This window comes from Balaenoptera ricei, chromosome 4 (assembly GCF_028023285.1).
Source record: "Balaenoptera ricei isolate mBalRic1 chromosome 4, mBalRic1.hap2, whole genome shotgun sequence".
NCBI classification, from domain to species: domain Eukaryota; kingdom Metazoa; phylum Chordata; class Mammalia; order Artiodactyla; family Balaenopteridae; genus Balaenoptera; species Balaenoptera ricei.
Window position 1 is genome coordinate 85765560 of NC_082642.1, and position 72089 is coordinate 85837648.

Genomic DNA, 72089 nt, shown 5'->3' on the forward strand with positions numbered 1-72089 from the left:
AATTAGCTCATTTCCTGAGCTCTCCCTTCTTCAGGTTAAGCAACTTTAATTCCTTAGCCTATCACTAAAGTGCTCATTTTACAGGCATACTCTATTTTTACTAGGTTCTTCTAAACTGCAGAGTCTGAAAATGGACACAAAGCTTTTAAAACATCTGAATAATATAGACTATAACCAAAGATCACATTCACATACCCAGAAAATTATGTGTCTTTAAATAAATTGTAGCCACAGTTACTGAAATTTAAGATTTGCTATATTTAATGTGCTCAGATAAAATTAGAATTTTATTTTGCAATGAAAAAAACCTAAATAAAGCCCTGCAGCATCATAATAAAAAGATACATTTCCTCTTTCAAAAGATTTGTCACTGAAAATGAGGCAGCGATGAAGCAATGATTCTTAGCACCGTATTTCCTTGTTTTATGAGTGGAAGTCACTTACCATATTCGAGTAGATACATTATTAAAAGCATTTAGTGTCACAAGAGTCACGTTTCTTCAAATATCAGCACTGCACAGTTCTAAGAATTCTGGATACAGCATTAATTATTTTAAAAGACGTTCATGGAAAAATACTGTGTGAACGGCAAAAAGGAGATGGAGGCCGCTTTAGGAATCTTTAAGATCACATGAAAGAATGCTCAACATCATTAATCATTAGAGAAATGCAAATCAAAACTACAATGAGATATCATCTCACACCGGTCAGAATGGCCATCATCAAAAAATCTAGAAACAATAAATGCTGGAGAGGGTGTGGAGTAAAGGGAACACTCTTGCACTGTTGGTGGGAATGTAAATTGATACAGCCACTATGGAGAACAGTATGGAGGTTCCTTAAAAAACTACAAATAGAACTACCATACGACCCAGCAATTCCACTACTGGGCATATACCCTGAGAAAACCATAGGTCAAAAAGTGTCATGTACCACAATGTTCATTGCAGCTCTATTTACAATAGCCAGGACCTGGAAGCAACCTAAATGTCCATCGACAGATGAATGGATAAAGAAGATGTGGCACATATATACAATGGAATATTACTCAGCCATAAAAAGAAATGAAATGGAGGTATTTGTAATGAGGTGGATGGAGTTAGAGTCTGTCATACAGAGTGAAGTAAGTCAGAAAGAGAAAAACAAATACAGTATGCTAACACATATATACGGAATCTAAGGGAAAAAAAAAAAAAAAAAAGGCCATGAAGAACCTAGTGGCAAGACGGGAATAAAGACACAGACCTACTAGAGAATGGACTTGAGGATATGGGGAGGGGGTGGGGTGAGATGTGACAGGGTAAGAGAGTGTCATGGACATATATACACTACCAAATGTAAAATAGATAGCTAGTGGGAAGTAGCCGCATAGCACAGGGAGATCAGCTCGGTGCTTTGTGACCACCTAGAGGGGTGGGATGGAGAGGGTGGGAGGGAGGGAGATGCAAGAGGGAAGAGAAATGGGAACATATTGTATATGTATAACTGATTCACTTTGTTATAAAGCAGAAGCTAACACACTATTGTAAGGCAATTATACTTCAATAAAGATGTTTAAAAAAAAAAAAAAAAAAAAAAAGATCAAATGAACGTATACTTGCTGCAATCTTTAACAGACTCTGGGCTGTGATGTGGTGGCGAAAACCTGGTCCAGGAGACCACGATTATAGTCTTGATTTTGTACTTGGGCAGGACACTTCTTCTGTGAGATAACTTTTTTTGTGTGTGTGTGGAAAAAGGGCATATTGTATTTATTATCTAACAAGTTAGGTAATTGAATTGAGGTTTCTTCTAGCTTTGTGATCATAAACCAATGTGCTATAAGTATTAGATAAATTCACCTTAAAAATATACATGGAATTAAACGCATTATGTAAGTTGGGGCATTTCTTATAGCCTTCTCATTTTAAAAAGGGATAGTTAATAGGATGATATGCAGGCTCAAATATAAAAAATAGTCCATGTCATCTTGGGCAAAACTCTCAGAAATTTGCGAGTTGATTATAGGCACCCACCTTAGTTTTTAAAATAACAGTATGTCTTATTGGTATTTTCTCTACATTGCTTGCGCCTCAGGGGTTTCAGGGATTTCAAACTGATTTCCAAAAGACAGTATCTTGCTCTATACCTGTCAGAGTCTGTGCTATATTTAAACAGGATAGTATATGGGAAAACATTTACAATCTATAAAGCATTTTAAAGATGCTATATTTTTTACCTTCCTTCCATCTCCTCAGCAAAATTAATCTCTCCTTATCCTGTACTATTAGAACTTTGTTTCACCTCTCTTATAAATTTTTAATCTATGCTCTTTTCTACACTAGATCAACCATCCCTTCTACTAGGAATTATCTTACTCACTTGAGCATCTACAGGGCTTAGCATAGTGTGAGATTTGTAACAAATACTCAATAATTTTTTGACGAAAAAAAGAATTAAAGTTACTAGAGAACATATTACAAAATGTGCTTTAGGTGTCATAGCCATAATTTCTTATACAGAATTTCATCTGTTGTTAGTACTTAGCCTCCTTTTTAAATATACACATTCCTCCCAGAGAAAATAGAAAAATTCAGTGGATAGCAGAGTCCATTAGTTCCTTTTCAGTGTTTGAAGGATTAAGCCTTGGCGTCTTCTTTAAAATAATTCCTTAAAATCATGTATTCAAAATGTCTTATTTGGGGGAGGGGTAGTATCAGGAGTGGGGGAGTGGGAGGTACAAACTAGGCTCAAGGATGTACTGTATAACACGAGGAATATAGCCAATATTTTGTAATAACTGTACATGGAAGGTAACCTTTAAAAATTGTATAAAAATAAAATTTTTTTAAATCAAATATATAGAGTATGATTGGACTAATGTTAATGAAAAAATGCACGTTATAAGAAATCAAAGCTACATGGATGTGAAGGAATTTGGAAGCAATATTAGGAGTGATTGTCTTTAAGTGTATGCTGCAATTTTCCCTATAACTTTAAACTTTCGTATGAAGAACATAAATTTCCATCAAGAAAAAAAAATAAAACATAAAATCAAAAAAAAAAAAAACAAAATCAAAAAATATATATATATATTATTTGGGCGCATAATTGGTAAGACTTCTGATTCAGTAATCTAAACATAATGACACCCTTAAATAAATAATAATCTCTTGTCAGCTAGACTCAAAAAACATTAGTTTTTTTTAAGTGGAAGAGAATCTCTATATCATCATTTCTTTAGCCCACCTCATATTACCAATGACGCAACAGAAGCGCATGAGGTAAAGTGACTTTGCCAAGGTCACATCAAGTCAGTGAGTGAGTGCTGAGCAGCACCAGGATAGACTCCAGATCACCCGACTCCTAGCCCAGTGCTGTTTCCTTCCTGCCTGTCCTCTCCGATATATTCATCCAGAACTAACTGACCAAGCAGAAACAACTGGGAATAGTCAGACCTCTATTAATAACAACTTGCTTTTATATAGTACCATATAGTTTACAAAGCACTTTCCATATACTCTCTCCTTGATTCCTTCCCAAAACCCCAGAGAGCAGACAATTTACCTCCATTTACAATAAACTAAGGCCTAGAAAGGTAAAGTGATATATCCAAGGTCACAGAGCCAAATTTGAACCCAGACTTTCTCACCATGAATTTAAGTCTGTGTACATAAATCCACAGCAACCTCTCTTTCAGAGATACAAAGAAAAAAATTCTTCCACCATAACCCTCATTTGCATCCTGTTAAGCCAAGATTCTAAGGGGCCTGCCCCAGTAACTTTGTGAAGGGTTTTTAAGTAGAAACGCTGATTTTGAAAGAACTTTAACCAGATGCATAAACTATGCAAAAGTAACAGATGAACTGAGAAAAAGAGCAGGACAGCCACCAAAATGCAGGTCCAGCAAATTGATTTAGACATCAACGACAAGAAAGGTCTTCATTATCTGCTTATTTCAGCCCCCACTTTTGAGCTGAGGGAACTAAAACACCTCTATCTCCCAACCCTAAAATGTAGAAATCCCAGGGTTTCTTGAAGAACAAAAGTTATGATAGTCGTGACTCTGGAAATGCCACCCCTTTGCACTGATACAGCAGTCTTTTTGTTGGCACTCACCAAAGGTCCTGAGCAGTACAGCCTGTTCCCCAGAGTCGCTGGGGTCAGAGATGTATCTAAAGACAAGAATTAGGATGTGAGGCGTGCAGAGCAGTCTTCCCGTGAGTGGACAGGGAGTGGAGCATCCAGGCTCTGATGGGAGGGAAGAGGACCAGGAGACTGGGGACAAGGCACATGCACAGAGGATGATGAAGGATCATGCCACTCCCCATGGGACAGGATGAGAACAACACAGAAGAGACTGTTTTGTTTCTCATTTTCAGAAACAGGAGAGAAACTGCTTCTAACAAGGAGGAGGAGGAAGTTTTCACGCCTAGCCAGATTTCATAGGGAGGACGATCAATAGTTCTCTTCCATGGGCAACAAGAAGTTAAGTCACAGTGAATACGACCCATTATTTAGAGAGCTATATCTGAGCTCAGGGTGAGATCTGAGTGCTGTTCAAACAAGAAGGAAAGGGAAGTGGAGGCTGTGTACTACTACATGTGTGTCAACCCCGAGCCTTCAGCTACTTTATACCCAAGGATATAATGAAAAGTGCTACGAAAACCAAACAAGTAAATATTATTATACATCAAGTACCTTATATTTCATTCACTCAATTAACTTTCTTTTGTTAACTGAAATGCCCTTAATATGGCCAAGTTACTGGGATTACAAAGAAGACATAGTCTTTGCCTTCTTGATGCTCATAGCTTAGAAGACAAGCCTGACATGCAACCAAGGAACCATGTATACTATAGCAGCGGTCCCCAACCTTTTGGTAGCAGGGACCACTTTCATGGAAGACAATTTTTCCACGGACGGGGGCGGGGGGTGGGGGGGTTGGGGACAGGAGGGTTCAGGCGGTAATGCGAGCGATAGGGAGCGATGGGGAGCGACAGCGGGGAGCGACGGGGAGCAGCAGATGAAACTTCGCTTGCTTACTGCTCACCTCCTGCTGTGAGGCCCGGGTCCTAACACGCCGCAGAGCTATACCGGTCCGCAGCCCGGGGGGGCTGGGGACCCTTGTACTATAGTGAAGAAAGAAATCAACATGGCAGGAGGGTTCAAAGGGCCAGAGGACAGAAAGACTTTTCTCAGCAGAGAAGGACCAAGAAAATCTTTAGTAAGAAAATTATAATATCATTATTTGTGGATATAAAAAGTTAATGTACTTGGGGAAGATATTATGAGATTTCAAGTTGTGTTTTGCTTTTAATGAATAACGTAATGATTGCTAGTATTTTATTACTGATGAAGAACTGACTATTGAATAATATGTTATTTATAGTTCCTAGCTTCCCCATAATATACCATTTGCTAATAGTTAATTAAGTCATGAAACCATAAATTTAACAGAACACATTACATTCTTAAATGTTCACTGAAGACAACATTCTCTGCCTCTCCAAAATGTTTAAATTCTACGTTTTTACATCTGTTGTGTGTTTTCAAGACAATGCAAACATGGGAAAATCTGAAAAATATATTGTAGAATAGTAAAACCAAAGCTGCATTTGGGAAGCTCTCCCCTGAATTTGCTGGGTGAACTGAAATTCAATCAATATTAACCTGTGCAAATAAAGAGAGTCCTATTCTTCCAGTTTAAGAACTGGCCCTGCTTTCAAAATAAGTAATGAGAACTCTAAGCCATTTTCTCTTTCTGACATTGCATAAGTGTCAAGTCCTGTACCTATGTCCAAAGCAAAGCTCTTTCATTCGAATTACTGTTTTTAAAGAAATCCTCAGGGGTTTCAAAACTGGTACTTCCAGATCTCTAAGACTCAGAGCCACTGATTAAAATTTTTAATCATATTTATAGATAATTGGCCTTTAGGGTGGGGACTTAATATGATTTAATAGATAGAAAGTAGTATGGGATTCAAGAAACTGGTTTTCATTCTTTACTTTACCAGGATTGAGCCCCCTTTTTCCCTGGGCCTCAGTTTTTCCAGGTAAAATGACAAACATAAAAATGACTTCTAAAATCTCTTCCGACCATAAAGATGCTATCACACTATCACAGTGCTGGGAAGCTAGTAACTTTGCCAGTTATGAATTTTTCTGGGAAATTATTGCTTGAACTGTGAGAGCTAAGACACATTTCCCATCATGAATTTGAAGGCAGACTTAATCACTCCCATCCCATAGAGCCTCTAGCACTTGTTAACATCTCCATTATGGCATTTACCATATTGCATCTTGAGCAGTGCTGTCTGTCTTCCACGCTAGCGTGGAAGGTTCATGAGGTCAGAGCTGTGTCTTGTTCAATGTTTGCCAATGCCCAACAATGCATGACGAAGGGTAAGCGTCCAATGGACGCCCAAGTAGTGGAAGAATTAATAAATTAGTATGTCAGGGCAATTTTAAAAAATTGTCTGGACATGATCTTGGTAGTTCTCTTAACCCTGTAACTCTTTTAAGGTATTTACATGGTGTTTCCTCATGGGAAGACTACTTTAATGACCCTGATGTCTGACACCCTAACTATGCTGGATGAACAGAGGAAACCAGCCAGGACACTGCTCAGAATTCCACAAAATGCTATCTCCAGGACCTCTGAGCTGAGATTATCTTTCCACAAGATTATTCAGTATCTTTTGAAAGTAAAGACTTCTAAGTAAAGATGGGAAAGTTGAACACAGGCTTTTACTTTCATTCCTACCTGAAACACCATTAAAAGTACAATAAAGGTATGTGTGTGTATGTGTGATAAATCCATAAAGATGCAGCAAAAGGGAGAGAAGACAACAACTGTCAAATTCTAGAAATAGGAAGCCAGCTGGTGAAGATATAAAGGATTTAGCAGACCTGAGAAAACTGAATTCTAAGTCAGTAGTGGGAAAAGACAATAAGCAATCTAACTTGGACTGCAGAATCTTTAAAAGTTTAGACAGCGGTAGCACCAAGCTTGTCTAGAAGTAGGGTAAAGGGGAAAAGGAGAAAATACACAGAACTGGTGGACAGTTTGTTCTCAAGAAGGTATTATAACCTCAAACCCTCTCCTAAACGTTGAACATCTAGACAACTGCCCTCCCCAATCTCAGCAGAAGACTGCAGATGTGTTCTTTGTAGAGGACAGAAGAGAGGCTCTCTGTGCAGTGGGCCAAGTACCACATTGAAAGCTAAGAGATTAAGTGAATTTACATGCTGATCGCTGAGACCCACAGAATCCTGGCAGCCACGTCTTTATCATACAGGCAGGAGAAAGAGTCTTCTCTGAGGAACTTATAAACAGTAAGAAGCAAGACCTAAAGATACTGATATCAGGAGTTCCACAGTGAAAAGCCCACGAAGGTGACCCTATAACCAATAAGCCCCACCCACGTGTACAGAGCTTCCAGTCGCCTCTTTAGCCCACTCTTAAACATGAACAGGCAACAAATATAAAAATATCTGTACAAAGTCTCTAACATGAAAGACAGAAATCAAAACAAGTAATTAAATAAAAGCTAACTGGAAACAAAGGCTATGGAAGGAGATGAAAACTTCTAAAAACTATATTATTAATATTCCTAACAAGGTATTAGAAATATTGCCTCAGTGAAAAAAGATAGCACAATATAAAATCAAACATTCAAAGAAAAACAACAAGTAAGAATCTTGGAAACTAAAAGTCTGATACCAGAAATTAAAAATAAAACCTAACAGAAAGAGTAGAAGATAAAAATGAGCCTATCACCTAGAAAACAGGTGAAAAAATGCAAAGGAGGTGAAAACAGGAAATAAAACATATTAATAATAAAAATGTTTTAAAATTCAGGATATCAGGGACTTCCCTGGCAGTCCAGTGGTTAAGACTTCACCTTCCAATGCAGGGGGTTTGGGTTTGATCCCTGGTGGGGGAGCTAAGATCCCACATGCCTCCGGGCCAAAAAACCAAAACATAAAACAGAAGCAATATTGTAACAAATTCAATGAAGCAGGGCCAAAAAACCAAAACATAAAACAGAAGCAATATTGTAACAAATTCAATGAAGACTTTAAAAATGGTCCATGTCAAAAAATCTATTAAAAAAAAAATTTTAGGATATCAGTATCTAAGTAACAAGATTTCAAAAAAGCTGGAGCCAAACAACAGTAACAACAAAAAAGAAACAGAGAATAGGAAATCATCAAAAAAAAAAAAATTAAGGAAAATTTTCTAGATGCAAAGAATATAAGTTTCCACATTAAAGAAGCCAACTAAGTACCCAGTATAATGGGTGAAAATAAAACCATAAGAAGGCAAATCTTCATAAATTTTCAGAACTCTGGGAAAAAAGTTATTCAAAGAGAAAAAAATAAGTCATATTCAAAAAATGATGAATCAGAATGTCATCAGACAAGAGCAACAAAACTGAAGGCAGAAGACATTACAGTGGTGCTATTTAAATTCTGAAGGAAAGTTATTTTCTACCTAGCCAAGTTATTGTCCAAATATGAGGAAAGAAGGAATATATTTTCAGATATGCAAAGGTCCAGAAAATTTAACTGTGTATCCTTTTTTTCAGGAAGCTGCTGGAAAATTGATTCTACCAAAATAAGGAAGTGAATTAAGAAAGAAGAATACAGAGGATACAAGAAAACAAGAGAACCAAGCAAAGAGACCTGCAGAGATTTTCCAGGGTGATGGAAAGGGAGATTCCAGGATCAAACCAGTGCATAGGGCATAAAAGGAAAAGCGCACATATAGAACCAAGTCAGAAGTTTCCAAGAGAGATTACTTCAAGAAGATGAACTTGATAATATATCTGTGCATCAGAATGGCTGGAGCTGAAATTCAGAAAGCTGGCAGAGGCTTGGAGTTAAATAGTGAAAAGTATGTATAGAAAGCTGAACAAACAAAAAACAAAACAACTATCAACCACAGAAAAAAACAAAATCATAAGAGAAAGGAGTGGAATCACAGTCATGAAAAGCATTTACATAGTCATAAAAGTGTAACTAATAAATACTGAGCTAACCAAAACAATAATGTAACAGCCCTGGGAAGATGGTAGGATAGGAGGAATGCCTGTTGTGAGAGTGTGATGATGAGAGAGAGATGAAAACTTCATTTCTACAACGGGACATCAAAAATAGAGCTGAGAAATTGAGAGGAGGTAAGAAGAGAATGTCATTTAGAACACAGAGGTAAATAGCAAAAAGAATTGAGAGTGATGTCTCTGGAGAGGAAAAAATTTGAGGGAGGGGACAAGGAAGTGGGAGGGAGGGACAAGGAAGTGCTATCTCTGATAATACACTTTCCATAACTGTGACAAAAATGGCAAGTGCACAAAAAAGAAAAGGAAGACATCACCTCAAATGTTATTCATGAGGGATCATCATTACACCTCTCTTGCTCTAGAAGCATTTCTGAAGGAATGAGTAGCATCCGAGGCTGCAGTGTGTTCCCCAGCACCCTCACACCTTTACTAAGACCTGCATGATTCAATGGGGAGTAGAGATCAAAAGAGGTTGTGTAGAGAAAAGACAAGGCTGTCCTTGCCATCTGTCTAACCGCTCCTTATGGTTATTTGACGAAAATCATCTGCTGACCTTCATTTTCAAAATCTTGTTCATACATCTTTCACCAGCCAGGATGAGACCTTCTCTATACAAGGTGGTATTCTAGATTTCAACCATTGATTACGGCTGTCCAGTCTGGCAGGAAGTGTCTTCCTGAAACAGTTTTAAGACTTTGATCCAAAACAGCTCTATGTTGAGTTACAACTAAAGGCTCAGACTGGAAGTATTATGCTTGGAATTCATTTAAACCTTTAAGCAAACTGAATCCATCAGACTCAGCAAAAGCCATGGCTATGATTTTGTACCACAAGTTATAATGAGGCAGTTTTGAGATACTTAATGATAGCTACATTTTGTTGAGTGCTTACTATTTGCCAGGCAGTGTGGCAAACACTTTCATATACTATATACTATCTCATTTAATCCTCAAAACAACTCTGAGAATAAATACTATTATTATCTCTAACATATAAGTGAGAAAATCTAGAGTTAGGAAGATTAGGAACCTTGCCCAATATCTTCTGCTAGGAAGTAGACAGACAAAAATCAAAACCAGAACTGGGTTAAAAACTGCTCTAATTTCTTCATCTTCTCTAAAGAAAGACAGCCAAAATATCAAAATACACCATTGAAAGAGTGATGGTAGGTTGAAAAAGAACATATATCTTACATGAATCTTCATATACTTAAGGAGAATTTGAAGAACTTCATATAGCATAGTTGCAAAATGCATGCATATTAGTACCTGTATAGTGTTTGTCCTGTTATTGTAATTCTGAGAGTTGATAATAACTTATAGATCACTGAAGAGCAATTTTTGAGCCTGACACATTTCAAAAATATTTTTTGGATTTTCCCCCTAAAATACCAATCTGTAAGTTTCAACGCAAAAATTTCAGGGGATTGAGAGCCAAAAGTGAACAGAAATGAAACTCACTGTTCCATTAAGCAAGGGAAGTATGTCAGCAGCAGAGGTTGGCAAAAGTCACAGAGTGCAATACTGGATCACAGCATTTCCTCTGGCCGTGGAACTGTGCTTACAGGTATACCTTGCTTTGTGCGATGGATATTTTCTTGAAAATCTAGGGAATAATTAAAGCTTTGCAAATGGAATTATACTCTAAAAGCCCTGGACTCTAATTTTTAAAAAAGACAATTGATATTAATATTTTTGAAGTATAAGTTATCATTATCTATATTATGTAATTTGTAACAGGCCACCACAATTTTCTTCTAATCTTTCATTTCATCATCAGGATTCATCATTCACTGTATCCTGTCCCTAACCCTACCTGCTTCATGGGGGCAGGGACTTTGTCTTCTCACTACTATATTCAGCACCTAGAACAGTGCCCAGCTTATCAAATATTTGCCAGATTAATGAATTAACCAATCACTTAATCTTTCCTAGTTGCTACATGTATATTAATGATGCTATACCTTTGCTCATACTATTGCATCAGCCTGGAATATTTTTCCAATGTTTCAATTCCATCCCTTCTGCAAGACCAAGCTCAAATGCCAACTCCCTTCTCTGTATTCCCACAGATTATAGTTCTGTATCTGGTGTAACAGCAGAGGGTATAAATCTTGTATTATTCATTGGTTCCTGGTCTATAACACCTAGGCAGAGTAATCCACATAGAAGATATGATATTAAGAGTAAATTTTAAATTTAATCTAAATTTTCACATGCATACCCCACTGTCAGCTCTTCCTAGGCTTCTGTTTGTGTCTATCTTCAAAACCAAATCTGTGAAGTCAGAAACTGTGTCTCTTTTCATTTCTAATCTTGATGATAAGCAATGTTCCTGGCACAGATAAATAAATACATGTATTCATTTTATAAATGAAAACATGTATTATTTGTATACACCATTAATAACATCTTTGTACTAATTAACCAGTGTGTGGGTATGGCTAATACTGGGGTGATTTTGTAGATGTGATCTTATTTACTCTTTTAAGCTATGGAGTTCTATCATGAGAATGCTACCCCATGATCCCTTATTCTGATATTCATCAATGATCAGCCAAATGTACATTTATTTCTAGATACAATACCCAAATACAAGAGAATCATAGACTACATTGTTTACACCAGGGGTTCTCAAAGTGTGATCCCCTAACTAGCAGCATCAGCATCCCCTGGGAACCTGTTAGAAAATGTAAACTCTCAGGCCCACCCCAGACCCACTGAGTCAGAGACTACAGGAGACCGAGAAATATGTTTTAACAAGCCTACAAGTTATTATAATCCATACTTACAGTTGAAAACCACTGACCAGGTACAACTGGGCAGAAAGCTGTTCTCACTATTCTTCCCTGAACAATGGAATGGTGCCTGGACCTAAGCAACAATGTCAACATTCCTATCACAACGGCCAAGTTCTCTCTTCTGAGGAAACTCAACTTCATCTTAGGCCAGACAATGGGAATAAGTAAAATTCTGATCAAAAAGATTAGTGGATTTCTTTCATTTTTGTCACTATTCTTTAATTTTTTAGCACGACTTAGACCAGTAGGTCTTAAAAACTATCATTTTAAGCCATATACCACAGTGGCATGGCATTCTGCTTGTTCCAACCTAAGGGGAAAAAAATGAGTGAACTAGAACTAGACAGAATGAAGGGAAAACTAGTGAAGCAGCAAGGGTCAGCAGTCTAAAGAAAAGTATGAACCAATCTAGACCAATCACAGCTGGTATCAAAGTAGGGAGGGTGGGCGATACCAGGGGAAGAAAAGAGTATGGTTCTATGAGAGTAAGAATGGTGGCAGTGGCCAGCATCAGCGTCAGGTAGGAATCTCATCTTGCATCAGGAATGTTCACATGAGATGGACTGAAGGATACTGAAAGTTGCGTCTGGCTCCATGCAAGGGGCTAACGTGATAGTGAGGAGTTTAAGGCAGGAATCCAGCCCCATACAGGAAGACAGGAAGTATTAATAGTAAGCCTAAGGGTCAGAGGATAATCGCAACAGCAGCAGCTGTTAATACTGAGTACTGATTTTACGCTTGGTTCATTACATAAATATAAAATATATATTTATTATATTTGTTATATATTATATATTTATTATATATTACTACACATTAATATATATTATTTGTCTCATTCATCTTGAAAGAGCCATTGTACAAATAAGGAAGCGAAGGCACAGAGAGGTATCTTGCCCAAGTCACAGGGACTAACAAGTTGCTAGCTGTGTGTCTGATTTCAAGTCTTGCAATCTTTCTACAATACCACTGAGCTTCCCAGGTAAGCAGGACAGCTATTGCAGGTGATGTGAGAGAAGGAAGGTGCAACCCCACGCTTACTTAAGCCCCTGGGGTTGGAAGCCACCTCAGGCATATGAGCAGCGGGTGCTCTCTCATAGCCACCTGACAGCAGGCAGGAACACTCCTCATGCTTCCCCAAGTCTGGCTCTGATTGGCCCACGGTTTCAGTGAGCCTGAGCCTGCAGAGATCACCATCCTGAAGGCTAATAAACTGTAAACATCATATGTGTGTGTACACAGCTGGCCTAGTTTTCAGCAAAGGAAGTACCAGACCAGAGCAAAGTAATGCCTCAGATGTTCAGTTGTGGTTAAGCTCACAGACTCCGAAGCTTGTCTGCTATGTACTAGCTATGTGACTTGGTCAAATTACTTAACGTCTCTATGCTGGGGTTTTCTACTCCCTAAAATAGGGATAACAATACCGCTTGCCTCACTGAATTGTTATGAGGATTAGAGTCACTATATGTAAAGCACAGTGCCCTATACATAGTAAAAAATATATATAAGCACAATTTCAAAAGACTGTTATCTCCTCAAATGTCCTTTCAATGTCCAATCCACAATCCAATCATCATTACCCAAATATTGCCTCTTTTTACACACTACCATCTATTATTCTTTGTCCACGGACATACAACTTTCACATTATTGTAATCAGTACATATATCCACATCACTGCTTTTTACAGTTACCATCATATCACAAGTATTTCTGATTATAACTCATGTTTATAAACATGTTAATGGCTGTTAAATAATCCATCCCATCACTAAATTTTATTCTCTGCACAATCAAGAAATTCATCTTATTAATCATGAAACCCTTAGACTTTAGATAACTTTTATCTGGAAATAAAAAAGGCTTCTTCTATCCAAAATGATCAGTAGCCAATCAAACATCAGAAGACAGAAAAGGTTTTTAAATTGAAGACAATGAAGGACTGAGTGCAATTATTTTTGAATAGTATGGTACTAATGATTGAGAACTAAAAGAAAATCAAATCTCTTTCTATAATGTGAGTAAAACACTCAGCACTTGGACTCCTTGGCATTATTCTTTTTTTTAATTTTTATTAGGGAATATGTGCTGATTAGGGTTGGGAGAGAGGAGAAAACCATACCCACCAAATCAACTTCACATATGACTGATGTATAACTAAACTAATCTTATTTGTAAAGACACATAAGTGGGAAAAAAAATATTACAGAAACATAATGTACAATCTGATGAGCAAAAATGCCACTGAGTTCACTAAAGAAATAGTGGAGACCAAGGCACCAACCATAAATCCTTAAACAAAACATAATCACTGTAGTCCCTACATAAACACCTCACAAATGCTGGTTCTTACAATCCCAAAGATGAAAAGAAACTTGCCTCTGATCCACCCTTGTTTCACAGAAGAAGAAATATGGACAGAGAAAGGAAGTGACCAGCTCAAACTCATACAAGGAGTTGGGGCAGAAATCAGGATTCAAATCCAAGTCTCCAGACTCTCAAGTCAAGATTTTTTCCTCAAGGCCACTGCAACCACCCACTGGTTGAGACATACCTGGGTCTATATGTGGTCACTATCATGCAATCTACAAACTCCGGCCAAGTAGCCATTTTCCCCCAGTCTTAGTGCTTTCTCACATGGAACCAAGTTAATTGCTCAACCCAGTTCAATTGCTCAAACCAGTTATAGACCGAACAAATTCAGTCACACAACTCACAGCATGAAAAAGCTAGCTCAAACCTACAGGGGCGCCTTAAAACTTAATGTGGTAATTAGGACCACCCTGTTTTATTTTCTGTAGACATCAAGTCTAAAAAGGATCAAGTAAAGGAAGAATGCAAACAAGCTGAAAAGGCAGTTTCTTTGTAATAAGAAAGTAGAAATCAATAGGCAAATAGAGTTATATATATTTCTTTTTAAAAAAAGGCTTAGGACACTGAGCTCGAGAGAGGAGAATAAAGATTTTTCCCAAAGTTCCTCCACTGAATAGTGCGAGCAGAAGTAGAACCAGAACCCAGGTTTTCTAGCATCTAGTCTAATATTAGTTTTATTTCATCAGAACATGCACCATGTTTTCCATGCCTCAGCGAATCACCCTAGTACACAATCTCATAATCCCACCAGTATGTTGACTCCAGTTTAAAAACCTTACCCTTAGAGAATCTAACACATAGTAGGCACTCAATAAATAATTCTTATTAAATAAATCAACCAATCATCTTGTTTTAAAATTGCTTTGGTTGTCTCCCTCACCTCAGTATTATTGAGGGTATTGCTATACTTGCATTATCAGTTTGCTTTTTATGCTGATGCAAAGTCCATGTCATCTCATTTTGAATTATTTGTAGGCTTGCAAATAAAGCATGATTTACATGACAACCTTTCTCTTGACATATAGCAAATATTTCTCTTTTAAATCCTGGAAGAGAAAAAAAAGTAAACCAAATTCAATTTTAAGTAGTGCTCGAAATGTTAAAAATATCTTGAAATGAAAGAAGTACCTTTGGAAAAACTGCTTAAATAATCTAATTTTAAACTTTCCAGATTTTTAACAATTAGAATGATCATGTAATAAGTCTTGTGAAATTCTCTAATTCGTAGAACATCTAAACCCAATTTAGTAGGTGAATGAGACTCAGGGCAAAAGCACCTCAACATTGTTTTTTTGAAGTCAGAATCATCTAGATTTTTTGTTTGCAAAAAGTTAAAAAAGAATTTCCAATTTGTCTTGGGATGAGGTTTGCTCCACATGTTTGGTATCAGTATTTGAGGAACTGAGAAAAACCCGATTGTTTCACATGGGCGATATCTGTAGGAACGAATGGGGTAGAGAGAGAGACTGCTATTGGCAGACTGGCTTGCTGCTTCCTCCTGCCTGCTAGTTAAGGGAATCTTTCATGTGTTTAGTTACCTTCTGAATGGCCTCTGAAAGCTTCCAGATTTTTTCCTGCGGTCTAGTCCCTTTGGACTGCTTCTCAGGCTAATGGCCAGTCCACAATTAGTAGAGAAACAAAACCCTGACCTCAGAATAGCAGCTTACCATTCCTTTTTTTTCTTCTACAGTGTTTACAGCCCACTTTCAATTATCTGTGCTCTCTGAATCACTGGTGGTGGGATTTGTTTCAGGTAAAAAGCCAGGCAGAGTATATGCTTAAAAAAATGAAAAAGAAAAGCTCTGTGGAGAGGCAACAGGTGTCCCCTGGGATACCTGCCAACGTACCATCAGTGCATCACAGCAGCAAAATACCATGGCCTCCCTGGGTGGGAGTCCCACGTTCCCAAAGACAGGGAGACAGAGACTGTTTCAAAAAGTAACTGGAGAGAACAGCAAACTAAAATTAGAACTATAGATATCGATCCTGGAACAAAATCCACCATATTCTGCATGCAGGGATGCCAAAGAGGATGAAGACATTGGGGGAAGTCATGGGTCTTCTTGGTCTCAGACACACACCATCTATTTACATGTCTATTTTCTAACCCAAGCCTGTAGGACAAGAATTAGTTTCTCTCTTCTACATGTTCGCTCTCTTAACACTAAAGAAGGCAATAATAAAAATCAAGGTCCAGGCAGCAGGAGTCCTGTAGTGTTTCTGACAAAGGACACACGTACCTGTTAACGTTTCATATTAATCACCCTGTAGCTTATCTACTGATTCCTAATTGAGAGTGCACATCCTAATCACGTGAGGTGCTTCTTAAAGATCCAAGTCCCATGTACCATGGGGTGCCCCGTGATTCAGATGTGCACCCCTGATTGAAAATCCTGTTAGCGGCCAGATTTTACACAGTCTATGTTTTAAACCCAACCAAGGTATAATGCTTGGCCCAATGCATCTCCATCCCCAAACCCACAAGGTGTTATATAACTGCCTTGAAACTACATCTGAGCAACATAGAGATAAATTCACGTTTTTGAGGAGTTACTGCAAAAAAAAATACATAGAATAAGAACAAATGAAATCCCTTTTGGTAAATTAAAGCCTTTGCAGAAGTCAAAGGAGATAACTTGTTGAGTGTGTATGCAGTATGCTTGCTGCTAAAACTACAAAAATGGCAAAGGATTAATTTCTCCCCTCTAGGATGAGATCCTAATGAAAAGACAAACACAGCTAATAATAATGAAAGACTATGATTCTAAACTCTAAATGGTTTATTGGTACGAGTTTAATTTCATAATCATGATATAGGGGGTATGGGGCTTAAGGTAGGCACAATAATTCTTGTTTTACAGAGAAATAAAGAGAAGATGGATTGCCTAAGTCACTTCGTCTTTCTCAGCCACTGTTTTATCTACAAAATGAAGTTAAAATATCTAATCACAAGGTTTTAAGGGCGATGACATATATTAAAAGCCCTTTAAAAAAATAGAGTGTCTCATGAATGTGACAAATTAGGAAACCCAATATTAACAAATCCAGTATAACATAATTATTAGTCATTCAGTAAGCACAAAACACCACACCTAATAGGGTCAAAAGCTTAAAGGCATAAAAGAACAGGGATAAGGGAATGACGGAGAAAACTAACTGGCCACCTCCAGACTCATTACTAATACTAACAAGCCTCATAATAACCACCTGACTCAGACAATAGGTTACTAGCCAGGTAGCTAGTCAGTTGGAACAGCTTTTAGAGTAGGTACTTAGCAAGAGTTCAAATGTTCTCCCACACAAAAATTCTGTTTAAAGAAACCAAAAGTGGAACAAAAGGCAGGCATTATTGTTGTGGAATGTTAAGTGCCTCCACAGAGGTCATTAATCACTATGACTTTAGATTCTAGCCTTCTGGGTAACCTACTAGAAGTCTGAAAGATGAATGGAGAAGAGACATATGATGTTAGAAATCGGCAGCTCTTGAGCCTGTCGATGTAGCCCCAGACTATAAGCTCCTGGAAGGCAACCCAATGCACTATTCATATCACCATCCCCTACATTTAACAATGTGCCTGGAATAATGTGGCAACTCATTAAATATTTTGAATTAAATGAAATGAACTCCCTTTGATATTTAAGAATCTTTAAGACTCAGACAGGAAAAGTGATTTGTCCAATGTTACACCATTAGAGCTGGGATAAGAACAGTGATCTCCTATGCCCAATGTGTATTCTGTTACGTTTTGTACCGTGTTATATTTTACTTATCCTACAGTGGTCTCGGAGATTTGGTTGTTTGTTTTTTAACCACAAAGTAGCTTTTCTAAAAATCACTTCCCAGCTCTGATAAACTAGGTACTGCATAGACATTTCCTTTGTCTCCTGCAGGGTGAACCATTCTGATTTCAGAGAAATGAGTACTCTGTACCTTACCTACGTTGGTTCATGCCCCTGGCTTGCCTCTAATGCTGGTGTGAAACTCAGAACACAGTTGAATCTTCACTGGGAACACATGTGTAGTTCTCTATAAAGAAAGCAGGTCATGTTACTGCCTTCTATGTTCTGGAATCTAACTGATGTTTCTGGTAGCCAAACTTCTTTCACCTCTCCCAATTTACAATCTCCTGGATGCATGAACATGGCATGATTAACTAATGAAGGCTATCCAATTCAACATATATAATCTGAGTCCCTACTATGTAAATGAAAATGTTTTATCTGATGCAGGCACCTGAGTAGCTACATGAATATTAGAGATTCATATTATGCCCACAAAAAAAGTTATTTATGAATGGAGATTTGAGAGTGAGATGTTTAAGATCAGAGACTGCATCTCAGTTTTCCTTTACATTCTCAGAACTAAGCACATTGGGAACATAGCAGATGCTCAATAAATGTTTGTTTAAATAAAGAACACAAAAATTATAATGTTGATTGTAAGAAATGCAGTATGTGAGGGACCAACAAGGACTTTAGGTCATATAAAGTATACTAGTAAATATTAATTAGATGTAAGGGAGGTCAGGGAAGATCTTACACAGCAAGGGGGATGGCAAATGAACTCAAAAGAACTGAACAGAGGCACATGACAATGAGAAGAAGGTAATGTTATATTCACTCTAAGATGGGCCTCAATTTAAGCAGTCTAATATCACACTACCATGGGTAAATACCAGGACATTTTAAGGAACTCAAAATAAACCTATAGAATAAGCATTTAAAGATAATCGGGGGGGGCTTCCCTGGTGGCGCAGTGGTTAAGAATCTGCCTGCCAATGCAGGGACACAGGTTCGAGCCCTGGCCCGGTAAGATCCCACATGCCACGGAGCAACTAAGCCTGTGCACCACAACTACTGAGCCTGCGCTCTAGAGCCCACAAGCCACAACTACTGAGCCCACGCGCCACAACTACTGAAGCCTGTGCGCCTAGAGCCTGTGCTCCTCAACTAAAGAAAGCCCGCGCACAGCAACAATGACCCAACACAGCCAAAAATTTAAAAATAAATAAATAAATTTATTTTTAAAAAAAGATAATCAAGGGGTTGAAATTAAACGGCTGGAGAAAGAACAGAGAGGGTATTTTAAATGAGTCCATTTTCTGATATAACCGTGAGGCAAGCAATTTCTTCTGCATTTCATTTCCATTCTTTCCCAAAGCAACCAAAAACTTATAACATGATCACATATGCAGAAGCTTCCATATTGATTAGTTAATTTCAAATCTTCTACACTGAGGTCCCCAGAGTGGTTCATTCGTAGATACAATCAGTCCCCTAAGGTCTAAACCAGTGCTTCTTAAACTTTAGTATGCATACAAATGACAAGCAGATGCTGTTGAAATGCAGATTTGGTTCAGTATGTCTGGAGTAGGGCCTGAGATTCTGAATTTCTAACAAGTTTCCAGGTGATGTTAATACTGCTTGTCTATGGATTACACCTTGAGTAGCGAGATCCTAGACCAATGTTTAACTTTGACTATCAATTTGCATCACTTGGGGAGCTTTTTAAAAATACCTATGCCCAGGTTCTACTCCAGAACCCATTAAACCAGAATGTCGAGGTGTGGCCTAAGCATCTTTATGCTTCAAAAGCTCCACAGGTATTTCTAATAGACCAGCCTAAGACTGAGAACCTAGCTGGACAAAGATAAGATGTGGTACAGGAGAGGGAAAAAAAAAAAAAAGAGAAGATCGGGAGAGAGAGAGAGAGAGAGAGAACGAGAGATTTGGAGAGGGAAAGTTCTTTCCTCACTGTAAATCAATGCTTCTCAAACTAATGTGCATACAAATAACCTGGGGATTTCGTTAAAAATCAGATTCTGATACAGCAAGCCTGGAGTAAAGATCAAGGTTCTGCAATTCTAAATCAAACCACATTTTGATTATCAAGAGTCTAAATGAGTTATTCCCGAACACAGTTACACCTGAGATCTTCAAAAAAAACACCTATGCCTCTCTCCTACCCTAACATTCTGACATAACTAAGAAAGGGTTTGACCAGGCATGAGGAGGTCTAAAAGCATGCCAGATGATTCTAATGTGCATCAAAGTTTGTGAACCACTGCAAGGCACAAATTCTGTCAAAGCTGTTCAGACTGTGCACCAACCCAAATCTCTGAGGCAATATTAATTACCATGGTACATAAGGATCACTGAAATTACACCGTAAACTGATTGCTAGGTCAATTGATTTATTTTCCTCTCCTCTTTACCCTGATAACAGGAAGTGATGCAAAGCAATAAGTAAGGAAGCAAAAAAAATTGACCTTATTTGTAAATAACTGATGCTCAACTTGCTGGAGACTCTGGACAAGCGCTCTAAGAAAGATTTTCAAATGCTGGAGGTAATGTGAAGGTTGTCAAATGCTGGCAACAAGAGTCAAGACTAATTGGGCCATTAGCCTTTTTTCTGGGATGGAGAACTCTTGAACTTTCAACTGAATCATGTAATAATACTCTGAGTATTGAAAGAGTTTCTAGTAGAAAAAAATATATATGCTTACATTTGAAAATGTCTTCCTGGAATTAAATTTGAATCTGTTGAGGGAAGACGTTTGTACATGGCAGCATAAAGTACTTAAGATGCACCAATTCAAATGGGGTACGGATACATTCTTCTTAATACACATTTTTTTCTTCTGTAACAAAATTTCAAGTTAGCTACCATTTTCAGCTGTGCCATTTGCATCAACTCAGAAAGTGAGACCAATGTGTAAATAATTAGCCATTCTTCATATGATCAGTACCTGGCTAATTCAGTTTTGCAAAAGAAGTCTGAGAACTAACATGTATAAGGACTTTCACCATGTCTCTTGCCCGAAGCAATTATGGTACCTCTGCAAAATGACCACAGTATTGGTTTGGGGCAAAATTATTAACTGCCTTTGGGTCAGTGCTGTGATTCACGCCTGTATCACTGCTATCTGGATTTCTATAGAACTTCTGGCCTGATTCTTCCCAGATAAACTTCTGAGATTCTTTCTCCTTTCCAAAATCCCAAGACTGGCAGAACAGCTAGAATGCTACTGTTATCAGCATGAGATATAAACCACCTGGAACTCTGCATAACATGTAGCGTATTTTATGGGAAACGAGGAGAAATAAAAAATTATTACTAAGAGATACATCCTCTTTTTATGATGGGCCGGAACTAGTGTATAAATTGGAGGCAAAAATGTTACCAAGAACCTCTGCCAAATAACCAAGTTTAATAATCAAACAGCAGGTGTCCTCTAAATACCAAAAAAAATGCTTCTTAGTAAAATGATACTCTGTCTTTTGTTTAATCTCATGTTCCAGAAATACTTAATCAGCTGGAATATTACAGACCTCTATGAGTTAAGACTTGGCTTCTCATTTTAAAATGGATTCTACAATACAGTTAATAAATATATGCCTCATGTATATTTATTGACACGGGATCTCTCATATATGTACATCATTGTTAATCAAGGAAATGCCCATCAGCAAACCATCAGAATAAAATTATCTCAATTAAAATTTGCCAGCTTGTCTGAATCCATGTTGACTCAGTTATTTTCATACTGAAAATGCTTACCTAGGTTGAAATACTTAACTCCTCTAATTAGATACTTTATTGAACAGGTACCTGCTATCATTTGACGCTTCAGTTTTATTAATCAGCCCAGAAATAGGTAACCCACCACCACTCCCTGATCCTGAGCACACTACCACAATGACTGACATTCTTGGTTTAAAAATAAAACCTTGTTTCAAATATAGCTTCTCGAGTTCTGGGTAATGAATATAGTTTCATAAAAGTTGACATCATTTCTTCTGATTTCACCACAATTAAATACATCCAGTATTCCTACTGGATATCTGACCACATTACTCAAGACTCTTGCAAGCTGGTGGGCGTTTTAAAGAGGAGGAGGAGGAGACCTGCATAGATGGAGTTAAACCCAAAGGCTATCCAATCTTACAATTTTAATAGTCATTTTGTTTCTGAGTTAAATATGCCATCAGAAGTTGATTTTTACAGTTCATTTACCAGTTAGTATGTGTATATTATGCAGATCTGCTATGAGGAGAATATTAATATACACATATCCAGAACTCGTATATGCATCATGCCTGGAGCCAAGCAGTACTCCGATGCACTGTTCTTCTTAGAGGTCAGTTCTAACGCACACTGTTCCAAATAGACCCAATTTCTCTGCTGATATATTTTCAAAATGCAGTAGGATGTGGTCATACACACCCAGAAATACCATCTTCGTGGGGTGGGGGTGGAGAAATCCAAACATTTTTTCTATAGCAATGCATTATTGGATATCAGATACAAACATGCCTGTCAGCAATCCTACAGCAAATGAAATATATTTATTTGAACCCATCCATTCTACAGAAAACAAACTGTTTTATCAACACATCTCACCACCCCCACCATCTAAAGACTCTTCCCACCCCCCTACCTAAAACGAAAAAAAAAAAAGAAAAAAAATCACACTTCACTACGCAACTGATGGAGTATTAAACACTGTCTTCCAAGCTGTGGGAGTTAAAAAGAAGTCGCCTTTCTGCCACACTTCCCTGGTGCTGCAACGGACATAGCATCTCCTCCTATCGACCTAGTATGATGCTCACTCCCCAAGCACTGCAGTCCCCTCGCCGAGGGCTGCCCTGGCCACAGGCACATGCAGCGGGAAGTCCCCCGATGGGGACAGCCTCATACCTTTGCTCTCCATTTCGGTCCCTTTCGAGTGCTGGGAAGTTCAATGGAAGTTGGCCGGAAGATGTGGGCCCGCTTCAGATTACCAAATCCAGGAAGCCAATGTGATGATTTCGCCCGTACTTCCTTTCTTCCCCTCAGGCTTCCTGAAAGATGGGATTTCTTAAACCTTGAAGCTGCAATCAGCCACCAAAGGACCCTTAGCAGCAGCAGCAGATTGCCTCTTCAGGGGATAGGTTGAGACCTGGTATTGATATGCATGCACGGTGCCCGCTCAGTTTGTTTGTTTTTTTTACCTGGGTCTGGAAGCTGCAAGCAGGAGCTGTCCTCCGAACGTGGTGCTGCAGGTGTAGTGACAGATCATCCCACTTTGCTCTCTGGATGTACAGCTGATTTGCATGGGCGCTGGCACGCATGCGCAGGGCGTCCCTTTCGGCCGCCTCCCGCTCCCCCGCCCTTCTTCGCTTCTCTCCCCAATACGGTCCTCAGTTATCCCCGCTGAAGAGCTGTAGCTTTCGGTCACAGGGAGCGCTGCTAAAACTAAACGCCGGACCGGATTTTCCTTTGCAAACTAGAAAATGGATTGGATTGGGATTGTGTTATCAATCCAATACGATTTTCCAGGATGGATTACTGAAGCCTTGGAGGAAACTGGGGTCTCCGAGCTGGGTATGGTTTTATTCAGCAGAAAGGAGAAAAGAGGAGTGTATTTACAAATCCCATTTAATGGTCACAATTTGGGGTTCTCTTCCTAGTTGCTGCAGTAACTTTTCAGGTGAACGCTTCCTCCTCTTCTACCCACTTCCCCCACTGACTTTACGTTTCTCTTTGCATTCCCATATTTGTTTTGCTTTTTTCCTCAGGGATAGAGTGGGAGTAGCCCTGGAGCTACCAAAGATTAATACTCTCCCACTTCGTTGCTACTCCGACTGAGTTTTCTTACCTCCCCGAGATCCCTTTGGCCTCCACCTCAAAACTGTTCCATGAACAGGCTCCAGGGCTTCTAAATTTTTCTGAACAAAGACACCGAGGACATTCTGTGGTGCTTTAGCTTCTTTCCAACAGTCTACCAAGAAGCAGAGTCCCCACAGGTGGGGAGGCCCTTTATTGATAAAAACTGCTTTAAAGCTGTATAAATAATCATTTTTATAAAGATGCAGAGGAAGAGTGTTTTTCTTGTATAAGGTTCTAGGGAAGGTCTCAAAGCCAAAAATCCCTTAAAGTACTCTTTTCATATTAGAACATTTTAAACCCCACATTTGTTTATTTATTTATTTTTGGCTGTGTTGGGCCTTCGTTTCTGTGCGAGGGCTTTCTCTAGTTGCGGTGAGCGGGGGCCACTCTTCATCGCGGTGCGCGGGCCTCTCACTATCGCGGCCTCTCTTGTTGTGGGGCACAGGCTCCAGACGCGCAGGCTCAGTAGTTGTGGCTCACGGGCCTAGTTGCTCCGTGGCATGTGGGATCTTCCCAGACCAGGGCTCGAACCCGTGTCCCCTGCATTAGCAGGCAGATCCTCAACCACTGCACCACCAGGGAAGCCCCCATATCAGAACATTTTAAAAGCCCACACTATACTTAGTTTATCTGCAACATATTTAATAGGGCAAGAGTGTATTTACTTCCTTTTTTTTTTTTTTAATAGAACAAATTGTCCTGAGAGAACAGTCAGTCTCTCCTTGAGAAAAACAGTCTTATTCTCAGGCATAAAAACAAATCTAGAAAACTAATATCTGGAATGGCTAATGGAAGAGCTGTGCCAATTAATCAAACACCCCAGGTTACACAAAGATCCCTCCACAGTAGACGTCTAATCCCAATTTTCAAAATATTGAAATACAATAAAATGTACTCCCAACAAGAAACCTGAGGCGGACTATAATACCATCTTCCTCTGGTGAGTCAGAAGACATCTTGGGATTTCTCCAATGCCTTAGGGCTATGATTACAAATATTAATCATTATGGCTCAGCCAGACATGGACATCTATTGGTGGAGGACTCCTGCTGATCAACTGCTGTGGCTCAGCAAATCCTGCCTCCGTTCAGCACTGAGGAATCAAAACGCTTGAGAATGGGATTACAGAGGCCACAGCCTAGGGTCTACCAACCTTTCGGCTCTCCTATCACATGCACAAGTAAATAGTTGGAGGAGGATTTCCCTGGTGGTGCAGGGGTTAAGAATCCGCCTGCCAATGCAGGGGACACGGGTTCGAGCCCTGGTCTGGGAAGATCCCACGTGCCGCGGAGCAACTAAGTCCGTGTGCCACAACTACTGAGCCTGCGAGCCACAACTACTGAGCCCATATGCCACAACTACGGAAGCCCGTGAGCGCCTAGAGCCCATGCTCTGCAACAAGAGAAGCCACCGCAATGAGAAGCCCATGCACCGCAAAAAGGGTAGCCCCCGCTCACCGCAACTAGAGAAAGCCCGCGTGCAGCAACAAAGACCCAATGCAGCCAAAAATTAATTAATTAATTAAAAATATATATTGGGGGGAATCACAAAACTCAGTGTTTCTTTAAATTTTGATAGTTTCTGGAAGTAGGCTAAGAGTGAGAGAAGACCCTGAAGAATAATAGCCTATATCATTGGGATAAATAACTTCTGCTCCTAACAGTGCACCCATTACATGTTCTTTTCCTCTCAAAAGTTTTAGAAAAGGAGTTACCTTTAGAGTCCTCTATGTAAACCCTTAATATGTATTATTTTACAAATGGAGAGGCAAGCAGGGCACTTGACTTGATAAGAGTCACACAGTGGAGCAGAACCAGGCTCACAACCTAAGGGTCCTGGCGTGGACTCCAAGATGATTTCTCATACTACCACCTCCCCATTATCTATAGTGAAGGGGAACAGGGAGAACCTCCAAGTTCATGAATTTTCATTATTTTTATTCATAACTTTTAAAACCCAGATGCTTTATTAAATAGAAAAATAAATCAAATTTAATGCAAAATCTGTGGTGTGACATTCAAGACCATTCTATTATCTGGATCCAAACTACCTTTCAGGTCTTCTCCAAGCTTAATCCCTAGACAATACTTGCCATTATCCTAAGCAGACTTCAAGACTCTCCTTTTGTGTACCTTTACTTACATAGTCATTTTTGGAATATCTTCACCTCCTTACACCACTAACACAGATGTCTATGTATCTAAATCTTATTTTTTCCTCAAGATTCAGCTAAAATTCTTTTCACTCCTACAGTCCTCCCCGATCCTTTCAGTCTGAAAATATTCTCTAATAGTAAGAGCAATGTTGCTATATATTTACCTCTCCTACATCACCTGTTACTTTCTATTTTGTATTATCTTTATGTGCATATCTCATTCCTGTTCCCCATCCTTACTTAAAACTAGGCTCCTGATTCATCTTTGTATAGATTGACTTGAATATAGAAAACACTAATAAATGTTTGATGAATTAATATTTAGTATACCTGTTTTGTGTACATGACATTGACTACTTGCACTGTGATAACAAATAGTGAGGATAATAATATTGAGCTGACACTACTAAGAACTTACTATGTGCCAGGCACTATTATAAGGTTTCCAAATGTTTTAATTAATTTTATCTTCATAAAACTTTGTGACTTTAGTACTGTTATCTGTATTTTAAAGATGAGCAATCAGAGACACAGAGAAGTTAAAGTATGAATAAAATACAATCTCTGCCCTAGAGAAACATAAAGCTTATTAAAGGTGATAGAAACATAAATGATTTTAAAATACATGGTAAGGTATAAGATAGAGATTGTCATAGGTAGAGTGGGAGCACAAAAGTTGGGCAGTTAGCCAGCCTGTAGGTTTTAGGAATTAGAGGCTGGAAACCTTTAAGGTCTTCCCCATTTTTTTAAAAAAAGAAAAGGGTCTATTCACCCCACAAATGGGAGAGGATTTAAGGGCACAATTTCTTCATAAAAGTGTTAATAAGAAATCATTCACCTGGTTATGATGAACTTGCTTGATGATGAATTTGGAAAAGGGAAAATAGTCTAGCAGCCTGGTAATTTGTTATTTCAACATGCCAAGAATTAGGTGGGCCTAGATCCCTTGTACTCGGGGTACCTCCTTTCACCATCAAAAACTGCCCTAGTTTGAACAATAAATCATACAGGCATAGTATTTATATTACAAAATTGAATGAGACTAGCACCACCAACACTGACGTGCCAGCCTAATTCTGGTTAACCCATGTAACTGATTGGTTATGTGGGCATATTCAGAATCTCTAGCTTTTCTATTCTCTTCTAGAATGTACAGAAACAATATACATTACTGGAATTAATTAACATCAGCTTATTAAATTATAATTAACAATTCAAAGAGCCTTGCTAATATGTCAAATCAATTACCAGTCCACAGAGATTTTTTTCCCCACATATTTACTATGCTCTTCTGGAAGTGCTGAATATAGACTAGGAGGAATTTGTGACCTTTTCTTTTCATCCAATTATTTTCCTACTATTCATCTTTTATAACTGAAGATCTGCCTTAAAAATTTTTTTAAATTACAGTTGATCATTTAGAACTCATTTTGGTGATGATAATAAGATCAACTCATGACTACAAATGAATATTCACTGTAAGATGGAACAGCTGAAAGTCTCTATTGAGGGGATCAGTCTAAACTGTCACCCAAGTGTGAGCTCCACAAGGACAAAAACCATGTCCATGTGTTCACTATTGTATCTCCAGCATCTAGAACAGTGTGTGGAACTTAGAAGGTTTTATTTTATACTTGATGAGTAAATGAGAGTTTGATGAAATAAAGTTTTATCCACAGCCACAAAGCCAGTTCATTTGGCAAATGGGAGGCATCAGTCAGCAATCCTAATGGCATAAACAGGATCATAAGTGACCTGCAAGAGCAGAAAGATGATCACAAGCAGTTAATGAATGTGCTCACTATTTGCTCTTGGACAAAGACCATAAATAATAAGGCACAGATTCACGAACCTCTTAGGCAGGCTAAGAGTAGGGCCATGCCTTCACAAAGAGTCTAGGAGGCTGGAAGAAATTAGTTATACAGGAAGGAAGAATAAAGTAAATGACAAAAATTTTGAAGGACAAAGAGATGATGAGTCAATGTGAGAAAGCCATATATAAAAATGACAATGCTGTAGAGACTGGGAACTGTCCCTCAAAGAGCAAACATAACTTGCTTATCTACTATGTGTGGAAGTTTTCATTCTCTTCTTTGGGTGAAGGTAAAACGACAGTCTCCCTAAGAAGAAAATGGCAAGTGATAGGCCCTGAACCAAGATGGCGGAGTAAAAGGACATGCTCTCACTCCCTCTTGTGAGAACACCAGAATCACAACTAGCTGCTGTACAATCATCAACAGGAAGACACTGGAACTCACCAAAAAAAGATATCCAACATCCAAAGACAAAGGAGAAGCCGCAATGAGACATGGTAGGAAGGACGCAATCACAGTAAAATCAAATCCCATAACTGCTGGGTGGGTGACTCACAGATTGGAGAACACTTATACCACAGAAGTCCACCCACTGGAGTGAAGGTTCTGAGCCCCACGTCAGGCTTCCCAACCTGGGTGTCCAGCAATAGGAGGAGGAATTCCTAGAGATTCGGACTTTGAAGGCTAGAGGGATTTGATTGCAGGATTTCGACAGGACTGGGGGAAACGGAGACTCCACTCTTGGAGGGCACACACAAGGTAGTGTGCATGTTGGAATCCAGGGGAAGGAGTAGTGACCCCATAGGAGACTGAACCAGACCAACCTGCTAGTGTTGGAGGGTCTCCTGCAGAGGCGGAGGGTGGCTGTGGCTCACCATGGGGACAAGGCCACCGGCAGCAGAAGTTCTGGGAAGTACTCCTTGGAGAGAGCCCTCCAGAGTCTGCCATTAGCCCCACCAAAGAGCCAGGGTAGGCTCCAGTGTTGGGTTGCCTCAGGCCAAACAACCAACAGGGAGGGAACCCAGCCCCACCCATTAGCAGTCAAGCAGATTAAAGTTTTACTGAGCTCTGCCCACCAGAGCAACAGTCAGTTCTACCCACCACCAGTCCCTCCCATAAGGAAGCTTGCATAAGCCTCTCAGATAGCCTCATCCACCAGAGGGCAGACAGCAGAAGCAAGAAGAACTACAATCCTGCAGCCTGTGGAACAAGGCTGTGGAACAACACAGAAAGATAGACAAGATGAAAAGGCAGAGGGCTATGTACCAGATGAAGGAACAAGATAAAACCCCAGAAAAACAACTAAATGAAATGGAGATAGGCAATCATCCAGAAAAAGAATTCAGAATAATGATAGTGAAGATGATCCAGGACCTCGGAATAAGAACGGAGGCAAAGATCGAGAAGATGCAAGAAATGTTTAACAAAGACCTAGAAGAATTAAAGAACAAACAAACAGAGATGAACAATACAATAAATGAAATGAAAACTACACTAGAAGGAATCAATAGCAGAATAACTGAGGCAGAAGAATGGATAAGTGACCTGGAAGACAGAATGGTGGAATTCACTGCTGCAGAACAGAAAAAAGAATGAAAAGAAATGAAGACAGCCTAAGAGACCTCTGGAACAACATTAAATGCAACAATATTCGCATTATAGGGGTCCCAGAAGGAGAAGAGAGAGAGAAAGGACCAGAGAAAATATTTGAAGAGATTATAGTCAAAAACTTCCCTAAACATGGGAAAAGAAATAGCCACCCAAGTCCAGGAAGCACAGCGAGTCCCATACAGGATAAACCCAAGGAGAAATACACCGAGACACATAGTAATCAAATTGGCAAAAATTAAAGACAAAGAAAAATTATTGAAAGCAGCAAGGGAAAAACGACAAATAACATACAAGGGAACTCCCATAAGGTTAACAGCTGATTTCTCAGCAGAAACTCTACAAGCCAGAGGGAGTGGCACGATGTACTTAAAATGATGAAAGGGAAAAATCTACAACCAAGATTACTCTACCTGTCAAGGATCTCATTCAGATTCCATGGAGAAATCAAAAGCTTTACAGACAAGCAAAAGCTAAGAGAATTCAACACCACCAAACCAGCTCTACAACAAATGCTAAAGGAACTTCTCTAAGTGGGAAATACAAGAGAAGAAAAGGACCTACAAAAACAAACCCAAAACAATTAAGAAAATCGTAATAGAAACATACATATCGATAATTACCTTAAAAGTGAATGGATTAAATGCTCCAACCAAAAGACACAGGCTTGCTGAATGGATACAAAAAAAAGACCCATATATATGCTGTCTACAAGACACCCACTTCAGACATAGGGACACATACAGACTGAAAGTGAGAGGATGGAAAAAGATATTCCATGCAAATGGAAATCAAAAGAAAGCTGGAGTAGCAATACTCATATCAGATAAAATAGACTTTAAAATAAAGAATGTTACAAGAGGCAAGGAAGGACACTACATAATGATCAAGGGATCAATCCAAGAAGAAGATATAACAATTATATATGTACCCAAAATAGGAGCACCTCAATACATAAAGCAACTACTAACAGCTATAAAAGAGGAAATCGACAGTAACACAATAATAGTGGGGGACGTTAACACCTCACCTACACCAATGGACCGATCATCCAAAATGAAAATAAATAAGGAAACAGAAGTTTTAAATGACACAATAGACCAGATAGATTTAATTGATATCTATAGGACATTCCATCCAAAAACAGCAGATTACACTTTCTTCTCAAGTGTGCATGGAACATTCTCCAGGATAGATCACATCTTGGGTCACAAATCAGGCTGTGGCAAATTTAAGAAAAGCAAAATCGTATCAAGTATCTTTTCAGACCACAACGCTATGAGACTAGATATCAATTACAGGAAAAAATCTGTAAAAAATACAAATCATAGAGGCTAAACAATACACTACTTAATAACCAAGAGATCACTGAAGAAATCAAAGAGGAAATAAAAAATACCTAGAAACAAATGACAATGAAGACATGACGATCCAAAACCTATGGGATGCAGCAAAAGCAGTTCTAAGAGAGAAGTTTATGGCAATACAATCCTACCTCAAGAAACAAGAAACATCTCAAATTAACAACCTAACCTTACACCTAAAGCAATTAGAGAAAGAAGAACAAAAAAACCCCGAAGTTAGCAGATGGAAGAAAATCATAAAGATCAGATCAGAAATAAATGTAAAAGAAATAAAGGAAACAACAGCAAAGATCAATAAAACTAAAAGCTGGTTCTTTGAGAAGATAAACAAAATTGATAAACCATTAGCCAGACTCATCAAGAAAAAAAAGGAGAAGACTCAAATCAATAGAATAAGAAATGAAAAAGAAGTAACAACTGCCATGCTGAAATACAAAGGCTCATGAGAGATTACTACAAAAACTATATGCCAATAAAATGGACAACATGGAAGAAATGGACAAATTCTTAGAAAAGCACAACCTTCCAAGACTGAACCAGGAAGATATAGAAAATACGAACAGACCATCACAAGCACTGAAACTGAAACTGTGATAAAAAAATCTTCCCACAAACAAAAGCCCAGGGACAGATGGCTTCACAGGTGAATTCTAGTCAACATTTAGAGAAGAGCTAACACCTACCCTTCTCAAACTCTTCCAAAATATAGCAGAGGGAGGAACACTCCCAAACACATTCTATGAGGCCACCATCACCCTGATACCAAAACCAAAGATGTCACACAAAAAGAAAACTAAAGGCCAATATCACTAATGAACATAGATGCAAAAATCCTCAAAAAAATACTAGCAAACAGACTCCAACAACACATTAAAAGGATCATACACCATGATCAAGTGGGATTTATCCCAGGAATACAAGGATTCTTCAATATATGCAAATAAATCAATGTGATAAGCCATATTAACAAATTGAAGGATAAAAACCATATGATCATCTCAATAGATGCAGAAAAAGCTTTTGACAAAATTCAACACCCATTTATGATAAAAACTCTGCAGAAAGTAGTCACAGAGGGAACCTACCTCAACATAATAAAGGCCATATATGACAAACCCACAGCCAACATCGTTCTCAATGGTGAAAAACTGAAACCATTTCCTCTAAGATCAGGAACAAGACAACGTTGCCCACTCTCACCACTATTATTCAACATAGTTTTGGAAGTTTTAGCCACAGCAATCAGAGAAGAAAAAGAAATAAAAGGAGTCCAAATCAGAAAAGAAGTAAAACGGTCACTGTTTTCAAATGACATGATAGTATACGTAGAGAATCCTAAAGATGCTACCAGAAAACTACTAGAACTAATCAATGAATTTGGTAAAGTAGCAGGATACAAAATTAATGCACAGAATTCTCTTGCATTCCTCTACACTAGTGACAAAATATCTGAAAGAGAAATTAGGGAAACACTCCCATTTACCACCGCAACAAAAAGAATAAAATACCTAGGAATAAACCTACCAAAGGAGACAGAAGACCTGTATGCAGAAAACTATAAGACACTGATGAAAGAAATTAAAGATGATACAAACAGATGGAGAGATATACCATGTTCTTGGATTGGAAGTATCAACACTGTGAAAATGACCATAATACCCAAAGCAATCTATAGATTCAATGCAATCTCTATCAAACTACCAATGGCATTTTTCACAAAACTAGAAGAAAAAATTTTACAATTTGTATGAAAACACAAAAGACCCCGAATAGCCAAAGCAGGCTTGAGAAAGAAAAACGGAGCTGGAGCAATCAGGCTCCCTGACTTCAGGCTATACTACAAAGCTACAGTAGTCAAGATAGTATGGTACCGGCACAAAAACAGAAATATAGATCAATGGAACAGGATAGAAAGCCCAGAGATAAACCCAGGCACATATGGTCACCTTATCTTTGATAAGGGAGGCAAGAATATACAATGGAGAAAAGACAGTCTCTTCAATAAGTGGTGCTGGGAAAACTGCACAGCTACATGTAAAAGAATGAAATTAGAACACTCCCTAACACCATACACAAAAATAAACTCAAAATGGATTAAAGACCTAAATGTAAGGCCAGACACTACAAAACTCTTAGAGGAAAACATAAGCAGAACACTCTATCACATAAATCACAGAAGATCCTTTTTGACCCACCTCCTAGAGAAATGGAAATAAGAACAAAAATAAACAAATGGGACCTAATGAGACTTAAAAGCTTTTGCACAGCAAAGGAAACCATAAACAAGACGAAAAGACAACCCTCAGAATGGGAGAAAATATTTGCAAACGAAGCAACTGACAAAGGATTAATCTCCAAAATATACAGGCAGCTCATGCAGCTCAGTATCAAAAAAACAAACAACCCAATCAAAAATTGGGCACTAGACCTAAATAGACATTTCTCCAAAGATATAAAGTTTGCCAACAAACACATGAAAGGATGCTCAACATCACTAATCATTAGAGAAATGCAAATCAAAACTACAACGAGGTATCACCTCACACCAGTCACAATGGCCATCATCAAAAAATCTACAAACAATAAATGCTGGAGAGGCTGTGGAGAAAAGGGAACCCTCTTTCACTGTTGGTGGGAATGTAAAGTGATACAGCCACTATGGAGAACAGTATGAAGGTTCCTCAAAAAACTAAGAAAAGAACTACCATATGACCCAGCAATCCCACTACTGGGCATATACCCCGAGAAAACCATAATTCAAAAAGATTCATGTACCACAATGTTCATTGCAGCTCTATTTACAATAGCCAGGACATGGAAGCAACTTAACTGTCCATCGACAGATGAATGGATAAAGAAGATGTGGCACATATATACAATGGAATATTACTCAGCCATAAAAAGAGACGAAATTAAGTTATTTGTAGTGAGGTGGATGGACCTAGAGTCTGTCATACAGAGTGAAGTAAGTCAGAAAGAGAAAAACAAATACAGTATGCTAACACATATATATGGAATCTTAAAAAAAAAAAAAAAAGGTCATGAAGAACCTAGGGGCAAGACGGGAATAAAGACGCAGACCTACTAGAGAATGGACTTGAGGACACGGGGAGGGGGAAGCATAAGCTGGGACAAAGTGAGAGAGTGGTAGTGTACATATGGACATATATACACTACCAAATGTAAAACAGATAGCTAGTGGGAAACAGCTGAATAGCACAGGGAGATCAGCTCAGTGCTTTGTGACCACCTAGAGGGGTGGGATAAGGGGAGAGGGAGGGAGGTGCAAGAGGGAGGAGATATGGGGATATATGTATACATATAGCTGATTCACTTTGTTATACAGCAGAAACTAACAACATTGTAAAGCAATTATACTCCACTAAAGATGTTAAAAAAAAACAACCATATATCAATAAAAAAGAAAAAATACAAGTATCTTTAAACATGTACAAAATCAGAGAAACTATTTGCTGCCAATTAAATTAGAAAAAAACTGTAAACACTACTATGCAGTGCTGCCCAAACCTGAGCTGAAGTAAGCATTACTACATACTGTTGAGGTTATAAATTAATAGAACCTTTCTGGAGAACAATTTGGAAATATGTATCGAGAACTCTAAAACATGTTCACACCCAGTAATTTCAATAATTTCAATTGTAAGAAATAATTTGAAATGTGGAAAAATCCTTGTACGAACATCTCTCAAAGTTTGCTCTGATTAAGAAACAACAACCTGGAGATTATCATACTAAGTGAAGTAAGTCAGACAGAGAAAGACAAATATCATATGATATTGCCTATATGTGGAATCTAAAAAAAAAAAAATACAAATCAACTTTTTTACAAAACAGAAACAGACTCTCAGAGAACGAACTTATGGCTACCAGCGGGAACGGGTGGTGGGGAGGGATACATTGGGAGTCTGGGACTGACATGTACACACTGCTATATTTAAAATAGATCACCAGGACTTCCCAGGTGGTCCAGTGGTTAAGACTCAGTGCTTCAACTGCAGAGGGTGCAGGTTCGATCCCTGGTGGGGGAAGTTCCACAGGCCGCATGGTGTGGCCAAAAAAAAAAAAAAAATGGATAGCCAACAAGGACCTACTGTATAGCACAGGGAACTCTGTTCAATATTCTGTAATAACCTAAATGGGAAAAGAATTTGAAAAAGAATAGATACATGTATAACTGAATCATTTCGCTGTACACCTGACACTAACACAACATTGTTAATCAACTAGACTCCAATATAAAATAAAAATTAAAAAAAAAAAAAAGAATCCTCCCTGAATACAAAAAGCCACTTTACCTTTCTAATAATGGATGTGGTGTTTCTCAATTTGACATATGTATGCTCAAGAAGCACATTTTAAAACATGATGTATTCTTGCAGAATACATTAATGTGCATTTGTAAACACTATTTCCACATTGATGCACATGCCAAATCATTTGCTATTACTACATCCAGCATTATTTGCTCTGGATAATAGTGCCAAAAGATTAATGTCTTTTAAGTACAGAAAGCAGACATTTTTGGGCAGCACAGATGGAGATGGGAGAATCGCTAATGGAATGGTGCCTTGTTACACTTTAGTTTTGTTTTTTAATTATTTTAAAGAATGGAGATCACGTAACAGGTGTCACCCAGGCTCTAAACAGAGGACCACGGGAGTCTGAATGCAATCAAGCTGAAAGGAAATGAAAAAGAACAGGAAATGGAGGAATTCCCTGGTGGTCCAGTCATTAGGACTGTGCGCTTTCACTGCCAAGGGCCCAGGTTCAATCCCTGGTCAGGGAACTAAGATTTCACAAGCCAGGCAGTGCAGCCAAAAGAAAAAAAAAAAAAAAAGGAATAGTTCATCCATCTTATTGACTGAAAATCAGAATTCAGAAGAGAAATCAACATAAAAAATCTAAGTTTATGAAATTAACTTAAGCATCTTTCTTTGTGGGTTATATATCTAATAAGATTAAAACATCACCAGTTTATCACTAGTAAAATCAAGAGAAGAGAATGACTTGTTCTTGTGTAGCATCAGAGGATTTTTCAAAAGGACAGTGTGATAATGTACGAAATCAAACAACTTTCTCAAGCCCCTAAAACCCAAGATAAGGTACTTGACTAGCTTATATTTATATTCATGTATATTGTGAATTCCATACATTGAATTTTAACATCTTAATTTTTTTTTGTTTGTTTTATCTTAATTTTTGTCTGACATCATTCTGGGTGCTTTGTATCCACTATCTTATTAAATCCCCATAAAAACACTGATAAGAAACTGAGACTCCCAGAAGGTATATTATTTGCCCAAAATACACAGAGAGTGAGCTGTAGAGTTAGAAATCCAACCAGTCACTTCCAGAATTTAAATCTTTGGGCTTTGCACATGACTCAAAGACATATACTTGGTAGATAAGACATCTTCCACCACTAGTATTTGGATGAACTAGTGCTATAGGAGCCCAAGAAAGACAGTGCATTTCTTTACCAGTCTGAGAAGGGGCAAGGAACCTTGAAAGATGAAAACACCTTTCCAGTGAAGAAGCGAAAGCCATTTCTAACAGAAGTTTCAGCATTAGACTCTTAAGTGGAGAGGGAGTGTAGGGTGGATTTGAGGTGAAGCAAATAGTCTGATGCTCCTGGAGTGGTGAGGGGATAAAGAGGAAGAAGGTGCTGAATTGAGAAAGAGACCTTAACACTCCCAGGATTCCCATTAGGGAAACGGCCATTACCATATCTGAGGGGCCAATTTTAGTTCCTGCTCTAACGGCTTTGGCCATTTCAGGTAGTTGTTACAGTGTTGGATCAGTGGAGTTGCCTGCATGGAAGTGCCTTCCTGGGTACTTATTTACCTCTACTAAAGGCTTGGGCATGCTCTCCCTTGACTGTTTTCAAGTTTATTTGTCCTAGCAAATTAGCTCTTTGATTGCAAAGACTGAATCTCGCACGAGTCTTCCTCCAGACCTACCCTTTCCTGCACGGCTCCTTTGAGGGTCCCGCCTTGATTTTCCAAGTTGTTGAGACTGCATGAAAGAAATCTGGGCCACGTGTAAATTTAGATCTTCATCCTTTGACCTCACCCCCTCAGCAATTTGATCTGGGATTCTCTCTCTCTTTGACCACCAGCTTTGCAGCTGAATTGCATTTACCTTACCTCCCTAATCAGCATGATACTTTCAGCTGTGTTTTCCCTCTCTTCCTTAACTCTGAGTTCTAGAACAACCTTGAGGACAGCAGCCCTTCCACAGCTACATCTCCCAGGGCGTCTGCTCCCACAGAAGTCCCACTGGCTCACCTCTCCCATCTGCCCTTCCCCGGGCCAGGGGATGAAGAGGACACTTGGCACAGGGCCTGAAAAGGGACAGCACAATTTATCAGCCACTTACTCCAAGTCCTATGAGCTTTGTATATATTATTTCCAATGCTTACAATTCTTCAAGTTTGTGAATGATTTTTCCTACGGCTCACAAGGCGATAAGTCACTAAAGCTGGCTAGAGCGGCTAGACCTCACAGGTGGTTGAAATCAGTAATCACTGGTGAACTGGATTTCAGCACTTCTCTCCCACTGCAACTTCTAACTTTAACCTTTTCCTGTTTAGTGTTTAATATGTTACTGCTACAATAAACATGAGAAATTGTTCTAATTTGAATGCTCATAAAATTATGCCGAGAAGTGAAAAATACCCTGAATAGACATGCTCAGAACTAAACTAGGATAAATACTACTGAGTAGTTGAACTCTTATTATTCTCAAGAATATGCTAATATTTGTACTAGTTTATCAAAGCACTCTGGTGAATATTTAAATGAACTTGTTTACATTCGTGAAATGGTGTGACATGTATATGAAATGACTATTTGGTACAAAGCTAGGCACTCTGCAATACTAATTTTGCCAATCTTTAAAATCTACAGATATACTTAACTTCTATTTTCAATTCTGCCAACAAAAGGTAGTTATTATTAGCAGATTTTTCTTTTATTATTACATACTATTACTATTATTATTTATTCTCAGCTTAGCCTAAAAGAGCCTTCACCACTACACTTCCAGCTCATGTTCGAACTCTCCCCATGCTTATCCTTCTCTCCAACCATGTGCCTCCTGCTGTTCCCCCCAAGTGCATTATACTGTGTCCTGCTTCTGTGCATTCATCTGTGCTGCCCTCCCTGCCTGTGAACACTCCAGGCCCCCTTTTCTTTCTAGCTCACTCAAAATTCAGCAGAAGCGACAGCCCCTCCAGGAAGCTTCCTCATGTCCTCCAGTGTAATTCAATGCTCCTCACCCTGGGCTCTCATAGGACCCCATACATTCCTCCTCCATGCCTTAAACTGCACGGTGACCTTAGGTCTCCCCTTTCAGAGTTTAAGCTTTAAGAGGGAAAACACCACAGAATCATACATACAATATCTAGCACAGTGCATCACATTTAACAGACACCAATAAATATTAGTTGAAGGCAGGAAAGGGGATTTTCCTGAAGGAAAAAAATCAACGCCCACAGCAGGTATGTGATTTGCCCAACATCACAGAGCTGGTAAGTGGCAGAGTCCCCGTAGAATTCACTCCACCTGCATCCTGGGGCCAGGTCCAATCCACTATTCTACACCGCTCTATCACTAGTTTGGGCCTCTGGGTACTTCAGAAAGAGTGAAGCTACAGAAACACACTCATATGTATTCATTTGATAAACTTAAGGAATTTGAAACAGAAATACTTAAAGAGAATACATTAGTTTGACAAAAACTAGAAAACCAGATAAATATACCGATTGCTAAATCACTGACAACACTGCAATCTATTGTAATCTTAACAAGAACAAGAAGAAACTACTTCCAAAAATCTATATCTATATATTTACCTATATTTAAACCAAGGAGAAAGGTGATTCTGTAATTCAAATGAATACAGTCAAAATGAAGGTAGGAGAAGTTTCTTTTTTTTTTGTCTCATCCAAGCCAAAATATTATTTATCAAAATAAAACTAATGACCTATTATGGTTATTGAATTTCTAGAGCCATTTTGCCAAAAGCAAGCAAAGTATCTGTGGTATTCACACCAAATCCCAACCAAAGTAGTGGTCAGAAAAGCCATTGTGATAGATCTTTATGAGCCCTCATTTATCAGAAATTTCAATATCATTTATTATTTGAGAAGAAGCCAGATTTCCAGTTGCGCAGAGCAATCTATAGCACACAAGAGGCTGGGTGAATCGTAAAATAGTAACTACAGACCAAAGATTTAGGTTGTACATGGGCAATCATTGAATTCTTCCAAATTGCACTTTCACAGTATTGTGCATCCAGTTAGGCAGAAGTTAAGCTTGCTGTCAAGGTGACCCAAAAGAACCTTCTCCCACAGCACTTGACTATTGTACCCTTCACTCTGTCCTAATAGGACCACTCTAGGTACCCAGGAACGGCTTCTGATTCCCCTGTCTCTAGGACATTGTTCACCTCTGGAATGCACCCTTCCTATTCAATTTTTTAACAACTTTATTGAGGTATAATTGATACACAAAAAAAAGAAAGTCACATATTTAATGTATATTATTTGATGAGTTTGGACCTATGCATACACCCTTGAAAGCATCACCACAATCAAGGTAATAAATATATCCATTACCGCCAAAAGTTTCTTTGTGTCCCTTGATTTTTTTTTTTTTTTTTTTTTTTTTGGCTGTGCCACACAGCTTACAGAATCTTAGTTCCCGACCAGGAATCAAACCCAGGCCTGCTAACCACTGGACCACCAGGGAATTCCCTGTGTCCCTTTATTTTCATTGTTGTTGGTGGTGGTTGTTTTGTCTTTGTGTGTGTGCACATACACATGGAAAGAACACTTAACATGAGATCTACCTTCTTAACAAATGTTTAGCCGCAGAACGTAACATTGTTACTATACTACACCTTATATACTATAGACACTGTGTTGTACAGTAGATCTCTAGAAGTTATTCATCTTTCATAACTGAAACTTTATATCAAATTGGAACAATCTTTCTTTGCCCAAATTCTTCTCAGTTACCTACAAAACTATCCCAAATACCATGTTCTACAAATAAAACAAAACAGAAAAACTTCCCTGGTCCACCAAATTCTTTTTACTCTTTGAAGAGTTATGATCCAGGTAAACAAATTCTGTCAAGAGCTATTTGTTGAATAAGTGGCCCCTTCTGATTATTTCTGTATGTTCTTAATCACCCCATAGTGAGCTTTCAGAAGGAGGTCTTGTCATCTCTGTGTCTTTCTCTAGGTCCGTAATCCCTCAGCAACTGTGTCAATTCACGGTTAACAATCATACCATTGAAAATGGTACAAATGATCTGTTAGTTCCCTCTTCTGGCTAAAGCTGTGGAAGCTCACTCAGAACCCTTGGTAGGAAGTGTCTCTGAGAGCCTACAAGGCTGAAAATGAGAAACATGCCTCATGCTCCTTTGTAGCACCTTGGGCTGGAAGACCACATCTTGCTGACTCCCTGCTCTCTGAGTCACCCACACATGAAAAGGGAGCTTTTATCCCAGCATCTTAAAAACCCTCCACTTGGAAGAAAGAGCCTGTTCTCTCTGGAGGATAAAAGTGAAATTGCAACGGTGTGCAATGTGCCTCAGCCAGGTGCGGGACTCTGCAGGAGTCAGCTCTGGGACAGACTCACAGCTCTCTCCATCAATAAGCTACTTTGAACCTTTTCTCTACAAAGTGTCTGAAACTGAGCTGACCAAAGCAATTCAGAATCCTAACCCCTGTGACTTGGGTCACACAATGTGCCTTTCAGCCACTGACATCATTTCTTATTATGGGCAAATAAGGCAAAGGCACAGTTTGCTGTAGATGAATACATATGACTCCAACCAAAGGTGCCCAGCTTCAGTTCCTGAAACGGTTATTCTTAGCACAGTGTTGGCCACTACCTCCCCTAAACTCTTGAGCTGCATCCTGTCTGTGCGTGTGGCTTGTAGAAGTCCCCTCTCCTCTATGGATCTGCAGTTTCCCCTAATGTAGCAGGACATGAACGATATCAGCAACACACCCACCATCAAAAATACTTCCTGACACATAAAGTAAACATTCGTTGAGTGAATGACTGAATGGAAATTGATTGCGGAACGATGGATCCAGCTTTTAACAGCTCTTGAGCTCAGAGGAAAGGCACTCTGTAAATAAGGACCCAGGGCTGTTAGCATTAGTTGGCTGTTGTTCAACCCCATATTGGGTATGATATAAACTTCTAAATACAGTCTGCACACTCAGAGGCCCAAAGGAGCTCTAGAGACTGCATTTACATTCCATGGAAATGACTTCTAAAATAATAATAATGATAACAATAACCCCTTTTATGTGGAGTTCTTTACAGTTTGCAAAGCACTTTCACATGATTATCACATTAACCCCTCCCAACAACCCTGTAGAACAGATCTCATCATTGTCAGGTTGAAGAAATTGGGCTCAGAAGGGAGACATGATTTGTCACACCTGCTAGTAAGAAACAAAACAGGATCTCAACATTAACTTTCCCCAGGCAGTACTTCCTCTACCACATGGAACCTACCTTTGAATGGATTTCTTTTTAAAGAAACAAGAATAATTCAGCCAAAGCAGTTTAGTTTTTGACTGGACAAGTCTCAACAATAACACTGTAAAAAGTGTCCTACTCGTAAAATGGATTCTTGTTAACCTTGCTTCAGAACACATATTATGTTGCTTTTAAATCATAAGAGAATTGGGGTTAGAAGAGACCTCAGATCTCATGTATCCATTCAGGTATTTATTAAGTTCCTATGTCACTATGAAGTAAATACACAGCGCTGGGGAGGGGACAGGACACAGTGAGTGACGTTTGTCATCAAGGATCCCAGGTGAGCAACAGCACAGGATATGAAACAAACAAGGTGGAAATTGACAAGCAGCACCTGCAAGCCAAACAAGTGACTGGTAGGTTAGGAAGGAGTGCCAGCTTCCAGTTCAGACATTCAGGGAAAGCTTCATGGCATTAAAAACAGGGAGAATTACAACAGTGAGAACAAATCAAGGAGAGAGTGGCTTAGAGAAGCAAAAGAAGAGTCGGGTTGCCTCGTGGGCAAGGGAGAGGAGTTGGGATTTCTGGAGTAGAGTACAGTTGGCCACCATACCCACAGGTTCCACATCCAACCAATGACAGAACAAAAAGATTTTAAAATTCCAGAAAGTTCCAAAAGCAAAATTCGAATTTGCCACACTGGCAACTATTTACATAGTATTTACATTGTATTAGGTATTACAAGTAACCCAGGGATGACTGAAAGTATACAGGAGGATGTTCACAGGTTATATGCAAATATTGCACCATTTTATATAAGGGACTTGAGCATAAGCAGATTTTGGTATCGCAGGGGGTCCTGGAACCAATCCCCTGAATATACCAAAGAACATCTGTATACAGAGAAGTGGTGTTATAGAAGGGTGGAGCCAGATGGCAGAGGGCCTTGAATGCCAGATTCATTTACAGATGAAAAAACCAAGGCCCAGAGAGATCTGACTGTCCTCTTTTTGTCCTTTTCTCTCATACATTTCTGAAACTGCATCTGCCCATACCTTCTCAACTAACAAGGAAAACCAATGTCTTGACTAATAAAAGCTAAAACACTTCGTGGTTATTTTCTCCCCAAACACCCGAAAGACAAATATCATATGACATTGCTTATATGTGGAATATAAAATAAGGGTACAAATGAACTTATCTACAAAACAGAAATAGAGTTACAGATGTAGAAAACAAACTTATGGTTACCAGGAGGTAGGGGGGGGAGGGATAAATTGGGAGACTGGGGTGGACTTATACACACTACTATATATAAAATAGATAACTAATAAGGACCTACTGTATAGCACAGGGAACTCTACTCAATACTCTGTAATGACCTATATGGGAACAGAATCTAAAAAAGAGTGGATATATATATGTGTATAATGGACTGACTTTGCTGTACAGCAGAAACTAACACAACATTGTAAATTAACTATACTCCAATAAAAATTTTAAAAAAAGAAAAAGAAAGGTAGAAAATACTATTCAATGTAGGCCCACACATTAGACTTTAGAAAATTTTTGGACATGAGGCAAGTCACAAGTGTGTTTTCTCCAGGAACCCTCCAGCTATCTGCACTTGACCATGGTGCCTCATCCCATGCTGAGCTTTCTCGCCTCCTTCTGCTTCTCCCAGTGTGCTTGGGTTAAGCACTTCATTGGCCCTGTCGCACTCGCTGCTTCACATCTCCTGTAACAACCCAAGCCCCTGCTCCGAGCCTGGCGCCAGCAACTCCTGCAGTCCAAAACAAGGTATAAGTAATTTGTCTGCCTACAACTGGCCATACGTAATGCTCCTTTCTTGTGAACACACAAGTGTGCGTGCACTTTCATGATGCTGTTGAGAAGGCAACTCTGAAACCAGCGAAGGAGTGAGGCAGAGTTGAAAGGACACAGGCTAGGCAGTTAGGTAGTCAGAAGACCTGGTCTGGTCCTTTCTTTACAGACACTAGTTTGCTGTTACCTTGGTCAAGTAACTTCCCTTCTCTCTGAATTTCTTTAGAAGAGAATAATAATATCTAGTTGCCCAGCATATAACAGGTTTGTCTTAAGTATCCAATGGTTTAATGGATATGAAAGTTGTCTATAAGCTATAAATTGCTAAACAAACTGGGGTCCTGTTATAATTATCATTACTCATCTTGTTATTTACAGGTTCAGTATTAACCATAAAAGAGACCTCAAAGATCATCAGTTCCAAGCCTCTTGTTTTCTAGATGAGGAAACAAGTCTAGAGAAAGGGGAAGTGACATGCTCAAGGTCACACTGGAAATATCAAGGATGAAACTAAAGTCATGACTCCCAACCCCCAACCCAGAGGTCACTGTACTAGAACCAATGGCTGTGCTATCAAGTAACCTTCCAAACAAGGCCTGTGTGGAACTTAAAATATCACTTGAAAAGACTTTATGTGTTGATTCAGAACATGGTAAGGGAAGCTATTCACACCATCTACACTTAAATTTAAAAAGGAGGCACAGAGATCAACTGATTGGCAAAGTTCCAACAAGAAGAGATGAATAAGAAGGAAACAGCAGAAAGTCAGCTTCTCCCTGCAGGTCAACCTGCCAGATGAGACAGCATCACCAAAATTCCTGAAACAACTACATTCTTTTGCTGCTTCAAATCACCATGGCTCTCCTCCCCAGAAGCCTGCACAATACAGATGCATGTGTTTTGACCTAAACATTTCATTTGAAGAATCCCATGACCCCACTCACAGTAACTGGAGTCAAGGAGATGTAGGACTGCCAATTCTACACAACTTAGTCACCTTCTCACCCATGCCTGTTCTGATGACGTTGGCAAAAGCTCATTTCCTGAGAGCTCTGGGCAAACAATCATCTTTGCTTAAGCTTGCTTCTCCCTCCCCCCTCCCCCCACGATATCCCATGTAATTTCAGCTCTTGGAACAGAAGATTCACTTTAGTACAAACTCTAATTTCCCTATCCAAAACCTTTGGGGCCACATGTGTTTCAAGAATTCATATTTATTTGGATTTTAGAAAGACAGTTCAGTACTTTTCTTTATATACTACAAATATCCCAGCAGGGATCCCATAATCAAATGCTTTACTATTTCTTTGACAAAATATTTGAATGTTCTCAATAAGTGGGCAAAGGAAGGACTATAAACAGCCTTGCATCATGACAGGCCAGGGTCTGCCACAAAGTGAGTTTGCTGCACATTTACAGAAAAGCAATCAGATGTCAGAGCTTTCTGGATTTTGGAATTGCAGATAAGGGATGTGGATCTGCACAATTTCTCAGTTTGTACAACTACTCAGTTCAAGTCAACCAACATTGATGTTTCTGTCTGTGTCTCTAAGAGAGTCAGTGTTAGTGGTCTTGTACTGGGTTGATTTTTCCTGTGGACCTTTTCTCTCTTCATAAGGAAACACCACAGAAAATAAAATAGACATAAGGTAAGGTGTCATTATTTTGCCTCCTCTTTCCTTTCAAAAGCAGCATCTTTGTTGGTGGCAGTGAGAGCAAGTACCTGCCTTCATCTAAATTATCAGTGCGGCCATGGGATAAACAGAAAGACAGAGGCTGAGGGCTAGTCTGAAGATGATTCCGCTATAGACTGAATTACGTCCCTCCAAAATTTGTACGTTGAAGCCCTAACCCCTAATGCAACTGTATGGAGATACAGTCAATCAGGAGGTAATTAGGTGAGATGAGGTTATAAGGGGTAGGGCCCTAAACCAATGGGATTAATGTCCTTGTTAGAACAGACACCAGAGCTCTCTCACTTGTGCTCACCTCTCTCCACCCTGCCCCCACCCCAACCCCAGCCATGTTAGGACACAGCAGGAAGGGGGCTGCCTGCCTAGCAGCCAGGAAGAAAGTCCTCACCAGGACCTGGATTCACTAGAACCTTGATCTTGGACTTCCCAGCCTCTAGAACTGTGAGGAATAAATTTCTGTTGTTTAAGCCACCCAGACTGTGGTATTTTGCTATGGCAGCCTAGATTAACTAATACAGTCATTGTTATAATTCTGCTTCTCATACTGACTATCTTCTCATGCCTTATACACAGTCATGAGTTTTACTCATAGTAAGTTTGTTTGGGGTACATAGTACAAGGCTTTACTATCTGTAGGGCATTTATTGAACACTGAACTCGGTGTTAGAAGATCTAAAATTTTAGACTTGGCTCTGCCACCAACTAGATTTGTGAATCTAGACAGGTCACTTCCTTTCTCTGGGGCTCAGAGAGTTGTGGACTGGATAATCTCTAAGTTCCCTTCCTGCAATGACATTCTAAGATACTACTGAGAATTTAACCACACCCAGTTTCCATTTTCCAGCAATGCTTTTTGGTAAAGTCAGCAAACAACTCAAGAATCATTATGGCATCCCTTCTCCTCACTCCAACCCCAAGACCACTTTGATTGTTCTCACACTTACCTCTAGGGTGTTAGTAAGATCGATAGAGTTGTTTGTGTTGCTCAAATGAAAAATGTCTCATGAGTGTCCTTGTAAGTTTGATTGTGGTTAGAGCTGCTCCATATATTGCTGATGACCAGCATTTCTGAAAGATGCTAGGATAAATGTAAATTACAGCAGGGTCAATTTGCGGGTAGGAAGTACCCAAGATGCCCATCTGGCAAAAGCCCATGAGGTGAGGAAGCAAACATCAGGGAAATACACTCTACATCTATGAACTACGTTCCCAGCAGAGGCCAGGTCAAGGAAGGAGACACAAAGACATGGAAATGACTTCTTCCACCCAAAGAGTTTTCTGTTCTGCTTTGCTTTTCCCCTTGCTTCTGGCCAGAGATGCCTAATGCTGTGATTATTGCCCTTAAGAGTCAGGCAGACAAGTGACCACTTCCTCTGCCCACCCATCACTTCTTCCTCCTTTCCTAAGTAAGGTCTTCCATTCTGATGTTCAGTTCTTCCCTCTTTTCTACCAAACCCTTTGTCCCCAGGTCTGACCGCACTGCCTTTTCTCTTCTCCTTACCCTAACACATTAAAGGGATAGTAACCCTATAAGAGGAAAAGCTTAATTTTACCCTCTAATCAGTACTCAAACTGCAATATAGCTGATGTATTATAATTGACATGACCTACACCATCTTTGAGTTATACTGCCATGTCCCTCAAACATTTACAAAAGTATTTCTTCCAGAGATTTCCCATTCTGGCTGTGACCAGAATCACTTGAAAATCTTGTTAAAAATATAGATTTCCAGGCTAAATTGCAGACATCCTGAACTGGAACTTGTAAAGTGTGCCTTAGAATCTGCATTTTAACAAGGTTCTCCAGTACTTCCTAAGCAGTTAGCCTAATATTAGTCATTTGGGAAATACTAATGTTGGTTTCTTACTCACAGGAGCAGACAGCTCATGTCTTTAATCCTGATGTTGGTATTAATTCTAAACCTTTTCTGCATGTAACGAAAATATAATTCTAACTAATTTAACCAAAAAGGGAGGATTTATTGTAAGGACACTGGAGTGGATCATGAAACAGCAAGAAAGTATGCAGTTGGGCTCGAGAACAACGAGAAAGTTAGAACTCTTTCTGTCTCACATCATGACTGGCTTCTGAATATCTACTTGGTTTTCCTGTCTCACATCAGATAGGCTTCTTCCTCTCCTCAGTGGCAGGATGTAACTGCCATCATTTCCAAAGTGCTGCATTTTTTTAATCCATATACACCCAGATAACTTTCTCTTCTAGAAGTCGAAATTCTCAAGGAGATGATCTGAATTGGCCCGGAAGGCATCAGGTTCCACTCTCCCTAAGATAAACACACACAACATACTTAATACACATATTCATTCTTTCTCTCTCTCTTCTATAACTATGACGCAGAGTCTATTAAAGCATTTCTGAATCTCACATTTTTGTATCAGGTGGTTTCTTTGGCTGGTTACTAGGGCTGGGGTGAGGTTGACACGGAAGCTGTCAGTCACCCTATGGTTAGAGATTGATGGGTAGCCACAGTTCTCAGAAAATCGAGAAGTTCCTATAAAGGACAGATGGAGGGAGCAATGCTGAGTAAGCAAAACAACGGGCACACCCTCCAATATATCTCTTAGTGCTCATCATGGTGCTTTGTTCCTAATAAATGCTTAAAAAACATTCATTAATTAGAGCCCTGGGCCAGAAGTAGTCAGAAGATCTGATTCCAAGTGCCAGTACCAACCCCAACTATCTACGTAAACATCATCTCTCTAAATCAGCTTCTTCATCTAAAGAGTGAAAATAACTATATGGTTATTTAGTGGACAGAAAAAATTCAAAATTATACACACACACTTTTATAAGTATTGGAAACCACAAACAACTCTATAAAGTACAATTTTTCAATGATCTTAAATATACATTTGGACTGAAACCTTCCTATTAATTGTTAAAGACTCATGTGCCTAATTTAATAAGGTTACTTATTTATGGGAATACAAATAGAAACACAGAGTCTACCTTGTTTGACGATTTTCCCTTTTATCCAAGTTATCTACAGCTTAAACGTCATACTTCAATACAGCCTACTTCTGGGAGCAGTTCTAAAAACCCACCACATGCCAAGCACCATGCTAAGCTCTTTACCCACATTATCTCATTTAATACAGACAACAATCCTTTGAGTGAGGTATAAGTAATATCTCCATTTACAAGAGGAAGTTGAGTCTTAGAAAAGTGTTGGGTAACTTGCCCAAGGACACAGATAATAAGTGACAGAACCTAGATTCAAACCAAAGTCTCTCAATGAAATGAGTATGTTCGAATGTCTTTCTTAAGATATCATGGAAATTTCTACATTACCCAGAAACACATTATTGTTAGTAGCCTCCCTATAAGTTGCTTTAAGATATGACTAATTCAATAGTATCATTTTAGCTAAGCCTTTTAAAATAACACATTTCAGCCTCAAGGCTGAAACTGTAAGTGTTCTCTACTGAATTATTCCCTGAACCTGATTCTGATGTATTTTTAAATGAAAAACACTGTGCTCAGACTAAATGCAAAAAAGTCAATGGCAAAATGTTTGTAAGCCAAATGTAAAACACGAGATGATTCCTAAAAGCCTATATAGATTTAACTTGTAAATTGCCAACAAATCAATCAATTAAATTTTGATCTTAGTTTGTGTCACTTCCGGGATTTTTTGTCCTCTGGCCTAGCTCTTCTCTTCTCTCTCAGTCTTTTCTTTCTCTTTTAGAGCAGAATTTCAATCCAGATTTTCAAACAAAATCAAAATCCTCTGACATTTTATAAACATTGTATAATGATTTTATACATCATAAAGTCATTGAATCCTAGAATATTGGAGCCAGAGTGAATCTTAGTGATTATCTGATATAAACCACTCAGTTTATAAAACACAAACTGAGACCAAGAAAGAAAAGGTTATACAGCAAGTTTGTATTCTTCTATCCACAGATAATTCTATAGAGAACACTGATCTAGAAGTTTAAAAATGCAGTCACATTGTTAAGTACTATTAATCAATTCCCCATTCTTACCTCAGTTTACCCATCTGGAAAAGATGAGAAGAATGCATTAGATGACCTCTAAGAGAACTTCCACCTCGAAGGTATTTTTTCTTCATTTTTCTCACCCACAAAGGAATATGCAACTATATGAAACATATACTCACATCCATATCTATATTTCTTCTTATGCTTGAGTATTCATATCCACTATTCCAAGTTCACTTGATATTCAAAATTATGAATAGAGAATTATTGGTAGACCAGTTTTCATAATTTTCAGCTTCAAACTCAACCCCATTCTGAAAAGACCATGGATTTTATATAATTTTCTAGGAACATGGAATTTCAGTCTAGTTCCCTTAGATACTGTTGATAATCAGAACACAGGGCAATAAAAAGAAGCTGTGTTAGTTAGATTCTATTTGGCATAAGTGACAAAATGCCAGCAGGTTGAAGCAAAATGGCAATGTATTGGAAGAATAGATAAGTATCTCATAAAATAACTGAACAGCAAAGCCATAACTGGCTTCAGGCACACCTGGAGTCAGGGACATGAGACTCCTCAGGATGCCCTCCCCCTCTCTTCACTGCTTCTCTCTAAAAATGGCTTCATTATTCTCTTGCAATAGATCACCCGTCCCCACACTTTAGGAAACACATCTGCCAACACCAATGACATTTTACATGCTAACCTTTTAGCCCATAGAAAGACACTGACCTTACCCTTAGCCCGAAGATCAAAAAATCTCAGAGAGAAGTCTCTGACCAGGCTTGCGCTATGTATACCCACTCCTGAGCCAAACAACTGGGGTCAGTGGTTAGGGTCATGCGGCATTAATGCAGTGATTCTCTCAATAAGCAAGTTGATGAGAGAAAGGGAGGTTATAGAAAGGAGTCCTTAGGAGACCATCCCTAGGTTTCCACTCCAAAAATCAAGTTCTGGGTTCCAAGAGTACAAGGTTGGTATTTCAAAATGATTATTCTAGAAAATGTCATTACTAACTATATATTTCACATACTCCCTCAGAGTTTTCCTAAGCTTTCTCTTACTTTTTCAACTTCTTACCCACTACCCAGCTGGACTTAAAAGACCAGCCAACGACAACAGGGGGGCATGTGCTGTTCCTGGAACCCGAGCATCCATGCTGTCCAGTAATACTTAACCCTTCTCCTGAGTTGCGGGGGTCGGAGAAGCTACCAACCAGCATCCAAGATAGCGTGAAGAGGGGACGAGGAGACCAGCACTACTTCCCTTGTGCCAAGAGTCATATCTATATTGTTCTCCAGGAGCTGAGTGAGGAGGAAGGAGGTTTGCATGAATCTTTTTTTTTTTTAAACTATATTTTTCTTCCCTCTCTTTGTTTTGCCAAGTGCTATTTAAATTTATTTATTTATTTTTATTTATGGCTGTGTTGGGTCTTCGTTTCTGTGCGAGGGCTTTCTCTAGTTGTGGCAAGCGGGGGCCACTCTTCATCGCGGTGTGCGGGTCCCTCACTATCGCGGCCTCTCTTGTTGCGGAGCACAGGCTCCAGACGCGCAGGCTCAGTAGTTGTGGCTCACGGGCCTAGTTGCTCTGCGGCATGTGGGATCCTCCCAGACCAGGGCTCAAACCCGTGTCCCCTGCATTGGCAGGCAGATTCTCAACCAGTGCGCCACCAGGGAAGCCCGCTTGCATGAATCTTTAACAGTTGTTTTGAATTACCATAAACTAAACATGAGATTTCTTTTACTTTTTGGGAAATGCAATAAATTCATTAAAGATATTCTGGGTGTGGGATTTCTTTTTCTAAAAATTTTAGGATAGCTTTTAGTTCACAGTAAAACTGAGAAAAAGGTACAGAGATATCCATATATTCCCTGCCCCCCTCAACACACACGTAGCCTCCCCCACTATCAACTTCCCCCACCACAGTGGTATATTTGTTACAATTACTGAATCTACATAGAGACACTATTTTCACCCGTAGTCCAGAGTTAACAATAGGGTTCACTCTCAGTACTGTACCTTCTACAGGTTTGAATAAATGTATAAACAACACATATCCACCATTATAGTATCCACACTACCATAAAAATCCCCTGTGCTCTGCTTATTCATTCCTCCCTCCCCACCAAACCCTGGCAACCACTGTCTCCATAGTTTTTACTATCGCCATAGTTTTGCCTTTTCCAGAATGTCTTACAGCTGGAATTATACAACATGTAGCCCTTTCAGATTGCTTTCTTTCACTTAGTAATACCCATTTAAGTTTCCTCCATGTCTGTTTATGGCTTGATAGCACATTTCTTTTTAGCACTGAATAATATTCCATTATCTGGATGTACCACAGTTTATTTATCTATTCACCTACTGAAAGACATCTTGGTTGCTTCCAAATTTTGGTATAAAAAATTTACGAATAAAGCTACTACAAACATCCATGTGCAGGTTTTGTGTGAATATACGTTTTAAGCGCCTTTGAGTAAATACCAAGAAGCCACCTAACCATCTTACAAAACAGAGGTACCATTTTACATTCCCACCAGCAGTGAATGAGAATTCCTGTTGCTCTATATCTTTGCCAGCTTTTGGTGTGGTCAGTGTTCTGGATTTTGGGCATCCTAATAGGTGTATAGTGGTATCTCATTGTTGTTTTAATTTGCATTAGAAAAAAAGATCAATGGCACAGAATAGAGAGTCCAGAAATAGACCTACAAAAATATAGTCAACTAATCTTTGACAAAAGAGTAAAAGGCAATACGATGGAGAAAAGACAGTCTTTCAACAAATGGGTGTTGGAACAATTGGACATCCACATGCAAGAAATGAATCTAGACACAGACATTACAGTCTTCACAAAAAGTAACTCAAAGTGGATCACAGGGACTTCCCTGGTGGCACAGCGGTTAAGAATCCACCTGCCAATGCAGGGGACATGGGTTCGAGCCCTGGTCCGGGAAGATCCCACATGCCGTGGAGCAACTAAGCCCATGCACCACAACTACTGAGCCTGCACTCTAGAGCCCACGAGCCACAACTACTGAAGCCCGCGTGCCTAGAGCCCGCGCTCTGCAACAAGAGAAGCCCCCACTCGCCGCAACTAGAGAAAGCCCGCACGCAGCAACAAAGACCCAACACAGCCAAACACAAATAAATAAAATAAATAAATTTATTAAAAGAAAAAATGGATCACAGACCTAAATGTTAAAAGCAAAACTATACCAATCCCAGATGAATACATAGAAGAAAATCTAGATGGACTTGAGTTTGATGATGACTTTTTAAGTATGACACCAAAAGCATTATCCATGAAAGAAAGAATTGATGAGCTGGATTTCATTAAAATTAAAATTGTCTGCTTTGTGAAAGACAGTCAAGAGAATAAAGAGAAAAGCCACAGACTGGGAGAACATATTTGCAAAAGTCATATCTGATAAAGACTGTTAATCTGAACTATACAAAGAACTTTAAAACTCAACAATAAGGAAACAAGTAAAATGACTAAAAATGGGCTAAAGACCTTAACAGACACCACCAAAGAAGATATACAAATGACAAATAAGCATATGGAAAGATGCTCCACATCATACGAGATCAAATGTGAAACTTTTAATAAAAAGAAGAGCATAAGCTTATTCCATTTTCAACAATGGGTTGAGATGATTATTAGATTCCTTAGTAACAACTGTAACTATATTCTATCTTATGTTTTAAAATTCATCTGTTAGAGACATTTATTTTACTTGCAAGATGACCATTTATTGGGAATAGCACCTCAGGTGTGTTCTCATTCTAAGAATATGCTTTTGGTACTGGTTGAGTGAATTAAGGAAAATTGGTGAGGTCATCGCAGGTTAATTATCAGAGTTTTTGAGCATGCACAATTTCCCCTGATAAACAGTTCATGATTTCAAATAAATATAATTTTCTACAAATAATTTTATCAAATACAATTATAATAAATATAATCTCAAATGTATAAGCCAACTGCCTTTGGAACTATAAAAAATTTTAACGTTGTAGGAAAGTTTCTCTCTCCCTTTTAGTAAATTGAGATATAGACTCCGTTGTTTTTCTTTAATGACTAGACACAGGTAAGTACAGATTTACTTTAATTTTGTGATAAATGATGATATGTAAACATTTACCAACCTTTTCCTTTGTCTATTTAAGCATAAGTTAATAATTACTCCATCTTCCCTTTTGAAAAGCACTTGTGTCAACAGCTTATCAGGCCCTCCAGTTTCCTGCTTTGAAAAAAAAATAACGTACATCCTCAGACTTCAAATTTCATTTTAATCCAGGCTAACTCAAATATATTTTAAGATCTATAATAATGTATTTCCACAGAACTATAGAATTTCATCAGAACTGCTGAATGACAGAAATTTTAGAGAACATCTAACCCAAATCCTTGAATTTTACAGATAAAGAAAACAATACTGGAAAATGGAAAACTCTGCCAAAAATCAGGGCAAATTAGCACCAGTTAGACTCGGGGATTCAGGGCTCTCCTGATTCCCAGACCAGTGAGGCTTGACCTGCCCAGACTTCTTTAAAGTAATGTTTCTTTAGGCAAAACAGTGCTGAGTGGGAGAGGCAACTATTGTTTTAGTCAAAATATACTAGATACATTGGTTGCTAGATTTTTAAAAGATGTAAGTTCTGTCCTCAAAGAGAATGTAATCTGACAGAAGAGCTCAGGTAGATACATGTGAAAGATAAAATAAAATGCAGTTTCTTTCTAATAATTTAGATTAACAGAAGGAAACAGTGGTGTACTTATCTAAAACAAATATAATCCTGAAAAATATATACTTATATAAGAGCCCCTGCTGATTTCTATCCTTCCTCAAAAGTTGAGAACTCTTTTACTAAATACCACACAGAGAAAAGGAGAGATATACTGGACACAATTTAGAAGAAGGGGAAAGACACGAAGAACCAATGGTTCTGAGAACAACCTAGAAAAGACAAAGCTGGTTCATAGGTATTAGAAAATATTGTGATGGTCGTATAATAAAAGGCACTGTGGAAGAAACGACGTGACGATATGATACCTTTAGCACATCTCAGATATGTAATTTGACCCACATTTATAAAATCATTTAAAAATGCTTTCTGACGTGCAGCAGGAGACGTGACTTTTGACGTCTTTACTTCCCAGGGCTTGATCTTATTCCTTCCTAGAGAAGAAATGATGCTAAAGGAGATTACAATATTTCAGCCCTCATAGGTCATAATCAGCAGCTTGGCTGGACAGATCCTAAGTTGCCTGACTTTTATATACATTGAGGGCAGGGGAGTGGTATGTACTGTTATCAAGAATTATATCAGGGCCAGGGACTTCCCTGGAGGCACAGTGGTTAAGAATCCGCCTGCCAATGCAGGGGACATGGGTCCGAGCCCTGGTCCATGAGGAGCCCACATGCTACGGAGCAACTAAGCCTGTGCGCCACAACTACTGAGCCTGTGCTCTAGAGCCCGTGAGCCACAACTACTGAAGCCCACACACCTAGAGCCCGTGCTCTGCAAAAGAGAAGCCACTGCAATGAGAAACCCGTGCACCGCAACAAAGAGTAGCCCCCACTTGCCGCAACTAGAGAAAGCCCGTGCACAGCAATGAAGACCCAATGCAGCCAAAAATAAATAAATTTAAATAAATTAAAAAAAAAAAAGAATTATATCAGAGCCAAAGCAATCCTGAGGGAAAAAAACGGAGCTGGAGGAATCAGACTCCCTGACTTCAGACTATACTACAAAGCTACAATAATCAAGGCAATATGATACTGGCACAAAAATAGACATATAGATCAATGGAACAGGACAGAAAGCCCAGAGATAAACCCATGCACCTATGGTCAACTAATCTATGACAAAGGAGGCAAGGTTATACAATGGAGAAAAGACAGTCTCTTCAATAAGTGATGCTGGGAAAACTGGGCAGCTACATGTAAAAGAATGAAATTAGAACACTCCCTAACACCATACACAAAAATAAACTCAAAATGGATTAAAGATCTAAATGTAAGACTGGAAACTATAAAACTCTTAGAGGAAAACCTAGGAAGAACACTCTCTGACATAAATCACAACAAGATCTTTTTTGACCCACCTCCTAGAGCAATGGAAATTAAAACAAAAGCAAACAAATGGGACCTAATGAAACTTAAAAGCTTTTGCACAGCAAAGGAAACTATAAACAAGACAAAAAGACAACCCTCAGAATGGGAGAAAATATTTGCAAACGAATCAACAGACAAAGGATTAATCTCCAAAATACATAAACAGCTCATGCAGCTCAATATCAAAAAAACAAACAACCCAATCAAAAAATGTGTAGAAGACCTAAATAGACGTTTCTCCAAAGAAGATATACCAATGGCCAAGAAGCACATGATAAGCTGCTCAACATCACTAATTATTAGAGAAATGTAAATCAAAACTACGATGAGGTATCACCTCCCACCAGTCAGAATGGGCATCATCAGAAAATCTACAAACAACAAATGCTGGAGAGGGTGTGGAGAAAAGGGAACCCTCTTGCACTGTTGGTGGGAATGTAAATTGATACCGCCACTATGGAGAACAGTATGGAGATTCCTTAAAAAACTAAAAATAGAATTACCATAGGATCCAGCGATCCCACTACTGGGCATATACCCAGAGAAAACCATAATTCAAAAAGACACATGCACCCCAATGTTCCTTGCAGCACTATTTACAACAGCCAGGTCATGGAAGCAACCTAAATGCCCATCGACAGATGAATGGATAAAGAAGATGTGGTACATACATACATACAATGGAATATTACTCAGCCATAAAAAGGAACAAAATTGGGTTATTTGTAGAGATGAGGATGGACCTAGAGACTGTCATACAGAGTGAAGTAAGTCAGAAAGAGAAAAACAAATATCATATATTAACGCATATATGTGGAATCTAGAAAAATGGTACAGATAAACTGGTTTGCAAAGCAGAAACAGAGACACAGATACAGAGAACAAAGGTAATGGACACCAAGGCGGGAAGCCAGGGCGGGGGGTGGTGGGGAGAGGCGTGGTGAGATGAACTGGAAGATTGGGATTGACATGTGTACACTAATATGTATAAAATAGATAACTAATAAGAACCTGCTGTATAATAAAAAATAAATAAATAAATAAATAAGAGAGGAGGCAAGACAACCTTAAAAAAATTAAAAATAAAAAGAATGATGTGTAGGCATCAGCAAAGATATTATTTTAAATGTTGGGAGGAAAAAAACAGAGGAAAATAAAAGGAAAATCTGTTATATAGATCAATTTGGGTGATTAATCTATAACAAAAAAAAAATTGGGTGATTAAGCTTTTTATCTTCAGACAACATCAAGTGTTTTGCAATGAAAGGGGATTATAACTCTTGCCTATTTGTCTGAATAATTTATTCTATTTTAATATCAAACTGCAATAGTTCTATTATGTCTTAACAATAACTGTTGCTGCAGTTGGGAATTACTGTACTGGAAGCCATGGAAAAAGGAAATCCAATAGGTTGCTCAGTTCTCAATGGAGGATAAAACAAATCCACAGCAGATCATACCAGTCCATTAGGAGAAAAAGACATTCAAAAAGATTCCCGTCACATGCAATCTGGGTATTTTGATAAGCAATATCTAAAACACTAAAAATGCAGCAATTTTCTGATCTTTGACATAAGCCAAGCATAAAGAATTAAATCATAAGACCTAAAGGCAGTTCTCAAGGGGACCAAAAAAAAAAAAAAAGTCAAGATAAGTGTCCTACCCAGTCTCAGAGACTTAGATCATGTTTTCTCCCTTTTGTGTGTTCGTGGAGGGGTGTCTGTGCACATCTTGGTTCTCACAGTAAGTGATAGTATTTGTATGGCACACTGAAGAAAACTGAGTTGTTCTGGAGACTCTCTAGAGGGTTTGGTTTAAAAAAATTGTTAGATTTTCTTTTTAATATATAAGATAAATAAAATCATATATTATGGGAAATATTAAATTTGATAAAACTTATGAATAAAATATTTTCCAAAATTTGAAGAGAAAGTTGAAATTCTGTCAACGACAAAATTTGTCAATGTAAGTTTTAATTCAGGTTTTATACTTGAAATGGCTATTCCTGACAAAGTTTCTTAGTGAACTTTTCAAATTCTCCAGTCATTGGTGATGAGAAACCATTCGCAAAAGTAAATGGTAAAAAATTTAAAGCCACTTTTTTTTTTTACAACCATCTAAATATTTAAAACTTTTGAAATAACATTTAAAGAATCTAACAACTTTTCCTTAACTTTTATTAACAGAATCAATGGTGAATTTTCATGTGACTTTTAAGTGGGGTTTGACTGCAATAAAAATTTTCAATATCAAATATTTCAAAATAGTGATAATGCTTTAACTTGCAGATGGTACATGCATTGTTAGAACAGTCCCCCTGGGGCTAGTTCGGACTCCACTTAAAGGGTACATCGGTCACAAAAGTGACAAAAGTATCCCCTATTAGTAAAGACAGATTTGAAAAGTGCATCACCAGGAGCCCACAGTCAGCCCTCCGCCAACCCTTACCAGCTGCACCTTGAGCTACATCAGCAATGCTTTCTGGTCAACTGGAACAGGAACTCCTATATCATCGCACATCTCTTTTCCAAAATGGTCAGCCACACTCTGTACTTGGCAGCTGAGATAGAAATCTAGGTGGAAGAGCACCTCCTGGACACTCGGTCTTTGGTCACCAAGCAGAGAACGCCAACTTTCATTGAGTTTGTGGGCACCATGGGGCATACCCTCAAATTCTTCTCCAATCATGCTACCCTCTGAGGACCCTCAGATGAGGCTGTATATGTCCTGAGGAACTAGCATAAGGGCCTTAGCTGTGGGAGAACCTCATCAGCTATAAGGTGATCAGTTTCTCACTGCTCATGCATTAAACCATCCCCAGTACGCTGGTTGGGAAGCTCTGCTTCAGAGAAAAATTAGCATGTCTCTACGACTTTCTTTCACAGGTTTCAATGTTCTCGAATTTTCTTAGGCAAGAGCTAGAGAGCAGCAAATTCAGGACTAGGAACTCTCACAAATATCTTTGTTTTCATACAGTTCAGCTGATTGATTGATGACTTCATCCATCTATTTGACAACTACTGACCAAGTGCTTATTCTGTCCAGGCACTAATGTTAGTCTAAATATTGTTGCAGATGGAATTGAGCAGACGTTCTGGGAGCCTTTACTTAGGCACTGGGAGTCTGGAATCTTAACTCCAGACAAAGCAACGGTACTACCACATCCCACATCACATCAAACATCAAACAAGCTAACCAGTGATTACCCACACTCACTTTTCACAGGATGTATGTTACCTCTCCACTAGTTGATTTTTTTTTTTTTTTAACCACACTGCTCAGCTTGTGGAATCTTAGTTCCCCTACCAGGAATCGAACCTGGGCCCTTGGCAGTGAAAACTCAGAGTCCTCACCACTGGACCGCCAGGGAATTCCCTCCACTAGTTGATTTTCAAGACCTATATTTTTCTGGATGTCATATATCAATACTAAGCGAGGGGAAGCACCCAACTGTCAAGACATCTTAAAAACCTGGATCCTTTAATACTTAAGCCCTAGAATTTCATGTCTAGATCTCAGGAAGAGAAGCTGCAAGGGGAATAATGAACAAAGGTTGTGTAATGAGTTGACCTATTTTATCTTTGTTGGTAAAGTCCCTCCTCCCCACCCCCAAGTCCTAGGCTCGCAACACTGTAGCTGAGGAAGGGCTCACAGGTGCTTATTTTCCTTGGGGCTTTCAGGCTTTGACCAAATAATAAATCCTCCCAACTTCCCACAAACCAAGTTAGTCTTCATTCTCTTAAGAACCCCAAAGATCCATGAAATATTGATGAATGGGGTTCCTGGACCTTATCTTCAGAGTATATTAACAGAGATGATATGCTTTCGAGGGCAGTTGCACAGATGGCAAAGTTGACCGGCTCATCTTCCCACTTCCTCATGTGGACATTATGCTGCAGCTCAACCAAAGGCTCACCACTGCCCAGATGTGCAGTACGTACTTTAACCTCTCCCTGTTCTCTTACTACTTATTCTCTAAGACTTGGTATCAATGTCACCCACCCTTGAAGGCCCTCCTCACCGCCACACCACCACCCCAGTAATCACCTTCTTCAAATCCTACAGCACTTTTGCATTTCTTTGAGGCACTTAACGCATTGTACTTTAATTACTTGCTTATGGGTCTCAGTACCACACTGAGCAGAGAACTCCTTATTACACTCCTTAAGGGCCTGTCCCAGGTCAAGTACTCAGGAAACACTGGCTGAAAATGTACACATTACCTTCTCTATTTAACTGCCACAAACCCAGCTCTCATTTCTAGCTCAGTTACAGTTCTGCCCCCAGGGCACACTTGTATGTATTTTCTTGATCCTGATGTCCTGACACTTTTCTGCTCTTGTCTTCTGGTCTTTCTCGCAGACTGGGGCTTCCCCACAGTCCCAGGACTCCCCCAGACTCCTCCAGTAACTGCCAAGTAGATGGCACCTGCTACTCTGCTGCCCCTAGGGGACCTTGGCCATCAGAGAGAGGCTTTGTTCTACTGGTGATGAAATGAACTTCATGAAGGGAAGCATCCAAACTATTGATGGACCTATGAGAAAAAATGTTTATCTCTGTGAACAATTGCAAGCAATAGATAGAATAGTAATTAAGCCTCGGGGTTGAAACTGTCTTCCATAACATGGAGCTATTCTCTTAGCATCTCAGACTCTGAAGATGGTATTGAGATAAATTGGTGTCAGTTGGGCTTCCTCACTATCTGGATATTTTCTTCCTGGTTAATCTTCAACACTTTCAAAATGTTTGATCCCAGAAGAAGCATAAATGATAAAACACTAGGATCAGTCTCTCAGCCTTCCTAAGACTTCAGTTTCTTCTTCTATTCCTATTAGCCAAAAGAAAAGCACAATAAAGTTACGCAGAAAGAATCTAAATTGTTGGGTATCCTTTCTAATAAAATTATCCACCGTTCAATGTGAATAAAGTGCTCTGAAAGTCTCTAATGAAAGTAACCACTGTACAGAAATGCAAAATGTTTTCTATATTACCATAAAGGGGACTAGAAGCTTTAAGTAAATGCATTCCAATAACCATCACAGAAAGAGCAGCAACCAAGGAACTGAATATAGATAGAGTGGTGACATTTACATTTTACTAGAGTTTCACAATAAAGCCTGCAAAGGAATAAGTTGAATAGATTTTTGTAGTGTTTAAAGGTCTAGAACTGAGAAAATTTTTTACCCTTAAATTTGATGTTATCTAAATTTTGAATTAGTATAAGGTAGCAGTCACTGAAGAAACAGATATAGGTAAAGACATTCTGAAATCATTGGTCAAATCCAAGATTATAGGTTTTTTAATTAAAATGAGAATATCACAAAACCATAAGTCATAATAATGCATCTCTTGCCCCCCACAAAGATCATCTATTAATAAAACTATACGTCACTGAACTGACACAAAAGTACACTTGAAAGAAACATACGCAAGTAACACAGCAAGAATGAAAACCCTCATACACCTCCTTCACAGAAACACTTGCCATGGCTGGGGTAGGAAAACCTAAGACACTTAAAAATGAACAGAATTTGGCGGGCCAATCTTGGTGAAGGCTACTGTCGGGATGGGGTGCTGTATCACTCAGATTCCCCTTCAGCACCAAAGGACTTATTCCTTCAGCTTCTGGGAAAGTTGTTGGCTAAAGAGAGCTGCCTAGCTTAGAGTAATACTCCCTTCCCAGGGAAGCCTGCATCCAGTGACTGGTTGTTACGGGGAATCAAGGCATAACCTCTTCACTCCAAATGGGGTAACTCTAATGGGCCATCTCAACTTCAGGGCTCCCTAAAGGGTAGGTTGAGGGCTTGTTACGACTGCACCATCTTCTCCTTCTGCCCAAACCTGCTTCCTTCTTTTCCTCCCACAAGTGTTTTTCGTTTTTTTTTCTTAATTTTGATTTTATTGGAGTATGGTTGACTTGCAATGTCGTGTTGGTTTCAGGTGTACGGCAGTGATTCAGTTATACATATTCATGTATTCATTCTTTTTCAGATTCTTTTCCCATATAGGTTATTACAGAATATTGAGTAGAGTTCCCTGTGCTACACAGTAGGTCCTTGTTGGTTCCCACAAGTGTTTTGTTTTTGTTTTTTTAAAACTTTTTATTGAAGTATAACATACACACAAAACATACTTAAATTCACGATTTTTTTTTTAAGTGAAGACACTTCTGTAACCACTATCCAGATCAGGAAATACAATTTTTTTTTGGTATTCACAGATATTACTAATTTCAAGAAGAAGTGTAAAAATACATCTTTCAAGCAGATATATTATTATGGACAGACTAGAGACAATAGCCAATTAGCATTTTAATTTTCATTATTTTTTTAGTGGAGTTGTTTGGATAGTGATATCAAAAAGTGGCATTTTATAGAAAAACAGAAAATTGTAAGGAATAATTTTTTTCGGGCTAGATTGCGTATTTTAACACCAGTTTATGCATACTCTTCTCTGATGAAGTGAAACATACCTACAGTAAATGCTATGAAGGGAGTCTTGAAGAATGTTAATTTTAGATGGGCCCCAGAAGGATGATTCACCATTTTGCTCCTGGAGCAAAGATCTAGGCTTGTTCCACTGTACTCATATTTCCTACTAATTATTTTAGGGTTTCTGATGCATTTAAAATAACATAGAAGCTTTTCTTATTTGGGTCAATGATTCATTCAAACGCTTATTTCCTCTGAGTTCTCTAAACATTCTAAGTGATTGTCCATTTTAACTTCCCTCCAAGTACAGCACTGAGAGTCCTTGTTGGTTCCCACAAGTGTTTTTAATGAGAGTACTCCCCAATAAAATTTTGCATGCAAAAGCGATTACAAGAATAAAACAGGATTTAAGAATGAAAATAATTAGCTAATGATAACTGTCCACAAAACAACAATCACAAAGAAAACTGTACCTAAATGCTCTGAGTTCAAAACAATTAAACAAGAATTTGCAGATATGAAAGGGCATTTCAATTCAAAAATTAAAAAACCCAGAATGGAAGTAAACAAAGAAACAGTGAAACTGTGAAACAAAAGTGAACTGAAGCTAGGAAAGATTAGAAAAGACACAATCTTCTCAAAGTAACATCATATTACAGGTGTCCAAAGGATTAGATTTAACTGAAAACATAATAAGAAAATCATAACTGGACAATTACATTTAAAAAAACAATACCTTTTACAATAACATCAAAAAAGTCTAATATCTAGGAATAAATCTAATAAAATGTACAAGATCTCTAATTAAAACTATCAAATATGATTGAAAGAAATTAAAGACAACCTTATAAATGCAGAGTTAAACCATATTTATAGATTGAAAGATGCAATATTTTAAATTGTAACTTCTCCCTAAATTATTAAGTGTCCTTCTCCACAAATTAATTTGTAGATTCAACACCATCCCAATCAACCCCAGCAAGCTTTGTGTGTGTGTGAAAATTGACAAAGGATTCTCAAATTTATATGGAAATGCATAAAACCTAGAATAGGCTTTGAAGAACAAATTTAAAAGTTTTACATCTCCAGATTTCAGGACTTACTTTAAAGCCACAGTAATTCACACAGTGTGGCACTGTCACCCGGGGGAACCCCAGGGTCCTTAATCCGTACCTAAACTCTCTCTGTATAGTAGTATACAAGTGCACCTGTCTTGAGGCAAAGAGGCGAGAAACGCCATTCCCCATTTCTAATAAAAACCTCCCTCCAGGCAGACCTGCAGAAAACCAAAGCTGACTGTATCTTCTAGCTGTGTTTACATGACAGGAAACAAGAGGCCTTAACCACAAGAAACTGGCATAAGTTGGCTGAACTTCAAAACTGGGACAAAGGTTGCTCTACAGTTCCTTACAGCTCTACAGTTCCTTACATTTTTACAGTTCATTGTAATAATAAGATCTCCACCGCCTGCACCAAGGTTGTTGGACCTGCTTCTAACCCAGATACCAGAGGACCATACAAGGGCAGAAAAGAAGTGAGAACTGCACTATGGGAAATCGCCACCCATTTCAACTAATCAGGATGACAATACACCCTTGCCCCCCACAACCTCCTAAACCCTTGTCTATAAAAAGCTTGTTCTCACTTGTAATCAGGGAGAAGGTGCTTCCAGAGGATGAGCTCTCTCTTCTCCATTCCTTGGCCAATGAATAAGGTTTCTGTTTGCTGCTACAAAAAGTAATTTTGCCTTATTGATAAGAACAATAACCAGGTAGAGAAAGAACCGAACAAAGGGTAGGTAACAGCACTGGCCACAGGATAGAGAAATCAACCATAAAACAGAATATAAAGTATCCAGAAATATGTGTGTGTCTGTATAGTCACTCGATTTTCAACAAAAGTATCTTTGCAATTCACAGGAGATAGGATGAGCTTTTAATAGAACGGCACTGGGTCAGTTGGATAGTCACAGGGAAAAAATAAACCTTGACCCCCCACCTCACATGTAAATTTTAATTTGAGATACATTATAAATCTAAGTGGCAAAGATGAAACAAAACTTCTAAAAGAAACAATTGAGAATATCTCTATGACACGTGGGGTAGGCAAAGATTTTTTTTTTAACAGAACACAAATAACAATAATCATAAAAGAAAAGAACTAGAGAAATTGGAGTTTGTTACAATTAAGCTTCTATCTATCAAAGACATTATTAGGAGAGTGAAAAGATACATAGCGAGGGGCTTCCCTGGTGGCGTAGTGGTTGGGAATCTGCCTGCCAGTGCAGGGGACATGGGTTCGAGCCCTGGCCTGGGAGGATCCCACATGCCACGGAGCAACTAGGCCTGTGCACCACAACTACTGAGCCTGCGCTCTAGAGCTCGCGAGCCACAACTCCTGGGCCCGCGTGTCACAACTACTGAAGCCCGCACCCCTGGAGCCTGTGCTCCACAATAAGAGAGGCCACTGCGGTGAGAAGTCTGCGCACCGCAATGAAGAGTGGCCCCCGCTCGCCGCAACCAGAAAAAGCCTGCGCACAGCAACGAAGACCCAAAGCAACCAAAAATAAAAATAAATAAATTTATATTTAAAAAAAAGATATGTAGTGAGAAAAGTTTACATTTACATGGTAAAGCACTTGTTTCTGAAATATATACAGAATTCATATATTAATAAGGAAAAACCAAAAAACAAAACAATGGCAAAAATGGGCAAATAACTTAAAACAGGCAGTTTACCAAAGAAGATATCAGCATAAGACAAATTATTCAATATCATTAATATTAGAACATACAAATTAGAATGGCAATGAGATACCAGTATACACCCACCAAAATGACCACAAATAAAAAGCCTTGGCAATATCATGTGCTGGCAAAGATGTGAAAAAACTGGAAATCTCATATATTGCTGTGGAGGTATAAATTGGCCAACACTTTAAATATCTGTTTGGAATTATCTACCATCACCTAACTCAGAAATTCTACTCCTATACAGTATATATACCCAAGAGGAACAAGTACATATGTTCAATAAAAAGACATGTACAAAATATACATAGGAGTTTTATTCCTAATCATTAAAAGCTGTTAAGAATAGGCAAAATTTGGAAACAACCCTAATGTTACCAGGTGGATTGTAAACATAAATTTGAAATGAAAAACTATAAACCCTTTAGAATATAGGAAAATGGCTTCGACCATCAGGTCAAAGAAATTTCTAAACAGGATGAAACGATTGATAAACTTTATTTTACTATAAAATTAAGAACTACTTATCAAAAGATATCACTAAGTGGATGAAAACACAAGTCACAGAGTGGGAGAAGATACTGGAAATATTTAAAACTATTCTATTCCAGGATTTATGTGCAAAAAAAAGGTGTGCATGTGAATACGAGGAGACATGGATAAGAATGTTTGTAACAGTATTATTTATAATAACTAAAAAGTCAGAAAGAAGTCAAATATTCGTTACCGAAACAAGTTCATTTTACCTGATGCGCAGCCAGCCAAGCCGAGAAGACGCCGAGGTCTGCAGCAAAGAGAGGGTTTATTCACCAAGCAGCAAAGCAAATAAACAAACCTCAGACCCACATCCTTTAAAGGAAAGCGAGCAACTCGGGTATTTATGGGATAAAGAAGCAGGGTGCGCAGAGGCGTGAGGGGCGTGAGGGGCGTGAGGGGCGTGAGGGGCGTGAGGGGCGTGAGGGGCGAGGGGCGTGAGGGGCGTGGAGGGCGTGAGGAGCGTGAGGGGCGTGAGGGGCGTGTGGGGCGCGGGGGGCGTGGAGGGCGTGAGGATCGTGGGGGGCGTGGGGGGCGTGGGGGGCGTGGGGGGCGTGGGCGTGGGGGGCGTGGGGAGCGTGGAGGGCGTGGGGGCGTGGGGGGCGTGAGGAGCGTGAGGAGCGTGGGGGGCGTGGGGGGCGTGGAGGGCGTGAGGAAAGGTGACTGGGAAAAGGTGCGACAGTAGTCATTCTGCGCAGACGTAACTAAGCTATAGGCCTCAAAAAGCCAGGAGGACATTTGCGCATGCCCAGTTGGAGGGTCAATGGTCCTATCCAAACTTTTTTTTTTAATTAATTTTTTTATTGGAGTATATTTGATTTACAATGTTGTGTTAGTTGGTCCTATCTAGTCTTAACCAGCTCAGCTGGAACTAGACTCATCTGACTCCAGGTTCCTGGAAAACAGCTCCGGCGAACATCTTGTTTAGGGTTCTTGCCGCTCGGAGGACCTGCAAGTTTTTTTGTAGCAACCATTAAAACGACTTTGATTAGCGAGGGCAGGTTACAGGTATAATGATTTAACTAATGATTACCTATGGTTTCATATTCACCAACAATATATAGTGAAATAAATAGTGCTGTATTTGTGTAATGGAATATTGGATAGCATTGGAAATTAACAAACTACAACTTCCTAAAATTACATGGACAAATCTCAAACATAAAGGTAAGTGGAGGAAATCAGACACAAAAGAATGATTCCATTTATACAAAATTCAAAAACACAAACTAAACTACATCATCTAAAGCTGCAGCGGCATACAGAAAGGCTACAAAGAAAGGCAAAGAAGAGATTATTATAAAGTTTAACAAAGTTACATTTGTTAGGGCGAAAGGGGGTTGTAATTGGGAAGAAGCACAGGTAGATTTCCAGGGGGCTGGCGATGTTCTATTTCTTGATCTGGGTAGTGGTTAAATGGGTGTTCAGTTTTCTAAAAATTTGTTAAAGTTGTGTATTTACATTTTATGCCTTTTTCTGAACGATATTACATTTCACAAAACAAGGTGTGAAAAAACTCTTTTCATTATCTGTTTATAATTACATGCTTACTCTTGGAAATATTATCTCACTCACTTAAAGAGTCTAATCCCAAAGGTAGGAAATAATTTTAAGGTTCTTCTTTCGTTATAAAATACAAAACAGGACAGAAAATTATATTTCAATAATACAAAATTATATCTCCCTACTAGTCTCATTACATAGCCTATTTTTCTCTCAGGAAAAAAAAATTACAAATAACAAATTGGAATAAAATTGGACAAAGCTGGAAGGTTAGCAAGATTAAAAAAAAGTTGTCTTCATGAAGAAGCAACTCCTATAATTTAGTCAGGACCCACATGCCAAGTTAGAAGGCTGACACAATGGAGCTTTTCAGCTCCTTGTTAAAAAGGAAGGGTAGAAGCTGGGACTTCCTTGGCAGTGCAGTGGTTAAGACTACGTGCTTCCACTGCAGCGGGTATGGGTTCAATCCCTGGTCGGGGAACTAAGATCCTGCATGCCAAGCGGTGTGGCCAAATAAAAGAAAGGGTAGGGGCCGTTGCCAGGCACAGAGGAAGAACTATCCAGTTATCCAGTTACAAGATAATTCAAAAGGAAATTTAGTCACTACAGAATTTAGATCCAAACAGTCATCACTGTCTGTAGTAGAAACTATGTAAATTAAAAACTACTTTCTTCACAGACATTTGCAGTGAGGAGTCTGGATCTATGCCTGTTGGTTCACAGAGGGGCCCCCATACAAAGAAGGCAGGGAGAGACAGGAGAAAGGGGAAGACCACAGCAGACTGGGTGGCAGTTTTAACTTACGAGGCTTGTCAAGATGAGTACATCTCTACCCCGACCACCAGAATCTTAAAAGTTTATACAGAAGTCTTAATAGGGTTGTCATGTATTCAGTCCAGATGGTCTCAACGCCACATTACTCCCTCAGGGCTGCGTCCTTGAAAATGACTCCCACTGTGGGAATGGTGGGTAGACATATATTTCAAGGGCAGGGGAGGGAGTAAGGAGCCTCCGAATACCTGGGTCAAGCTCACTGGTCAACTAGTGGTTACTTGCTTTTAATGACCTCTTCCAACATGCCTTTTAGCCGTCTCTCACTAGCTGTGTAGCCTAGGAAAAATCATTCTGTTTAAGCCTCAGTTTTGTCAATTGAAAAATGAAGGAAATAATCTTTACCCTAACTACCCCATAGAATGTACTGAGAAGGAAATGAAAAAATAATTGTGAATTCATTTTATATGTAACAAAAGGATAAACACATGTGAGTTTTGTAAGCTCTAAAAAGGTGATTTCACATGTGTGGAGTGCGTGGTGGGAAATCAGCATGGGGTTTCTTCAAACAATTCAAACTAACCCAATGAATCACTGGCATCAGTAGTATTGCATAATATCCCTTGGGTGTGCCGGTTGGGATAGAGATAAGATTGACAACTGCTGCTCTAGAAGTTATAGTGGGAGCTCAGATAGAAAGCTAATCAATGACTCATTTGAAGATTATAGCAGTCAACCTTCCAGAATTACTTTAAGAAGTGATAACCTCAAAAGAAGGACTTGTCAAAAGAACTTTAACTCAGATTATTTTGCCAGTTTAATCATTATTTAATATCTGAATATTTGCCACTTTATTCAGTTAAAATAAATTCTTGAGAAACTAGGAAGCGAAAAACATGTCTTACTTTAATATCCCCAACACTGCACAATGCCTGGCATGTGATGTTCATTAAATGACTGAATTAAGTGGATGGTTTTGTCTCTCTTATGCCATTAAATCTATTAAAAACTTAAAAAAATGCAAATGTAGCCCTCCCACAGCATGGCATCAGTCCTAGCTGGTTTTAATGGAATTTCTTTAAATATTCAAGGAATAGACCATTCTTAATATTTAAACACTATAAATGGACTTTTAATGGCAATCTTTCCAATGAATTTCACAGGTCCAGTCTCAACTTGATATTAAATTTGTCTCTATTACTGTAGTCACTATTAAGAAACTGCATAATGGAATAAGAGTGTAAATCACATTTGCAGGAATGGGATCTGTGAAGAAAATCAGAAAACTTTACTGATATACTGACATAATGGAAATAAATTCCATATTTCTGAAAGGGACTTCGAGGGTGCAAAATATCAATTAATCAATTTAACAAAATGCCTCAAAAATAGCTGGAATAGCTAGGACAAATTTTGGGGGGAAAAAAAGAGATAGACTTACTCTTTCATATAATAAACCACATATTCAAGATACAATAATTAAGACACTGTGGATCTGAAACAGAAACAGAATGACAGATGATTGGGTTAAATAGCACATTGAGCTCCAGAAAGTCTACATCAGAATTTAATACATTTTGTGGCATTACGTAACAGTGGGGAAAGGACAGATATAAACAAATGCTAGGAGGTAAACAGACTAACCATTCATAAAAATAAGTAATTTAGGGCTTCCCTGGTGGCACAGTGGTTAAGAACCCACCTGCCAATGCAGGGGACACGGGTTTGAGCCCTGGTCTAGGAAGATCCCACATGCAGAGGAGCAACTAAGCCCATGCTCCACAACTACTGAAGCCTGCGCACCTAGAGCCTGTGCCTTACAACAAAAGGAGCCACTGCAAGGAAGAGCCCGTGCACTGCAACGAAGAGTAGCCCCCACTCGCTGCAACTAGAGAAAGCCCGCGCACAGCAACAGAGACGCAACTCAGCCAAAAATAAAAAATTTTATTTTAAAAAATAAGTAAATTAAACGTTTACAATAACCTTATACAAAAATAAACTCCAGTAGGATTAGGGAATTAAATCTCTAAAAATATACAAAATAAAACACGAAAAGAAAATATACATGAGCATTCTTAATAATTAAAGGCCTTTCTAAAAATAACTTCAGTAATCATAAATGAAAACATTGGTAGGTTTTAGTAAAGAAAAACTCAATACTTCTGTGTATGAAAAGATAATAAATAACAGCTAAAGAGCTGTAAAATGGTGTAGTAAAGATATCTTTGCTTTTTTTTTTATAAATTTAATTTTGTGGTGCTATTTATTTATTTATTTATTTTTAATTAATTAATTAATTTATTTTGGCTGTGTTGGGTCTTCGTTTCTGTGCGAGGGCTTTCTCTAGTTGCAGTGAGTGGGGGCCACTCCTCATCACGGTGCGCGGGCCTCTCACTATCGCGGCCTCTCTTGTTGCAGAGCACAGGCTCCAGACACACAGGCTCAGTAGTTGTGGCTCACGGGCCTAGTTGCTCCGCGGCATGTGGGATCTTCCCAGACCAGGGCTCGAACCCGTGTCCCCTGCATTAGCAGGCAGATTCTCAACCACTGCGCCACCAGGGAAGCCCCTTGCTAACTTTTTTAAGCAATCAATTGAAAGCAACAATTGAAGTGGGAAAAAAAAAATCCTTTCTGAGATAAAACTAGGAAACACCCATGCCCCTAGTCACATATATTTGAAGAATTCCTGCCAGGAATGGTGAAAATTGGACCAGGGAAGGGAGAATGTGGAGGGAGCATGCTCACTACAGAGCGCAAGTGGAAGCAGCTGATTCTAAAATATGAGGGACATGAAAGAGGGCAAAATCAACGAACTTTTGTTTGCAGATGAGGAAGCAGCATCTGAGAGCCTCGTTGAATCCCCTTTAATATCACAGAGAGGCAAAGGAAGTAAGGACAAATGAGGAAAGAGACAGAAGAAAAGAAGCTTCCAACATGCCACATCTGCTACCATGTGCCAGGGTTGGAAAGAATTTTGATGAGCAAGAAGCTCTGCAGTTGCTAATCTTTCTCAGCCAAAATGAACAGGACTTAACCCCTTATAACCACAGCCCCTGTTTCACATGAGCTTCATTCTGAGTTAGAGAGAATTCCTGGGTTTTCCACACTATCCTCCTGTTGCAGATAACTAGCCAAGGAAGAATTTACCTCATTCAAAATCCAAGGCGCTTGCTGTGGGTTGGCACCACATGTGTAGTTTTTAATTTTACCAAAATTTCCTGGAAAGAAAATACATCCACCAGTATAGGAGAGGAAAAGACATGGACAACATTTTCAGCAAGATCCCCCCAAAAGCATCTGTGGCCAAACCATCAATAGCAGTAGGATCTGCATGAAATAACTGTTGTGTGGTGGAAGTTCACTACTGTATCCTAAAAGATATCAAAACTAAAAAATTACCAATAAGTGCTCATCCACAAGAAGGGAAACACCATCCTGATGGAAAACCAGTATGGACTTGATAAACAGCAAAAGGGAAAGACTTTCATGAGGTCCAAGTTTTGGTAACTACAACAACAGCAGCAGCAGCAGCAAAAGTCATATGGATGAAAAAGTGCTAAGGCTGTCTGGGCCTTTGAGAATCTCAGAAATAACCACCAAGAATTATTTTCCAGAAGGACAAAGCTCTATCTTGAGAGAAAATATTGTAAACATACCAAATTGAGCAGAGCAAGGACAACAAAGACTAAAAGAAAAAAGGCACTGAGGAAGCAGATCCCAGAAAGTAGTGCAACAGCAAAACACATTCTAAAGCGGAGAGCACCAACCTGGCAGCAAGGCCTGTAGGGTGGAAGCTGGAGCACACAGGGCTAGAGGCAGAAAATGTTATTGAATCCAACTTGGCTCTTGAATCCAATGTTACTGAATCCAACAAGGCTACAAAGAGAGGCCATATTTTAAGTTTTCTATGGTAGTAACAGAGCAGCTAGGAAATATATCCGACTCCATCCTTCCCATTCAGCAGGAAACTCCTAATAGCCCAGAAAAACACCTTATTTAAACATGGGTAACACAAAGTATACAATTTAACCCCATAAATTACAAATTATAAGAAAAAATATTAAAATGAACCTCATAATATTCTGACTATGAGAACACAGAAAAATGGCTGACAAAGCAGATGAAAACTGAGATTACAAAATGAACTAAAACACATTAAGAAAATTATTGCACCTTTGAGAGAAAAGCACAAATCAGAAATAGGGAATCTCAGAAATTAGTTCTTCAAGCTAATATGCACTACACACACACAAACACACATACGTCATGTGAATCTCTACCATGTTTGGCTTCATCTAATAGTTTTGAACCAAATTGTTTAAAAGGAGGGGTTTTTTTTTCTTTCTTAATTATTCCCAGAGATCTCTTGGTTCTTGCTTCATGTCCCCACTGGGAGGGCCTGGGAGAAGTGACATACCAGTAGCAATTACCACACTCAGAACCCAGATCTTGGTTTTTAAATACCATTTTCTACTAAAAGAAACCAGAGTTCCTTGGAAAAATGAATAATTCCAGGCCTAGGGCAGGGAAAGTACAAAATAAGTCTGGAATATCTTGTTGTGCATTAAAATAAAGAAGTAATAGGGTCAATTCAAGAGGACACAGAAGCCATCTTTAAGGGATTCCCACTAGCCAAATCTGGGACAATTTGAACATTACAATAAACAATGATAATAATGGATTATAAGACCTTAAAAATCCACAAGTCCATCCTAATTTAAATAAATGAACTAAGTAATAACATGTTGAGGAATAGAATATTTACATAGTTTGAAAGTAACTCTTTACAAAATACTTTTGAGAAAAAATTAGTAGAGGAACCTGGAAGACAACATTGTAATCAAGTAGCCAAGTTAACATTACCAGTAATAGGAAAATCTAAATAATATACCATGTAATGGGATGCATTGCGAACTCAGTGTAACAGCAAAGGAAACCATAAACAAAACAAAAAGACAACATATGGAATGGGAGAAAATATTTGCAAATGATGCGACTGACAAGGGCTTAATTTCCAAAATATACAAATAGCTCGTACAACTCAATTGAAAAAAAAAAATCAAAAAATTGGCAGAAGACCTAAATACGCCTTTTCTCCAAAGAAGACATACAGATGGCCAACAGGCACATGAAAACATGTTCAACATCT